The 72,089-nt window shown below is 34.6% G+C and overlaps 3 protein-coding genes and 1 non-coding gene across 4 annotated transcripts; 3 read left to right on the top strand and 1 right to left on the bottom strand.

Annotated features, from left to right (window-relative positions):
• The first annotated feature begins 25,962 nt into the window (after positions 1–25,962).
• LOC108995842 lies at positions 25,963–29,123 on the top strand. Its single transcript, XM_018971476.2, has 5 exons — positions 25,963–26,095; positions 26,247–26,500; positions 26,617–26,805; positions 26,960–27,057; positions 28,987–29,123. The coding sequence occupies exons 1-5, from the start codon at positions 25,963–25,965 to the stop codon at positions 29,045–29,047; spliced, it is 735 nt and encodes a 244-aa protein (XP_018827021.1). The 3' UTR covers positions 29,048–29,123.
• Positions 29,124–37,191: 8,068 nt separating this feature from the next.
• On the top strand, positions 37,192–38,379 carry LOC118349680 (F-box protein At5g49610-like). The gene has a single exon (XM_035695204.1). The coding sequence runs from the start codon at positions 37,192–37,194 to the stop codon at positions 38,377–38,379; it is 1,188 nt and encodes a 395-aa protein (XP_035551097.1).
• A 22,588-nt stretch (positions 38,380–60,967) lies between these two features.
• LOC108995832 lies at positions 60,968–64,436 on the bottom strand. Its single transcript, XM_035695203.1, has 4 exons — positions 64,086–64,436; positions 62,867–63,775; positions 62,474–62,663; positions 60,968–61,374 (listed from the first exon to the last, which is right to left on the bottom strand). The coding sequence occupies exons 1-4, from the start codon at positions 64,434–64,436 to the stop codon at positions 60,968–60,970; spliced, it is 1,857 nt and encodes a 618-aa protein (XP_035551096.1).
• Positions 64,437–64,452: 16 nt separating this feature from the next.
• On the top strand, positions 64,453–64,560 carry LOC118349806. The gene has a single exon (XR_004802720.1). It is a non-coding gene; the product is annotated as a small nucleolar RNA R71 (small nucleolar RNA).
• Positions 64,561–72,089: the final 7,529 nt, after the last annotated feature.

The following is a 72,089-nucleotide window of genomic DNA, read 5'->3' as shown; positions in this document are numbered from 1 at the left end:
AGATGAGTTGAAATAAAAGTTAAAATTTGAATAAAAGATTGATAAAATATAATTTTTTTTATTTGAAAAAATTGAATTGTTTATTTTATTTCGTGTGTGAATTTGAAAAAATAATAATGATTAGATGAGATAAAATAAAAAATCGTTGTAAAAACAAACGAGGCCTTAATATTTCAAAATTCAAATAAACACTGCTTCTTTCTAGAATGTGCACACTACTTCCCATGTTTGTCTTGAGGTTTTGACTCATCGATCATCATGCAGTGTGTCTTACACACAAGTTTGCTCCTTTTTGTACCCTACTTCTCTTGTAAGAAAGTGAAGAAGGGGATAAAGGTTGAAGAACAGAAGAAGAACCTTAAAAAAAAAAAAAAAAAAAGGAAAAAAAGAAAGAAGAAGAAGAAGAAGAAGAAGAGAAATGCTCTATGTATTGATAGTCTATTTGAAAGTTACAAGAATTATATAAATATATATATATATATACACAATTGCCAAAGAATCAGCTAATAACCTACTAAGACAGTAAAGACCCTACTGCCCCTTCTGCACATGTCTAGAACAAAAAATACAACTCAGCAAAGGAAAATGACAGAAGACTAACGAAAAAAACGACTAAAAGACTCAAAAGGCTATCAAAAGACAAAATCAACCTTCTTCAATAACGATTTTCTTCTTTCCTTCCTTGATATTCTGTGCTAAGGCACCTGCTATGGTTCATACTCAAATACCCCCTGCAAGATGGAGAGTAAAGATTTACGACTCTCCTCTTGGATAAGTGTTGATTGAGAACTGAGGAGGGCAAAGCCTTAGTGAGGATGTCTGCCAGCTGATGGGAGTTTGTAACATAGCAGGTGCAAATACTACCTTCTTGGATCTTGTCTCGGATTAAAGTGACAGTTAAGCTCGATATATTTTGTCCTATCGTGGAAGACAAGATTGGCAACTATGTGGAGGGTAGCTGGGTTGTCACAATGTAGTAAGGCAGCTTGAGGATGAGTAACTTGGAGTGTAGAGAGAATAAATCTCAACCAAGTTAATTTAGAGCAAGTGGTTGCCATGGACCTATACTCTGCCTCAGTTGAAGAACGAGAGACAATTGACTACTTCTTGGACTTTCAAGAAAACAAAGAAGAACCGAGAAATATGCAATACCCAGTCGCGGTTCACTTGGTATCTGGGCATGAAGCCCAATTCGAATCACAATAGGATTCAAGTTGGAATGTGGAAGAACTAGAGAGGAGTAGGCCTTGCTCCGGTGCACCCTTGAGGTGTTTAAGAACCTTCTGAGCAGCCAAATAATGTACATCAATGGGGTTAGCCATGAACTGGCTCAAAGTCTAAACATTGTAGCAGAAATCAGGCCGAGTGATAGTGAGGTACAAAAGTCGACCTATCAGCCTTCTATACACACCAGGATTGGATAAAGGAGTTCCAATAGACTTAGTGAGGTTGAAATTCTGATCCATAGGAACTTTATAGTACTAGAATCTACCAATATGTCCAAAGTGTATTTTCTTTGGCACAAATGGATGCCCTTAGAGGATCTTGCAACTTCTATACCAAGGAAGTACCTTAAGGAGCCAAGGTCCTTAATTTTAAACTTGCTGTCCAGAAATCCCTTCAACTCATTCATAGAATCTACTAGGGGTGCAAACCGATGCCTTTGGTATGGTTTTTTGACAAAACCAACGTTGATCGACTAGAAGAAATTGGGAGGAGCAACCGACAGTAACCAGTCAATGGAGAGGAGAGAAATCGGCCGTATCGACTCCAACGGTTCACGGTAGGTTATTGGTTTGAACTAGCGGTGACGGTCGTCTGAAAGAGCAGAGAAAGAGTTGCATAGGGGAGAGAGAGAGAGAGAGAGAGAGAGAGAGAGAGAGAGAGAGAGAAATTGAAAATGAATTGGGGAAGAAGACGGGTGGGATGAAGATGATATAATATCAAAACGAAGTTGTTTGTTTCAAATCAAATAGCTTCGTTCCACTTATTTTGTTTTTCATACGTTATGGATAAAAAAACGTCGTTTGGTTTGATACTATACAGCGTCTTTTCAGTTGTGTTTAAAACACAACTGTATGCATAAATGACATCGTTCCACTTAACAACTTAAGTGGAATGACTTCGTTTCATATATAAGATAGAAACTTATATATACCATCGGCCGGTTCAGCGGTTGACAGTGGTTCAAAACGGGACCGAAGCGGCCTACTTCGGTTTGAGCAAATATCTGCCGCATGCAGGCCGGTTCCAGTCGGTTGCAGCCGGTTCGGTCGGTTCCTACACAACCCTAAAAAAATCTACTTTATTACTGGCCATAATGATATCATCAACATACACTAGCAAAGTCATGAAACTACCATGTTTTTCCTTGAAAAAAAGGCTATAATTTAACCTTAGATTGAGAAAAACCTTATTCAAGTAATAAATTAGAGAATATAGAATTCCACTGCCGTGATACTTGTTTGAACCCATACAAACTCTTAAGCAATTTACACTTGGTTTGGTTTGCCTTTGTTGTAACTCGTGGGTTTTCTCATTTAAATTTTCTCATCTAATTCTTCATGCAAAACGATATTATTTACAACAAATTGATATAAATGCCAGTCTTTGATGGAAGCAATGGCTAAGAGACATCTTACGATTACCAATTTAACAATTAGTGAGAATGTCTCATGATAATCCACCCCTTCAAGCTGAGTATAGCCCTTTGTTAGTAATTGGGCCTTCAACCTTTCAACGGTCCCATCAGAATTATATTTAACTTTATAAACATACTTATAATCGATGGGCTCCTTGCCAGGTGGTAAATCTGTGATTTCCCAAGTGTGCTTAGCCTTTAAGGCAGCCAACTCATTATCCATGGCTTGACATCAGTCAGGGTCTCTGATTGCTTGCTTATAGGTCTTAGATTCAAGTGAGTTGAGATGGCAGTAGAAAAAGCTTGAAATTGAGGTGTAAAAGTATGATAAGATATGGAATCAGTAAAAGGAAATGAAGTACCTGAGGAAGGCATTAACTTCTTGTCCAACAACGTGACAAGGGTAGGGGTAGTGAGAGTTGTCTGTTGACAGGGGTACGGCTTTCCACAATTCATTCCCCATATGTCTCTCCTAAAAGTCTACTTCATCTTATCTCTTCCTTTCACAAATGATGCAGAATTGCTTCTAGTAACAGAACGTCCTATGCGTGCGAGAGATATCAGAAATTTCGTCAGATAATAAATTAAGTGATAAATCCTGAGCTTAGAATTATAGAATTGTGACCCATCAAGAGTAACATACGTTAAAGGAAATGAAGAGTAATATATGTTAAAGGAAATGATATGTTAAAGGAAAAGAAGTGGCAATTGGATCAATAAAAATCTATCCTGAGAGGCGCCAAAAGATTTTCATTAGATTTTGTTTTGACAATTTGAGGGAGTTTATTTATTTATTTTTTCTTTTGATTGCACCTGTATGTGCACCCTAGTGGTTGAGGCATAGGCACAAAAAAAAGGGGTCATCTATATGTTGAAGAAATTGTAATTTCAATTCCAGTAGTTTGTTTACCGATTAAAAAAATTTCAATTTCATTAGAGTGCATAGTAAATTAATCATTGTGTAATGTTGAGTTTTGCTTATTGTATTATTTCATTTTTTTATGTTATATATAAGATAATGTTATTATAATCTTAACCATGAATATTAATTTGATCATATGCTTTAAATATAATATATATTAATAACATTTTATGGCTTAATAAATTCTCAATATATTCATTTTTATAATTATATTAGTAAATTAGTAATACTAATATACTAATACCATTAATGATATAAGCATACTATCAACACAAACATTTCAACACCGAACAATATTGCCAATCAAGTTGTGGCTGCCTAGCCAGAGTACAAGGCTAACGCTTGTAGATTGAATGATCAAGAAATTGCTTAAGATCTTCGACAGCAAATATATGGAACTTGACCAGTAGACCTCAAACAAACTCTTAACTCCTAGTTTTAAATAATAGAATGCAATTAGATTAATGCAGAAATAGACCTTGAAATAACACAGATACATACAACTTGACCACTAAACCTTAAAATAACTTTGGCTTCAAGTTATAATATTGTATGAAATGTAATTCACTCAAATTTACTAGAACCATTTATTTATCTAAAACTAAATTAAGCCAGTCTTTTATGAGGAAATAAACCTTTAAAATAAAGCCCACTAAGCTCTACTTATAGAAAATAAAGAAGATTCTTAAATTTTTCCAAGTACAAATTTATTAAAATGTACACTAACTTTTGAATTTGAAACCTCTAGGCCTAGCAAAGTGGCATTGTATCTTGGCGTAAGGTTGCAAGGTGTTACTTCTATTTTCTTCATTGCAAACACTATCTCTCTAAATTCCCTTAGCTCCGGCTTCTACCAAACTCTCTTCTTCTTCGATCTTCATTTTTTCATTTCTTCTCATGTAGCCTTCCTCTCAACAGCACTAATGTTTCATTATTCTTTTTTTTTTCTTTTTTTCCTTGTCACATTAATAGCAGTAATTATTAAATCCAATTTTTTCTCCAATAGCATTAAGATCATATATAGTTATTGTATACAGAACGATTGGTTGTATCATGAATAGTTAAAAACTCCAAGCTTCCTATTGTAAAATATTAATATTTTCTTATAGTTCTTAATTTTTTTAAAAATTAATAATAAAAAATAACTTAAGGCTTTTTGTTCTTTTTATTTTCTCTCTAGTTGGGTGTACACTTTGGTATATATGGCACTTCTTGTCTAGTTGGAACATGTGGAGGAAATCTCTCAAATATGTAACGTTAAAAATCAATTCTTTGGCGGACTTCAAAAATTTGAAAACTTATCCATTATACGCGAGTAAATTAATAGTTTTCCGATGTTTATATTATTACGTCAGTAATAATATATAACTTTGGCGCCGAAAATTTATCAATTCTCAAATTTTAAACTTTAATCCAATTTTATATATCTTATATCAGTTTTAGGCTTCATTGCTGTGATCTAATTTTTTTTTTGAAATTTAAAGAAAAATAAGACTTAGTTTTGAGTGGTCTATCTTCTAGGGACTCATCAGTGTTGTTTTGGATATAAATATTAAGTTAAATTTTTTAATATGCTAAAGAGAGATGTAACATCCAGGTTGAACACCAAACTCATGCTAACCGTAGGTTCGAATTTTTTATTTATTTATTTTGGGTTAATACATATGAAATGTCCACGTAAAATTTAACGAGTAATTTTTAGGCCACGATTCCAAAATTTATTTCAGCAGCATATGAGTTTTATTGGACATGATCATTGGGTTAAAGTTGTTTAAGGGATCTTTTTATTTTTTGGAATTGGCCCCAAAAATTTACAAAACGAATTTTAGTTAATTTAGAATTTGAGTCGAGACCCAGTAGCATTTATTAATATTTGATCTAGAAAAATTATATACAAACTAAAGAGATTTTTTTTGGACGATCCAATATTTTTTAACTCATACAATATCCGAGACGGCCAGATATTTTGAAATTGGTCAAGAAACCCAAGCCCGTGAGAACACAGGAATCACGCCAAAGCACGTCTCCCATGCAAGTCCCCCATGCACGTTTCACTTCCTTACGTTTTTCTCTAGGGTTTTACCATCACTTATATATACACGTATTTCTCTACTGAATGGAGAAATTGCCCAACCCTTGTTGCTGCAGCAAGCCACACTCCAAAGCTAAGCCGCTGATCCCAGTCGCCGTCCCTGCACCACACCACACTCCAACGCACGGAACCACCCAACCAACAGCCCACCCAGTTGTACCTCCATAGCCCACCTCTCCTCCACACCGTGAACCCTACCTCCTCTCAAAACCACCGACTGCCCAGCCCACACTCAGCCTCTATATCACAGCACAACAACCCCGAACGGAAGCCACCTCAAGTATCCGCCCTACACCACCACGGTGCCACCGTGAGACCCTCCCTGCTGACCACTACACCACCCAGTTGCACCACCACGAAAAGGCTCTGTTTCCCCACGCGAAAACAGGGCAACCGTTTTCCTCCACGGTGAGGCACAACGACACCGCCCGTTGCTCAGCCTCAAGCGAGAACCACCAAGATAAGCCACAGAAACCGCCGCCTGTGCCACCGCTAGTCACCCCGTGCCGATCCGGTAAGCCCACGCCGATCCTCCCACGGTCTCCTTTCCGTCGATCCTTCTATCACTCACCGTAGTTCTCTCTCTCTCCCAGTGCATATGCGCCCCGCTCACCACCGCCTACCACCGCCCAGCTCGCTGTCCCGTCGCGCCGCTCCATCTCTCTCGGTAAGTTGGATTCTGTCGCACGATCTTGGTGTGATTTTAATTCCATATATTTGTTTGTAAAGTCAGCCTTCCAAAGTGCACTTGCAGTTTATGCTTATTTCCTAAAATACCCTGTCCTTAGGTGGGTTTTATGTCAAGTCTAAATTTTATTATTTGTAAGAGTTTTAGGTTTTTTAAAATATATAACTTATAAAGAAAATATATTATTAGTGATAATATACTTTTTAATATATGAGTTTTAGAAGTACATAATAAGTGTAAAATTTTATTTTGAACCTTTTAAAGAGAAACTAATTAGGCATTTTTATTAGATGAAATTTTGTTTTCCTATTTTAATAATTTTGTTAAAATTTTAATTTGACTTCATAAATCTTGATACTTAAATTTATGCTTTACTTTTCAAAGTTCAAACTAATTACGCAATAATATATTTTTAGAGGCGCATAAACAACTGCCGATAATATAAAAGTAGGCAATTCTTTGTTTTTTGTAGTGTACATGAAAATTGTGTATTTGTAACCAGTTATTTCTTACTAAAGTTACTATTTCCCATCAAAATGAGTTTATTTTCGTCACAAATAGTTATTTTGGTAGCAAATAACTCGTTATAAATGTTCATTTTTCTTGTATTATATTTGTGCACTACATTTAAAAAAGTAATAAATTTATGATCCATATAAAAAAAATTATTTTTTAATAGTAGACTACGTTCCTTTTTAAAAAGAATACATGAAATTTACACATTCTAAAACTATATCTAAAATCACTCATAATTTATACATTCACTTTTTCCAACTTATTAATAATGACGTCACATATAAATCCCGTAGTTACGATGAAGGTTCATGAAGCATGGTTTCCATATTTGTTTTTCACTTTTAGAAAGAAAAACACACTGAGTGTGTTTGGATGTTGAAGTGAGTTGAGTTGAGTTGAGATGATAAAATATTGTTGAAATTTTATTTTTTAATATTATTATTATTTTAAAATTTGAAAAAATTGAATTATTTATTATATTTTATGTTGAGAATTGAAAAAATTATAATGATGAATTGAGACGAGTTTGTAATCCAAACTCACCTTAATGGTTCCATCGAAAACTTGGAGTCCAAGCTATTTTCTTGGAGTCAAGTTATTTTCGAACTCTGGGTTAGTTAAGAATCCTCAACCTAATCTTTTCGGAATTAGACCTAGTACTTACTTTGCAATATTATATAATTGCTATATATTTCTCTGCGCCGGGATTTTGAACCAAGATCGATCGAGAATCTCATAGACACAATTAATTTTGCTGAGATCAGAGTAGATAATCAGCTGCCTGATAATCATTAATGGGGTCCCCTGATCTTCCATCGGATATAATCTTTGAGATTTTATCACGAACATCTCTAAAAACTCTTGGCCGATGCGCGTTCGTTTGCAAGGACTGGAATCGGATGGTGTATGAGTCAAGTTTTATGCATGCGTTTTGTCAGAGAACGAAGGCAATATCAGGGTTCTTCTTGCAAAGTAGATTCGTGGGAAGGCCTTTTGCGGAGTTCGTCTCCAACTATAGCATGCAGGATTCCGATTCCAAGCTTTCCCTTGATTTTTTGCCCAGAAATGTCAATATTGAAGCGGCCACCAAACAAGGTATCTTGTTATGTGTGAAAGAGTTGGACACAAAGATTTTGAGGATACCAGAATATTATGTCTGCAAACCTAGCACCAAAGAATGGCACAAGATCCCGAACCCTAAAACAAGGTACTTCACCGAGAGACTTGCAATGGTGGTGCTCAGATCACAGCCTCTGCACTATGAGATAGTTCGATTTTCAGAACCCAGGTCTCGATGGAGAACGTACAACTCCAAAATGTACATCAGTCATCACTGCGAGATTTTCGATTCGGAAACATGGGCTTGGAAACAGTTGCAAGATGTTTTGTTGCCGTATGACATGTTTTTTGGAACCGATCCTGCTGTATCTGCATGTGGAGTTCTTCACTGGCTTATGTCCGACAACCAAGTCTTCGCTTTCGATAAAGATACAGAGAGTTGGACGACATTTGACCTACCTTTCCCTCTCTGCAAGAAAAACTATTTCAAGCACACGAAACTTGTGGAGTACAATGGCCACCTTGCCATGCTTTGCACGGAAAATCATGGTGAGTTTGCACAGCTTTGGGTAATGGTGGATTCTGAATCGAAAGTATGGATGAAGAGACAGAGAATGAGCATAGAAGCCGTTCGAGGAGTGGAACGCCATAGTTTTCCCGTCGCCATGGACAGTTCTGATATTACTCTCATGAGGGGCTTCTACAGCGTAATATATTACAACTTTACAACTTTTCGGTCCAAGCGATGCTTTGTGCAGAGAATACAGCCGGATGAAGTTTTCCCTTTCCAATCCGATCTTGAGCCGGCTTACTTGAAGAATTATTGGAAGAAGGAACAGTTTTCAAGATTTCTTTGTTGGGTTTGCTTGTTTATTTGCAGTTGTTTATATTCTCTATTTCAGTACTTTTACAGTTCCACTTAGCTAGGGGGCAGCTAGCTTGAATTATATATACCATTTTTGCCCCTTAATTTTACATCATAGATCTTGTGGAATCTATACCATTTTATAATGTTTATTGTTCTATATATATATATATATATATATATATATATATGTGAGGGTTTAGACATGAATATCATGGACACAATTATATAAATATATTTAATAAATTGTCTTTTCTCTCTCTAAATTATACGTACCATTCAATTAATCCAATAAAAAAATCGATGAGGATTTCAATCCATCATCATTGATTATTCTTTATGTTTAAAAAATAAATAAAAATTGTCAAGTAGTACTTTTGTTATGGTTAGGTCTTTGGGATCAGGCATTGTTATTTTCCTTTCCTTTCTTTTTCTTTTGATTTTTGATTTTTATAATAAAAAAAAGTTAATTTTCTAGCTATTTCTTACAAAGAATTTTAATTTTTTTTTTAAAAAAAGTTTCCACGTGACAACTCGTGATTGGGCCACTTGCTTTTGGTTAACCTTGATAGACGAAAAGGTTATAAGCATCTGGTGTCCTTTTGGTTAATCATGAAGTGGCTAATCCTAAGTGAGTAAGTACATAATTAAAGCGTATAATAATGATCAAATTTGCCTAAAATCATGTGAAGATCAAATTACAGTCATAATTAAACATTTATCTGAATAACTACAAATTGTAAGATACCCTTTAAAGAGTACTGTACGGATCATGGTTTGCACAAAATATTTCATGTGAGGATCAAGCCGTCTTTCACGATGGGCTTTGAATTTAAACAGATCTAGATTAATTATATCTGGTAAATCCTGCCACACAGGTTGTTTTCACATTAAGATTTTAAGTTTCTTCTTTCCAAGTCTCCAACTGAGTTGCAGCCATACCTGTGATGACAGAAGGATCCACGCTATCCCTCAATTGAATCTCGACCAACCTCAGTTGGAAGCAGCTGACCCAAATCCGACAGATTCAAAGAGACGAATCGCACGGCTCCTAATCAGCATCGGGAATACTATCTCGACCGTAGCTTCCGCGGGAGGAAAATGTGGTAAAGGAGCAAACTTTGGGTGGTCGGGCGAAAGTGGAGATGAAATCGTTCGGGGGACGTGGGTGGAGTAGCAGCTGATCTCTCAGAAAGGCAAATGGAGATGGAATATTATGGAATAACAGAAAGAAGTGGAGGGGGAAAGAAATCAGGGGGAAAAACAAAATATTTTTAGGGGAATGGCGCCACTTAGTATATTACGGCGAAATCGAGCGTTGCAACAGGTTTTTTCTTTTACCGGCGAAATAAATCGCTATAAAAAAGACTATTTTCGCTGCAACTCGATAAGTAACTTGCTGAATCAGCTTTCTCAATGGAATTAAGCGGCGATAAAAAAATCGCCGCAAAAACTACACTAATGCGGCGTTCTCTTTTGCAACACTAGAAAAATCACCGGCAAAACCCTTTTTTCTTGTAGTGTTTACAAACTAATATAATTTAAAGTGCCATTATTAACACAAACAAATATGCTTCGGTTTTTATTTTTATTGTACTATTAATATCCAAATTTAAGCACGTGTTTTAAATTTTAGAAGTGCTACAAAAACAAAAAGATTTTATAAAAATAAACTTATAAATTGACCTGATTTCATATGATACATTCGATCTACTTTATAAAGATTTTGTTTTCTTCTTCTTCTTCTTCTTCTTCTTCTTCTACTTCTTCTTTTTCAAATTTTCTTTTATTTTCTCCAATTCAATTACGAAAAACAAGCAATTGAATTTAAACACAAGAATTGACAATGAAGTAAAAGAGAATCAATAGAATGGCAATTTGTTAATTTATTTTTGTGATATCTTTTTATAACTAAAAAAATTATCTTGATCAAGTTTTCCAAGTTCCAACTTTGTGGTACATCAACAGTATAAGGGTTGATTTTAGATTACTATTTAACCAATCAAATGTCTTTGAAATGACGCAATATTTTATTCTATAGTTTTCTATTTGAAAGGTGTATCAGTAGTTTAATTTTTTTTATAGTTTTCTTACATTCACAAAATTATTCATGAAATTCGTAAGCCCAAAGGAGCAAACTGTCCAATGAAGATGATGTTTGCGCTCCAAAATGAGTGTTCAAAGTTTGGGTTGAAACATAGTGCACATGTTGGTATAGAATATAGACCCATATTGACTCTAGTTAGGTACTTGGGGCCCAAGTGGACCAATCCTTACCATTTCCAAAATAAGATTTTAACGAATTCAATAAGACATTTTTTTTTTTTAAATCCAGTTAGGGTGAGGTCAATAAATATTTTTTCAAAAATTTTATATACCGTTATTTTTACGTATTTTATGCACATTAGTCGAGTGTGCAATAAGTATATACAAGTAATTGTATGTATCAGAACTCATATTTGTATTTGCACTTTCTCCAAAGAAAAGAAGAGAATTTTTAAGAGAATAATATATTTTATTTCACATACTAGAGGAAAAAAAAAAAAAAAAAGATGAAAAAAGAATGTTATCAAAGGATGAAGAGAATAGTGTACGTACAGTATTACTCATTTTATATATATATAAAAGAAATAGTCTTAAACCAGTGGTACGATAGTATTACTCCTTAAACATATATAAAAGAAATCGTCTTAAAACGCTGATATGGTACTCAATTAAATGAGATTGATAAAGGTAATAAAAATATAAAATAGAAAATGACTACCTTCTTTAATTTAAAGCTCGTAAATTGGGCAGCCCTTTTCTTGATTTGTGCATGCCATAGCAATCGGAGCGATACTTGTATATACATTGGCCTTCTTCTCTTCTGCTTTACAAAAGGATATTCATTTCTCTTCTCACTGGATACAAACGGAGTAATATCAACGCATACAATCATTTCATATTGAATTTTGTTACAAATAAGTCTATACACATGATCACCTGTAATGAAATCTACTATAATATTAAAAAATTAAAATACCAATCATTTTTTAACATAGTTGAATGATTCATGCTATTTTAAAATGATGGTATTCTTTTTATAAAATAATATAAAGACTTTCAAATAGTACTACTCAAGCTGAAGTGGAAAACTCCCACATTAGCGGTATGCTAGGTGCGTAAAAGATAAAACTTACAAATAGATTTTCTTTTTTACATTTTTTGTATAATTATATATTTTTAAAATAAGGGTATATATATTTTTTTAATAATTAATGCTTTTTATTTAAAAATACTATTTCTTGAAATGTTATAACCTTTTACGGAAATTTTCTTTTTTAACTAGAAAATGAGGTACAAATTACAATAAAAAAAATCTTTTTGAGAGAAAATTACAATAAAATTATATGGTAGTTTGAAGAGTGATTACAAATTGAATGATAGATCAAAGATAAAACATTTTTCCTTTCTATTTTTTATAAATAAAACTGACACTTTATAATATCTGTAATTATTAAAAAAATTATAACTTACGGTTTTGGTTAAGATTTCATTGCTAATGGGTTCGTTTGGAACTTAGAAGATACTGATACTAACTAAGTTTAATCTAATTTTGTGTTGAATCAAACATCTAAATACCCGACTCTTAAGATTACGTTTGGATGGTGAGTTGAGATGAGATGGGATGAGTTGAGATAAAAATTAAAAGTTGAATAAAATATTGACAGAATATTATTTTTTAATATTATTATTGTTTTTGTATTTGAAAAAGTTGAATTGTTTATTATAGTTTATGTGAGAATTTGTGAAAGTTATAATAATGAGATGAGATGGGTTGAGAGTATTTTTCAATCAAAAGCTAACCTAAATCACTAAATATCACTCAACTTAAAACCTCCTTACACATAGGACCCACAACATTTTTCAACTCAACGCATCTTTACATGCAAGATCCAAAATCTTTTTCAACTTTTTATAGATATATCTAAATACATCTTAACATATAAATACATATAAACTTATCTTAGGTGGACCCCACAAAACTCACTTCACTATCTCAACTCACTATAATTAAAAATGAACTCAATTCATCTCAACTCAGCACAACATCCAAACGGGGCCTTAACTAGGGGTTGCAAATCGTATTTTAGAGTCATGTCATGTCGTGAACATTCAACTATACAAGTCAACCCAAACCCAACCATTGCTAAACGTGTCAAACTTTCAAATCCTAACCTAGCCCATTTAGATAACTGGTCATGTGTCATCCGTTTTGACCCGTTTAATAATTAACTAAAAATATGTTAATACAACACGACTGATTTAAACTAAATTGTTTGTTTTATGTAAATGGGTTGAACTAAAGCGCATAACTCATTTGACATAATTAATATAATTTTACATAAAAGTTGAAATATATATTTATTAATAACTACAATATCTTAAAAAAATATATATCAATATTTTTCAAACTTTAACATATAATAAAACTAATATTACAAACCATACAATATCAAATATGAGTATAAGTCTAAAATTACAATCCCAAAAATAAAAGTAATAAAAACATAAGCATATTGAGAAATACCAATATACTTGAGAATAATAAAATTTTAATTTTGAAATAAATTCTAAACCGGTCACAACGTGCTGATTTCGTGTTAAGTAAGTTGACTCATTATTGAATTGTTTATAAATCATGTCTTAACGGGTCAACCCGTTTTGACTCGAACCCGTTAATATCAAATCCAAACTCACTAATTTCGTACCGTGTTCATGTTAGATTCACGAATCATATCTCATATTGCCCGCCCTAACTAAGACCTCACTTTTTAGAATTATTTTAATTATTATAATCAGGCAAAAATACTATTTTAAGTTTTATAATAAATTTGATATATCGATAATCGATGGACTCCCTCTTCATTTTAAACAATATTAATCCTCGTGAAATGTAAAATATTTTAATTTCACTTATCAATAAAATCATTAAAATATTTAATTTTTTCATTAAATCAATATTAAATATTTAAAATAAAATAAAGAGTATCAGAAAATTATTTGAAATAATTTTTATTTCATCACATCTTATTTCATTCTCAAATATCATTTAAATACAAACATTTTCAAACTAATCATTACAACTTTCCTAAACTTCCAAACAAAAAACAATTCAACTTTTTTAAATAAAAAAAAAAATTGGAAAGTTATATTCTAACAAATTTTAATTTTATAATATTTTTTCTCTCTAATTTCTCAAAATTCAATAAATGCATAACTCAAACTATCTTACTACTTATTCAAAATTTATCTTATTACTATTCACAAAATTCTCATCTCATATCATTCTCCAACATCACCTTATGCCTCGTTTGGTTACACAGATCATATGAAAGTTGAATAAAATATTGTTAGGATATAATTTTTAAATATAATTGTTATTTTAGAATTTAAAAAAATTGAATTGTTTATTGTATTTTGTGTAAGAGTTTAGAAAAGTTATATCAATTAGATGAGCTAAGATGATTTGTATAGCTAAATGAGGCCTTAGGAGATGTTTGGAAAAAGTTTTCATCTCATCCCATTTCATTTCATTTTATCTCATCTCATTTACTTCCTAAACATCATTTAAATACAAACACTTTCAAACTAATTATCACAACTTTCCCAAACTTTTAAATAAAAAATAAAAAATAATTCAAAATTTTCAAATTCTAAAATAAGAATTATATTAAAAAATTATATTCTAAAATTATTTTGACTTTGTAATAGGTTTTATTCAATTTTTTTTCTCCCATTTTTCAAAATATAATAAATATTTAATTCAAAATATCTTACTATTATTAACAAATCATATTACTATTTTTCACAAAATTATCATCTCATTTCATTCTCTAAGTATCCCTACTCTTTTGCCGTCTGTCACAGGTATGTGTATACGGATCTGTATTTTTAGCATTTTTGGTCTCGTTCATTTTTGTAGATAAGATGAAATGATATCAGATTAGCTAAGTTGAAATAAAGTTAAAAGTTGAATAAAATATTGATAAAATATAATTTTTTTTTATTTGAAAAAATTGAATTATTTATTTTATTTCATTTGTGAATTTGAAAAAGTAGTAATGATTAGATGAGATAAAATAAAAAATCGTTGTAAAAACAAACAAAGCCTTAATATTTCAAAATTCAAATAAACATTGCTTCTTTCTGGAATGTGCACACTACTTCCCATGTTTGTCTTGAGGTTTTGACTCATCGATCATCGCGCAGTGTGTCTTATACACAAGTTTGCTCCTTTTTGTACCCTACTTCTCTTGTAAGAAAGTGAAGAAGGGGATAAAGGTTGAAGAACAGAAGAACTCAGAAAAAAAAAAAAAAAATGCTCTATGTATTGATAGTCTATTTGAAAGTTACAAGAATTATATATATATACACACACACACACACAATTGCCAAAGAATCAGCTAACAACCTACTAAGACAATAAAGACCCTATTGCCCCTTATGCACATGTCTAGAATAAAGAATACAACTCAGCAAAGGAAAATGACAAAAGACTAACAGAACAAATGACTAGAAGATTCAAAAGACTATCAAAAGACAAAATCAGCCTTCTTCAATAACGAGTTTCTTCTTTCCTTCCTTGATATTCTGTGCTAAGGCAACCTGCTATGGTTCATACTCCAATACCCCCTCACAAGATGAAGAGTAAAGATTTACGACTCCCATCTTGGATAAGTGTTGATTGAGAACTGAGGAGGTTAGAGCCTTAGTGAGGATGTCTGTTAGCTGATGGGTTGTAACATAGCAGGTGCAAATACTACCTTCTTCGATCTTGTCTCGGATTAAAGTGACAGTTAAGCTCGATATATTTTGTCCTCTCGTGGAAGACAAGATTGGCAATTATGTGGAGGCACTACAATATTTACCCTTTTTTGCGTCCAATATATTTGTAACGCCATGTATGTTTGACGTAACAACAAGCAGTTGACCATTTTAGTGTGGCGATCATAAGAATGTCACGATAACTAATTAATTGCGTTGAATGTGCTGCCGTCGCATTAAGTTTGGACCTATTAATGTTTTTACCGCATTGGCGCAATATATCATGGCGATCTTGGGTCGACGCAATAGCTCTGCAGCTGGGTAATATGCTTGCAATGAATTTCGTCATCGTTAAAGGTAATTTTGTCAATTTTATTGCTCTGTTTCTTCTCCCCCAACCCGATACCCTACAACTCCCCATCAACTTAAAGAATCTGCTGCTATTTTCTTGAGCAAATATCCACCCTTGAACATTAGACCATCAAGAACCTTGAAAAGGGTGTCGATCTCATGAGCACATTTAAATTTAATAAAAACTCCATACAAAGTTTGTATACAAACATATATGTAAGAGAAACTGAGACTTTGAAAAGATGAGTTAAAAAAGAAAGAAATTCTTCATATTACTCAAGTTCACTTGTGCTCATCAATCTTGGTGTTGTGATGGAGTTTTCCTTGAGCTTAACTCCCCCACCCGGTGAGAATGATATGCTAAATACATGATTAATGGTACATGTACCAAGTTCATTAATCCAAAAAAAAAAAAAGATTTTTGACTACAATGAACAAACCACATAAACTTCTCAACAATTAAAATTATAAACCCAATTTGCTTTCTCCTACACCTTTTTTCCTTTAAAAGGCTACAAAAGCAACATGTCTTTTATCTAGTTAGAACCCAATTTCCTTTGCTCCTCTTTCACTTCTTTTTCAATCCAATGACAGTCCAAACCTCCATATCTCTTCATGGTTTTCTTCTTTTCTCTTCCATGGAAGCTACAAGTCAAAGAAGCCACACAAAATCACACAAATAGCAAGCGACAGAAAGTCAAAACAGACATCACAGAAAATTGAAACATACAGCAGCAAAAACTATAATAGACAGCGGCTACTTCTTTTCTCTCTCAGGTTCTTCAACTTTTCAACCCTTTTTCCTTTGGTCGTAATGATATATAGCTATACAACATCCAAAAATAATTACTAATGGATGTAGCAACACCAAGTATTTGGGAGTGTTGGAGTACTATCATTACTTCAAACCTTAAATCAGTTATAGTGAAACAGGTCTTTTAAAGAGAAAATAACAAAATCAAGTATTGCCTGAACCATTCACAAGCAAAAAAGTTAAATCGATGATGGTCATCGAAGGGCAGAAATGCAAGAATTATCCAGCACTAATGGGAATAGCTTATGGCAACGGTTTGATATATGAGTTACATCTATAGGTAGTCCAAGTTTTTTAGAGAAGATCATTTCATTTGTTCTTGTACACGAACATCTGATTGCTCTATTGGTAGTCCAGGTTCTGATTGCTCTAGTAATAAACAGATGGGTGTATATACCAAACTTGCATAATCTATTAACATAAATTAAAGGAAAGGATACGACATGAGAACCATATTCCTGACATCTCATTTTGTCCTACCTCACAAAATAAGACAAATATAAGCTGGGATTCCCTCTCTCTCTCTCTCTCTCTCAACTTTTTCAAAGAAAAAGATGGGGTCAACACCTTTGAGCTTTCTCAAATAGAACAACACTATACACCTTATGGCTCTCATGATTTTATTCTTAAGCTACAAACCTGACAAAACAAATATATGTTCTAACAAATAATTTTACTCTCAATGGCCTTGAAGGTGTTCAAAAAGCCATTGTGTTGCGTGGATTTGAGTTGTGGTGAAATCCATGAATCGAGCTGGCAGACCATCAAAACCCATTGACCCCTATTAAGAAAATCTCCCACAAACGTAAGCCTTTTCTTCCTTATCCTCTCCAGCATCATCTTGACGAAATGAATTCGAGTAATCACTATATTTCTTTATTATTCATTCACAGCTTGTGCCCTCAGTTATGCCAGATTTCTTCCACACAAAGAACACATACATCTTAACATAAATGCTTCATTTTAACAGGAAACTGGTTCACTTTACTAGCAAAATGTATTGTAACCCATACCTATTTTCTTTACTAGAAAGGGGAGTAATTACAAGGAAACTAGATCAGCATTATTTACCATTTGACTCGTGCTTTTCGACCATGATATACAGGCCATGCTTTCATTGTTAAGACAACATATGACTTACAGTTAACTAGTATTGAGCCTTCTCAATATTTCCAACTTCGTTGCCCCTTTTAGCAAAAGAAATAGCTCTTTCATATTATCTTTTCATAACTTGATCCCCTGTTTTCGACTTCACATGATTCAAATGATATTCCTTCCATATAGAAATTTCAAGCACCAATTAAAAATGAGCCATTAACATTTTGTTAATTAAGGGAGGCATTCACATTATGTTTTCGAAATAATAATGGGTAGTTTCGACATACGAACTCCAATCCATGTTTGTTAGATTGGTGTGCTTTTATAATAAACCTAGTGTTCAAATATTTTATTTTTCAGATGGACAAAACTTGAATGCACCTCACCGATAGGTTTAGGTCAAGGGAATATGGCAAAGGAGTTAGGCAGTTTCTCACAATGGCTCGAGCTCATGCCCTTGGAAACAACAATATTAAGTGTCCATATCGTAAATGTCATAATAACTTGTTCCTACCTATAAGCCAGGTAGAACGAAATTTATTTATTACGGGCATTGATCCAACTTACACTGATTGGATTTTTCATGGGGAGCAAGAACTGATGAATTTCATGGGCCCCGACGAAGAGGAGCCTGATAATCTTGATGATAGTTACGTTGATGACATCGACGATATGTTGGGTGACATTCATGCGGCAACCACAGTTGGGATTGATGAAGACACAACTCCACATACCTCGGGAACTAGCATGGTTGAACCCGAACCAACCACTTTTGAGAAGCTCTTGGAAGATGCTCGGCGTCCACTTTATGATGGTTGCACAACATTTTCTAAATTATCATTTATTGTAAAGTTGCACCACATCAAATTAATTGGTGGGTGGAGTGTAAAATCCTTTAACATGCTACTTAAACTATTGAAAACAGCTTTTCCTAAAGTGCTCTTGCCAGATTCTTTCCATGATGCACGATCATTGGAGCGCGGGCTGGGATTTACATACATTAAAATTCATGCATGTCCAAACGATTGTGTACTATTTTACAAGGAAAATATCAATAAGAAAGAGTGCGCAAAGTGTAAAGCATCTAGGTGGTTGTCCTCCTCCACACCTTCTAAATGACCAGTACCCCAAAAGGTAGTGCAGTATTTTCCACTTAAGCCAAGGTTGCAGAGACTATTTATGTCCAAGAAAACTACATCATCCATGAGGTGGCATTGATCAGAAAGGGTGCACGATGAAAGCACTTTGCGACATCCTGTGAACTAAGAGGTGTGGACCACATTTGATAGAGAGCATCGTTAGTTTGCTGAAGATGCTCGTAATGTCAGGTTTGGTCTTGCTAGTGATGAATTTAACCCATTCAATAATATGAGCAAACCGTACAATATATGGCCAGTGATTTTAGTTCCATATGACTTGCCTCCATGGTTATGTATGAAAGATCCGTTCTTCATGTTGACTACTCTAATTCCTAGGCCTAAATCTCCTGGCAATAAAATTGATGTTTACTTACAGCCTTTAGTTGATGAATTACTTGATTTGTGGGAAAACGGTGTTGATACGTATAATGCCATGGTTGGACAAAGATTTCAATTATATGCAGCGTTATTGTGGACAATTAATGATTTTCCCGCATACGGTAACCTTTCTGGCTAGAGCACTAAAGGAAAGTTGGCATGCCCTTGTTGTAATCTAGATACAGAATCTCAGTGGTTGAGACATGGGCGAAAACATTGTTACTTGGGTCATCGGTGCTTCCTACCAGTAGGTCATATCTGGAGATCCAAGAAGAGCTCTTTTAATAGCAAAGAAGATCATCGATTACCACCTATGCAGCTTTTGGGAGAGGACATACTTCATCAATTAAATGGCATCGGTCATGTAGATTTTGGCAAGGTCAGTAAGAGAAGGAAACGCGCACCTGAGGAGTTAAATTGGACAAAACGAAGTATCTTCTTCGATCTACCCTATTGGCCATCTCTAAAACTTCGACATAATCTAGACGTCATGCACATCGAAAAAAACATTTGTGACAATATGTTGGGTACATTGATGGATATTCCAGGTAAAACAAAAGATGGTATCAATGCCCGACGGGACTTGGCCGAACTCCGTATAAGAAAAGAGTTACATTTGAGAGAAGTTGGTGATCGGGTTATAATCCCTCATGCATATTTCATGTTACATGGAGATGAGAGAAAAGAGTTTTGTGCAAGGCTAAACTCGATCAAATTTCCTGATGGTTTTGCATCTAATATTTTCAGATGTGTTAATGTTACTGACTGTAAAATATCTGGTATGAAAAGCCATGATACCCACATATTCATGCAAAGGCTATTACCAGTTGCAATCGGAGGGTACTTAAGACATGACATCCGGGTGGCATAGATGGAACTTAGCTCATTCTTCAGCGAATTATGTGCACGAACATGTAAGAAATAAGCAGTAAAACGTCTTGAGACTGACATTGTCATCATTCTTTGCAAGCTAGAAATGATATTTCCACCTAACTTTTTTGACGTAATGGTCCACCTAGCTATCCACTTGCCTCGAGAGTTGATGCTTGGAGGCCCGATTCAATACAGATAGATGTATTCATTTGAAAGGTATTTGGGAAAATTTAAGCGGTACGTGAAAAACAAAGCCCGCCCAGAACCATTGCTGAGGCTTATATTCATGAAGAATGTTTGACTTTCTCATCGATGTATCTACATGATGTACCAACTAGATTCACTCGAGAGGATCGAAATATTGATGTTGGTGTGCAAACATCCGAGATATCTAGCTTCTCAATATTTTCTCAGAAAGTACGGCCACTCGGTAATGCAATAGCCATCCACTTAGAGAAGAAACTATTTAAAACTGTCAGATGGTATGCCCTCAACAACTGCACCGAGATTGACCAATATTTGGAGTACGAACCCATCATTGACCCTGGCACTTTATCTAAACTATAATTGTGGTGGCCATTCACCATCTTTGTACTTTGGTTGGAACTAAATCATTTTATTACACATTGTAGGGAGCATAATAACATTTTGAAGGAGCAGAGCATATATAACATTGAAAGGAGGCATGAAACTAAATTTTCATCGTGGTTTAGGAAACGTGTAAGTTCTATTAATGCGCCTATCTATCAACTTTGGTACGGATGATCATTAAGCCTTAGTCATTGTGGTTGCCTTTTCACATACTTTTCTTCATCATTTCTAGATTCAAGCGCTGCGTGCTACGGATCCTCCGAGTGTCTCTGATGATCTTTATGCAATAGCTTGTGGACCAGACCCTTGGGTGGGTTCATATTCTAGTTGTATAATGAATGGTATACGATTTCATACAAAGCTTTGGGAAGTGAACCGTAGGACACAAAATAGTGGTGTATTAGTTACAAGTGAACACCAAGGGACTACGGTTGACTTCTATGGTGTTCTGAATGATATATTAGAGGTGAGGTACATGGGATGGCGACAAGTATGGTTACTTTCGTGTGATTGGTTTGATGTTGGTGATACGATTAGAGGTATCAAGATTAGTGACCATCTTACAAGTATCAATATGTCCAAAACTTGGTATAAGGATGACCCGTTCGTATTGGCATCCCAAGCTTCACAAGTATTTTATCTCAAAGACACAAAATTATCTGGCTCTTGGCATGTCGTGCAGAAGATCACATATAGGAATGTCTATGATGTTGACTCAGTACACTTAGATGATGAAGGGGATGACTCTACCGAGGCCAATGTGTTTCAAGAAGAACAGTCTTCTGATGTTCTTACACTTGTCCAGATAGACCACAATGGCATTCAGTCTCCATTGCTAAGGGTAGATGTTCAGCCCAACATCGTATCCACTGATGCATTATATGGGGGAAGTCATCACATTGTCGAGGACCAGACTAATATGGAAGGTGTATTAGAGGAGGAAGAGTCTTATTCCAGTGATACTATATCCAACCCTTCCACTGATGAAGACCTACTTGAAGATACTGATTTAGAGACCGATGATGAAAATAGTTCCACTGATGAGCAAGAGTGCCCATCTAATTGAAACTAAGGTGCGGTTTCCTAGACACTGCATGTCTAATTCAAGTACATTTGTATTTTGCACTATTAATGGAATGCTTGCTAATGATTTTCCATTAAAAACCCGAACATCAATTATTTTTCTTGTATTGAATCTAAATTGCCACAATTGATAATCTTGACTCTACCCTCAGTACTTTCCTATAGAAAAATTGACATTATTTGCCAAATACTCATTGCAATATCTGTTTGCCCTTTGTTCCCATGTTAGAAGGTTGGGGTCAGAGCATAAAGTGCTTATTTTTCCACTGATCAAATCATGGCTTTATTGGAATCTGTATGTTGTGTCTATCTATATGAGTTTTGTGCATTGTCTCATCATTTTGGAGGTAACTTTATTTTCTGCAATAAGACTATCAGTGTTGTCATTTTGTACTATCACATCTTTTGTTAAGTTGCAAAGAAATGCATGCTTTCATCTATCTTCCTTTAAAATTTCTTAACTTTAATTACTATCGTGTCTTTACAAGAGTAAGTCCCAAATCTTAATGAAAGTTTTTCCTTTTTCTAGTCTAAGCATTAACACTTTTAGTCTATTTCTTTTCAGAACAAAAGGTTATATGTTATTATGGGAAAGTTATTTCTGTTCTGGGCTATGAGAGCATTACGTTGGTGGGCATGGACTGTTTTTACTTCTCAATTATGGTACGTACCATTAATTTTATATATAGAAGCTTTTGGATTGAGTATTGCATTTATTGAATATTAGTGTGGGTTTTATGGGTTCTTGCTTTTGGATTGAGTATTGCATTTATTTCATGCATGCTCTGGTTACCATTAGGCTTCCTTATACAACATTACTGTAAGATAGCAAAAACAACTAGTTTGTTTAGGTGCAGCAACATGCAGCAGGGGTTGATCGTGGGCTGATGCTTGAAATTGCAGGATTTTGGGCTAAATAAATGATTGCTATGGAATGATCGTGGGGCTGATGCTTGGAATTGCATTTTAGATATGGCAACAACTTGTTACTCATAGGTGTGAATGACAGCAATACAAGTTGAATGATCTCAAAGTTGGCTTGTGAAATAATGACAGCAGCTTGTTTTGGTTTTTGTCTTGTGAATGGCAGCAGCTTGTTTTGGTACTTTGTGAATGACAGCAACTTGTAATTATGAAACTGACTTTGGTTGGATTGTTATGGAATGAGTGTGGCTTGATGGCTAGGAATTTTTATTTTGTGAATGGTAGCAACTTGTTATTTATTTTGTGAATGACAACAACTTGCATTGACGAAACTGAGTTTGGTTCGATTGTTATGAATGAATATGACCTGATGGCTTGGAATTACATTTTGTGAATGGCAGAAACTTGTTATTTATTTTGTGAATGACATTTAGTTGTATTGACGAAATAGGATTTGGTTAGATTGTTATGGAATGAGTATGCCTTGATGGCTAGGAATTTTTATTTTGTGAATGACAGCAACTTGTTATTTATTTTGTGAATGACAGCAACTTGCATTGACGAAACTGAGTTTGGTTGGATTGTTATGGAATGAATATGACCTGATGGCTTGGAATTACATTTTGTGAATGGCAGCTACTTGTTATTTATTTTGTGAACGACAATATTTAGTTGTATTGACGAAATAGGATTTAGTTGGATTGTTATGGAATGAGTATGGCCACGGAACTTGGAATTTTTATTTTGTTAATGACAGCAACTTGTTATTTATTTTGTGAATGATAGTAACTTGTAATGGCAAAATGAAAAACAAGGGACTAAAATAAAAAATAAAGTTGAGCTCCACACTCCAAACCATTTGTCAAACCAAATCCGAGATAAACTGTAAAGTAGTTAAGATATAAAGTCACTTGAATACCCGTCATTACTTCAATGACGAGAATTATCGATTATCCCATTTGTAAATGGATAATATCGATACCTTATCACTCCAATGATGGGACAATATTAGCATAGGTTAAACTTCCGCTTGATGTGGAACTCGCAAGAGTGTATAACTATTGAATTATTTTTTTTAAAGAATATGGGTGTTGTCACCGGCTCTAATCAATTGAGCCAACTCCTCTTATAATAGGGAAATGATATCTTATATTCTTTAAAAAATTATATAATATATCATTTCCCTATTGAATATCCCATCCAATAGAGCCAACTTCATAAAATTGGCGAAGGGTAGGAGATAAATTATTAGAAAGGAAAATAGGTTAAATATTATTCAGAGTTAAATATTTTAGATGGGATATTCCCAAATACTAACAGGCAAGAAGATAAAAACAAGCCAGGTAAGGCACTATATTACTTCATAAATTATATGGTAAATGATATTATATTACAATAGAAAAAATGTGGTGAAGAAAGCACATTAAAGCATTTGATCTTATTGGCTTGGCCAAATTATAACCAAAATTTATATAATCTGTACCAAAAAGACCCCATATTAGGTTGGGCATATCTAAAATAATTTGAATTTCAGCTACAGTGCTTAGCTAAAGATAGAAGACTATTGTTGGTTCATCAAATATTAAAATATTAGTTTATCACTCTAAGCAAAAATACTATTTGGTTTGTAATTAAGAAATTTAGGTATAATTTTGGATGAGTTTAGTCAAAGATTTTTTTGTTATTAGCATTAAATGACTTGAAAATATGATTATTTTTAATATTAATTTGATTAGAATATAATTATCACTAACATTTAATTGGTAGAACTACAAAATGTGATAAAAATAAATTAAATAAAAAAATTATTAAATATATAATATTTTATTATTATATAAAAAGTGAATAGATAATCCAATATGAAAATTGAATTTAAATAGAATAGAGAAATGCATATCGTTATAAAGATTTACCAATAAATTATTAGAAAGAAAACTTATTGAATTTTTTTTTTTTTTTTTGAAGAGGAAAACTTATTGAATTAAATCTTATTTGTGTAACTTGGAAAGGAAATGAAATATCTCCATACTGATAGGCGGGAAGGTGAAAACACTTTGGCAGGTTGGTGGGTTATGGCAAAAGTGGAGGGACAAAAGGTTGGCGGGTTGTATAACTTGGAAAGGAAATGAAATATCTCCATATATACTGATAGGCAGGAAGGTGAAAACACTTTGACAGGTTGGCGGGTTATGGCAAAAGTGGAGGGGCAAAAGTGTAATCTTGGAACTAAAAAGTAAAGTAGACAAGACATGAGTCAGCTAGTTCTTTCAATAAACAACGCAAGGCAAGTTCTTTGTGTTTTAACCAACAAGGAGATAAATAAATTTATAAGAGAGTACTTAACCAAGCGAACCACTTTCAACACACAATTTGCAAGGAAGCGAGGAAGGTGGCATTTCGAAATTGTTGTAGCCTACGGCTTTGCTACTCACGATAGGTAACGACTTTTTCTCGTTCATGCGTAATCTGCAAAATAGAAAAGGTTAGACCCACTCAATCGAGTCTTACCTACCGTGATAGATATCCATAACCTTTTTGTGAGAGTCTGCAATGGTGTCATGCGGGTTTCGCATGCAATGCTGTAAAGGAGTTATAACTTTAGGCGTTTAACAATTTTATGGTTATCTTCTAGTATACTCTTAGGATAGCAGAACAACATCCTGTGGGTAGCTAGCCTGTGGGTTTCTAGCAAGAAGCTTATGACTTTTTGGGTGGCACTGTATGGACGACCTTTGTCCATGGCTTGGGAGAAAATTAAATAGCTAGAATTGGTTGGAATTAAAAAAAAAAAAAAAAGAGTTATTTTGGCTTGTTCCAATAATTTTTGCTTCCCAGATGTTTTGTTTTTACGAGGGAGCAGAATATGGTTATGAGGATTTTTCTAATGACATTCTTCAATATTTAGAGAAGAGGTTACACAGAATTAAGTATTTTTGTTATAATTATTGAAAAGCGTATAAGATATGTCTCTATTTTTTAATAATCATAATACTTTATGAATTCAGCTAAGATAGCATCATCCTGTAGTTTCTTAGCCACGATAGACATGGTGCGAAGTATATGAAGAGGAGTATGTGGATAGGGGGGAGGCTTTAGGGGGAGTTTAGTGCACAGGCTAATTATGCAAGATGAGCCATCTCCACCACAAAATGCACCGGCGCTAAGAGACGATCCTGACTTCTCAACGGATGATTCAACCCAACCACCAGATATTGTATTTGAAATTGTGTTCTTGGAACCGCCCTCAACAACAGGTAGCGATGGTCCAATTACCATTGCTTTTTAGTAGATCTTTGTCATGTCACCAACTTGTTGATTTTACTACAAGCTTCAAATTTTCATATTCTTGCTTAAAAGAGTTTGTTGGGATTACCTCATTGTATTATTGACCTTTTTTTGTTGCAGTTCATGACAATTCAGAAGCTGTGAGTAAGAAACAAGGTCGGGGACGGACAAAGATGACAAAATTTGACATGTTTCGGAAGATTGGACCGATTTCATTGTTGATCAAGGATGGGGACACTAAGGTGTCATGCCAGAATGCAAATGTATTTAGTGGAAGGGTCACATGGATCATCAAGCATTATGCTAACATGGGTTACCAACGTTGGAATGAGGTGCCAGAAGCTGAACAAGAGGAGTTGTGTGCTCGTGTTCGAGTAAGTGAACTGCCTTTCATGTATAGTGAAGTTGATGTATGAATAAATTTTTGGGGGAATGTGCCAATAATATATAGTTTTCTGTTGGTGTATAGGCTAACTTTATTATATAATAGGAAAAACAAAACCATCGTAAGGCAGTTACCGAGCAACTACGTAGGAGATTCAATTCTTTCCACTACGAGTTACACAAAATCTACCTCGGCTATGGAAGTCATAAAGTTGCTGTTGCAAGAGGGACGGAGATGGTGGATAAAGCAGTTTGGAGGAAATTGTGCATGCATTGGGGCAGTAAGGAGTTCAAGGTAAAATCCTTAGGTTGGGGTAGAATGAAGTTGTTTAATGTTGATATAAAGTTTATCAAGAATTGCCATATATTCTTAGTTGAAGAAATGTATTGTTTTTGAATAAAATCTGGCCAGTTTGATGTTAAATTGATGTTTTGCATGCCTATTGTAGATCAGACCTTGTCATTGCAAAACAAGGCGAATAGGGCACTACAGCGAACCAACCATACTGCTGGCAGGAAGTCCTTTGTTCGAATACTTGAAGAGCAGGTATACATTTTTGTGGTTATGTCTATGAGTACTAAATTCACCATTATATTATAATATGTTGGATAACTATGGCACCCAATTAGGCTGGTCTATTCAATGATATTATAATTGAATGTTTCAGCGTGATGGTGTTAATAATCTAGTGGATTTTTTTAAAGAGACTCACTGGTCAAAGAAGAAAAATGGGTTTGTGACCAACATGACTGAAGAGTTGTATGTGAGTGACATGTGCTGCTCTCGAGTTAATTATACCTTTTATTTTTTAAGTATTCAGCAACTGTTGGATATTTACCACCTTTGCCTGATCATGTTTTGATATAATCTATTGAATCCAACTTACACTTTTGAATATTCATATATTATTTTGGAAGGAAACAATGGTAGAAAAGCTAAATGATTTGGAATCGAATCTGCGCACTAAGGACGTAGCTGCTGCAGTGTTCAGGGAGGTTCTAGGGAGAAGATTAGGCTATGAAAGGGGTTTGGGCGAGAAGGTGATGCCTGAGACATCAGGAACAACGAGTAATATGTCGAATAGAGGTGAATTGTCAGAAGACGCACTGTTTTACAAGGCCCAATTTGAGGCTTTAAAGGCAAATGTCTAGAAAAATATTGATAAAGCAAGCAGAATTTGACAAATTTATGACATTCTCAATGTCATAGCAACTGTCCCAGGGAGTCTCTGAGAGAGACTTGGACCGGTCTAATAATGGTAGACAACACTTTTTTTGGATATTTTGACTTTTGTTTGGCAACTAGATAAAGTACTAGTAGGTGGTTGTCTGTGGTACTTTTGTGAGTGGCTTCTCTAGATAAGATGGTTGGGATGGGACTTGGCCATATCTTTATATGAATGATGAGAGGAATGTTTTTTAGCACTGTTGGACTGTAAACTTAGTATAAATTAGCAACACCCTGGTTGAAAAGAGGAATGTCTTGGATGGGTGGCTTGCAACATTGATTTTGTTGTAGCCATGGAGTACTGAAATCAGATTGGAAACTAAGTATTGCTTCTGCAACATCCAGATCTGAACAGATATTAGTAATGGGCAATGTAAGTTCTATGAGATGCCTTTGTAGCCTTGGTGTCACTCAAGAGGGATAACTTGTGGGGTATTGCATGTACTACATGGAGATACTGTGAAGTGTACTGTTGTGGGGCTGACAGCTTTTGAAACAGGTATCTCCTCAAAACTCTAGTGACATGGATGACGTATATTTGATATTTATTATATACTTTGGGGGCCCTAATAATGGGTAGACATGAATATAATTTAGTCTTATAAGTATTGGCCTTAACTCAGCTTTAGATGACTATAATATAAAGGCATCTTCTTTTGTTCATTATAGTGGTTCAATGATATATAGATATAAGTTGGGAACAACATATTTATCTGTAACTTGTTTGATACTTGTAGTATGTTTATTTGGAATTGAGCTACTTTAATTTTCTGATAGTGTGATGGTCTTTTTCTTTTAGTTAGCATTTTGTATAATGATGGTTGGAATGAACTATTCTGGGATTTAGTAATGAAATGTCATATATTTCATTAATATGGCCTAAGTAGAATGTTCTTGGGTGCAGAGCTATGTCCACTACATGATGAATTAGATTTGCAGTATTTATTTGTAATAACATAGAGATGGGGTTAAATTTGATATGTCAATTTATTTAACTGGTTGGAAGTGATGATAGGTGCTACTGTTGATGCCATATGCCCACTACATGATGAATTAGATTTGCGGTATTTATTAGTTTTAACATAGACATGGGGTTAAATTTGATGTTAGTTTATTTAACTGGTTGGAAGTTGTGATGATAGGCGCTGCTGTTGATGCCATCTATTTCATTAGTCTTATAATTTATTTAAACTTGGATTATTGGTCTTTCATTCCCATTTAATATTACTTGGTTTCTTTAATTCTTAGAAAACATGGACGCAGCAAAGGGTATATTACACTACTACCATATATGATGGGTCATTGCTAAAGAGATGGGATGCACAAGTTCTGGGCTAATTTCTATCTCACCATGCTTCCAAGATAGAGAGGACAAATATGTTGTTTGCCACATGACCATAGAATATATTAATGTTGCCCTTGTATATATTAAATGTTTCCAGTTTGTCGTTACTTGAGTATTAGTTACATGTTAAACGTGTGCAAATGTATTGGAATTTTCTTACATGTATTCCGTAGCTGTTGAACATTCCAAGTGAGTGATTGGTACAATATCACTCACTTAGATGACAAAATACAAACTACAATAAATATTATAAGCACACTTTGATGGTTGGCCTCTGCATGAAATATTGATGGATATATATTATTAGTTGGCATTGGATCTATTTAAATTTTAAAATTGTACGTACATTGGCCTATATGTATAAAGATTAGTAAGTGGCCATAGAGTTTACATGTATTACTGGGATGGCAGCTTGATGATTTTCAAGTTTTACAAAACAATGCAACTTGGGTTAATAGTCAGGGTTATGGTCATGAAAAATCATGTGTATGAATTTTTTTCATACACTTTAATTTGCTTACCCTCATTCTTTATAATAATATTTATAGCTTATAAAAGAGGGCAAATTATGTAAAGTATGAATCTTTATAATTGCAATTATTTGCTGCAAAAATATTTGTATGGACACAAGGGAGAAGGCCATTAACCAGTCCATTTGTGTCGAAGGCTCTAATGCAATGAAAAATGAATATCACCGCTAATATTCATAATGGGGCAACTTGAGCTTACTTGCGTCCCTAGGCTTGCGCCACAAAAATTACATTCTTTACGATGCAAATTTTTTTTTGTGACACATGACTAAGTGTCGGTTACACTCACCATTTGTGTCATTGTCAATTTCTTTTTGCATCATGACCTATGGGTGTATTAATTGCGGCCGTAGATGAGTTATTTGCAACGCAAAAATTGGACGGTAATTTGGCTATTTGCTGCACCACTACCGCTGGTAAAATATTCGCCGCAACAATTTGATATTAGTGTCTATGATGATTTTCGCCGCAAGTTTTACAATTTTCAAACTTCACATTTGCGGCGCAAAATGTGAACTTTTGTGACGTTAAGTGTATCGTTGTAAAATATATTATGCGGCTAATTATGACTATTTGTGACCCTTACATTTGGACGCTAATATTTATTATTCCTTTAAATCATTTTTTTTTTGTGTCGTATTTGGGAAAGTTTTGTGGTGCCCGATTTCGCTGTAAAGAGAAGCACTTTTGCGTGCCGTTTAAAACTTTTTGAGACGAATCTTTATCAACTACGTTGCGGCGAAATTTGTTGGACGTTAAAAATAATTTGCGGCTACAATTTATGCTATTGCAGTGATTTTTTTGGACGAAAAAATGGGTATATGTTGTAGTGAGGGCAGCTGGGTTGTCACAATGTAGTAAGGCAGCTTGAGGATGAGTAACTTGGAGTGTAGAGAGAATAAATGCCAAGTTAATTTAGAGCAAGTGGCTGCCATGGACCTATACTCTGCCTCAGTTGAAGAACGGGAGACAATTGACTGCTTCTTGGACTTCCAAGAGAACAAAGAAGAACCAAGAAATATGCAATACCCAGTCGCGGTTCGCTTGGTATCTGGACATGAGGCCCAATCCGAATCACAATAGTATTCAAGTTGGAATGAGGAAGAACTAGAGAGGAGTAGGCCTTGCTCGGATGCACCCTTGAGGTGCTTAAAAACCTTTTGAGCAGCCAAATAATGTACATCAATGGGGTTAGCCATGAACTAGCTCAAAGTCTAAACACAGTAGCAGATATCAGGCCGAGTGATGGTGAGGTACAAAAGTCGACCTATCAGCCTTTTGTACGCACCAGGATTTGATAAAGGAGTTCCTGTAGACTTAGTGAGCTGGAAATTCTTATCCATAGGAACTTTAGAGTACCTAAATCTACCAATATGTCCAAAGTGTATTTTCTTTAGCACAAATGGATGCCCTTAGAGGATCTTGCAACTTCTATACCAAGGAAGTACCTTAAGGAGCCAAGGTCCTTAATTTTAAACTTGATGTCCAGAAATCCCATCAACTCATTCACAGAATCTACTAGGAGTGAAAACCGACGCCTTCGGAGCAGTTTTTGGGCAAAACCGACGCCGATCGACGAGAAGAAATAGGGAGGAGCAACCGGCAGTAACCAGTCGATGGAGAGGAGAAAAACCAGCCATATCGACTCCGGCGGTTCACGGTCGGTTCTTGGTTTGAGCTAGCGGTGACGGTCGTCTGAGAGAGTAAAGAGAGAGTTGCAGAGGGGAGAGAGAGAGAGAGAGAGAGAGAGAGAGAGAGAGAGAGAGAGAGAGAGGATGAGAGAAATTGAAAATGAAATGGGGAAAAAGACGGGTGGGAAGAAGACGAGATAATATCGAAATGAAGTCGTTTGGTTTCAAATCAAACAGCTTCGTTCCACTTATTTTTTTTTCATACGTTATGGATAAAACAACATTGTTTGGTTTGATACCAAACAACGTCGTTTCAGTTGTGTTTAAAACACAACTACAGGTTTCATATATAAGACAGAAACTTACATGTACCATCGGTCGGTTCAGCAGTTGACAGTGGTTCAAAACGAGACCGTTTCGACCTATTTCGATTTGAGCAAATATCTGCCGCATGCTGGCCGGTTTGGTCGGTTCCTGCACACCCCTAGAATCTACTTCATTACTGGCCATAATGATGTCGTCAACATACACTAGCAAAGTCATGAAACTACCATGTTTTGCCTTGGAAAAAAAGACTGTAATTAGCCTTAGATTGAGAAAAACCAGATTCAAGTAATAAATTAGAGAATTTAGAATACCACTACTGTGATACTTGTTTGAACCCATACAAACTCTTAAGCAATTTACACTTGGTTCGGTCTGCCTTTGTTGTAACCCGTGGGTTTCCTCATGTAAATTTTCTCATCTAATTCTCCATGTAAAAATATATTATTTACATCAAATTGATGTAAATGCCAACTTTTGATGGAAGAAATGGCTAAGAGACATCTCACGGTTACCAATTTGACAACTAGTTAGAATGTCTCATGATAATCCACTCCCTCAAGCTGAGTATAGCCCTTTGTTAGTAATTGGGCCTTCAACCTTTCAACGGTCCCATCGGAATTATACTTAACTTTATAAACATACTTACAATCGATGGACTCCTTGCCAGGTGGTAAATCTGTGATTTCCCAAGTGTGCTTAGCCTTTAAGGCAGCCAACTCATTATCCATGGCTTGACACCAGTTAGGGTCTTTGATTGCTTGCTTATAGGTCTTAGATTCAAGTGAGTTGAGATGGCAGTAGAAAAAGCTTGAAATTGAGGTGAAAAAGTATGATAAGATATGGATCAGTAAAAGAAAATGAAGTACCTGAGGAAGGCATTAACTTCTTGTCCAACAACGTGACAAGGGTAGGGGTAGTGAGAGTTGTCTGTTGACAGGGGTACGGCTTTCCACAGTTCATTCCCCATATGTCTCTCCTAAAAGTCTACTTCATCTTATCTCTTCCTTTCACAAATGATGCAGAATTGCTTCTAGTAACAAAACGTCCTATGCGTGCGAGAGATATCAAAAATTTCGTCAGATAATAAATTGAGTGATAAATCCTGAGCTTAGAATTATAGAATTGTGACCCATCAAGAGTAACATACGTTAAAGGAAATGAAGAGTAATATATGTTAAAGGAAATGAAGTGGCAATTGGATCAATAAAAATCTATCCTGAGAGGCGCCAAAAGATTTTCATTAGATTTTGTTTTGACAATTTGAGGGAGTTTATTTATTTATTTTTTCTTTTGATTGCACCTGTATGTGCACCCTAGTGGTTGAGGCATAGGCACAAAAAAAAGGGGTCATCTATATGTTGAAGAAATTGTAATTTCAACTCCAGTAGTTTGTTTACCGATTAAAAAAATTTCAATTTCAATAGAGTGCATAGTAAATTAATCATTGTATGATGTTGAGTTTTGCTTATTATATTATTTCATTTTTTTATGTTATATATAAGATAATGTTATTATAATCTTAAAGATGAATATTTATTTGATCATATGCTTTAAATATAATATATATATATTAATAACATTTTATGGCTTAATAAATTCTCAATATATTCCTTTTTATAATTATATTAGTAAATTAGTAATACTAATATACATGATTAGTATATAATGTTTTAGTAAATTAGTAATACTAATATACTAATACCATTAATGATATAAGCATACTATCAACACAAACATTTCAACGCCGAACAATATTGCCAATCAAGTTGTGGCCGCCTAGCCAGAGTACAAGGCTAACGCTTGTAGATCGAATGATCAAGAAATTGCTTAAGATCTTCGACAGCAAATATAAGGAACTTGACCAGTAGACCTCAAACAAACTCTTAACTCCTAATTTTAAATAATAAAATGTAATTAGATTAATGCAGAAATAGACCTTGAAATAACACAGATACATACAACTTGACCACTAAACCTTAAAATAATTTTTGCTTCAAGTTATAATATTGTATGAAATGTAATTCACTCAAATTTACTAGAACCATTTATTTGTCTAAAACTAAATTAAGCCATCCTTTTATGAGGAAATAAACCCTTAAAATAAAGCCCACTAAGCTCTACTTATAGAAAATAAAGAAGATTTTTAAATTTTTCCAAGTACAAATTTATTAAAATGTAAACTAACTTTTGAATTTGAAACCTCTAGGCCTAGCAAAGTGGCATTGTAGCTTGGCGTAAGGTTGCAAGGTGTTACTTCTATTTTCTTCATTGCAAACACTATCTCTCTAAATTCCCTTAGCTTCGGCTTCTACCAAACTCTCTTTTTCTTCGATCTTCATTTTTTCATTTCTTCTCATGTAGCCTTCCTCTCCAGCAGCACTTATGTTTCATTATTTTTTTTTTTCTTTTTTTCCCTGTCACATTAATACTAGTAATTATTAAATCCAATTTTTTCTCCAATAGCATTAAGATCATATATAGTTATTGTATACAGAACGATTGGTTGTATCATGAATAGTTAAAAACTCCAAGCTTCTTATTGTAAAATATTAATATTTTCTTATAGTTCTTAATTTTTTTAAAAATTAATAATAAAAAAATAACTTAAGGCTTTTTGTTCTTTTTATTTTCTCTCTAGTTGGGTGTACACCTTGGTATATATGATACTTCTTGTCTAGTTGGAACATGTGGAGGAAATCTCTCAAATATGTAACGTTAAAAATCAATTCTTTGGCGGACTTTAAAAAAATTTGAAAACTTATCGATTATACGGGAGTAAATTAATAGTTTTCCGATGTTTATATTGTTACGTCGGTAATAATATATAACTTTGGGGCCGAAAATTTATCAATTCTCAAATTTTAAACTTTAATCCAATTTTATATATCTTATATCAGTTTTAGGCTTCATTGCTGTGATCTAATTTTTTTTTTGAAATTTAAAGAAAAATAAGACTTAGTTTTTAGTGGTCTATCTTCTAGGGACTCATCAATGTTGTTTTGGATATAAATATTAAGTTAAATTTTTTAATATGCTAAAGAGAGTAATTTTTAGGCCACGATCCCAAAATTTATTTCAGCAGCATATGAGTTTTATTGGACATGATCATTGGGTTAAAGTAGTTTAAGGGATCTTTTTATTTTTTGGAATTGGCCCCAAAAATTTACAAAACGAATTTTAGTTAATTTAGAATTTGAGTCGAGACCCAGTAGCATTAATTTATTAATATTTGATCTAGAAAAATTATATACAAACTAAAGAGATTTTTTTTGGAAGATCCAATATTTTTTAACTCAGACAATATCTGAGACGGCCAGATATTTTGAAATTGGTCAAGAAACCCAAGCCCGTGAGAACACAGGAATCACGCCAAAGCACGTCTCCCATGCAAGTCCCCCATGCACGTTTCACTTCCTTACGTTTTTCTCTAGGGTTTTACCATCACTTATATATACACGTATTTCTCTACTGAATGGAGAAATTGCCCAACCCTTGTTGCTGCAGCAAGCCACACTACAAAGCTAAGCCGCTGATCCCAGTCGCCGTCCCTGCACCACACCACACTCCAACGCACGGAACCACCCAACCAACAGCCCACCCAGTTGTACCTCCATAGCCCACCTCTCCTCCACACCGTGAACCCTACCTCCTCTCAAAACCACCGACTGCGCAGCCCACACTCAGCCTCTATATCACAGCACAACAACCCCGAACGGAAGCCACCTCAAGTCTCCGCCCTACACCACCACGCTGCCACCGTGAGACCCTCCCTGCTGACCACTACACCACCCAGTTGCACCACCACGAAAAGGCTCTGTTTCCCCACGCGAAAACAGGGCAACCGTTTTCCTCCACGGTGAGGCACAACGACACCGCCCGTTGCTCAGCCTCAAGCGAGAACCACCAAGATAAGCCACAGAAACCGCCGCCTGTGCCACCGCTAGTCACCCCGTGCCGATCCGGTAAGCCCACGCCGATCCTCCCACGGTCTCCTTTCCGTCGATCCTTCTATCACTCACCGTAGTTCTCTCTCTCTCCCAGTGCATATGCGCCCCGCTCACCACCGCCTACCACCGCCCAGCTCGCTGTCCCGTCGCGCCGCTCCATCTCTCTCGGTAAGTTGGATTCTGTCGCACGATCTTGGTGTGATTTTAATTCCATATATCTGTTTGTAAAGTCAGCCTTCCAAAGTGCACTTGCAGTTTATGCTTATTTCCTAAAATACCCTGTCCTTAGGTGGGTTTTATGTCAAGTCTAAATTTTATTATTTGTAAGAGTTTTAGGTTTTTTAAAATATATAACTTATAAAGAAAATATATTATTAGTGATAATATACTTTTTAATATATGAGTTTTAGAAGTACATAATAAGTGTAAAATTTTATTTTGAACCTTTTAAAGAGAAACTAATTAGGCATTTTTATTAGATGAAATTTTGTTTTCCTATTTTAATTAATTTTGTTAAAATTTTAATTTGACTTCATAAATCTTGATACTTAAATTTATGCTTTATTTTGCTTTACTTTTCAAAGTTCAAACTAATTAGGCAATAATATATTTTTAGAGGCCCATAAACAACTATCGATAATATAAATGCCAGCAATTCTTTGTTTTTTGTAGTGTACATGAAAATTGTATATTTGTAATCAATTATTTTCTGCTAAAATTACTATTTCAAACTAAAATGGGTTTATTTTCATAGTTATTTTTGTAGCAAATAACTAAAAGTAATAAATTTAGGATCCATATAAAAAAAATTATTTTTTAATAGTAGACTACGTCCCTTTTTAAAAATTATGTATTTGTAACCAGTTATTTCTTACTAAAGTTACTATTTCCCATCAAAATGAGTTTATTTTCGTCACAAATAGTTATTTTGGTAGCAAATAACTCGTTATAAATGTTCATTTTTCTTGTATTATATTTGTGCACTACATTTAAAAAAGTAATAAATTTATGATCCATATAAAAAAAAATTATTTTTTAATAGTAGACTACGTTCCTTTTTAAAAAGAATACATGAAATTTACACATTCTAAAACTATATCTAAAATCACTCATAATTTATACATTCACTTTTTCCAACTTATTAATAATGACGTCACATATAAATCCAGTAGTTACGATGAAGTTTCATGAAGCATGGTTTCCATATTTGTTTTTCACTTTTAGAAAGAAAAACACACTGAGTGTATTTGGATGTTGAAGTGAGTTGAGTTGAGTTGAGATGATAAAATATTGTTGAAATTTTATTTTTTAATATTATTATTATTTTAAAATTTGAAAAAATTGAATTGTTTATTATATTTTCTGTTGAGAATTGAAAAAATTATAATAATGAATTGAGACGAGTTTGTAATCCAAACTCACCTTAATGGTTCCATCGAAAACTTGGAGTCCAAACTATTTTCTTGGAGTCAAGTTATTTTCGAACTCTGGGTTAGTTAAGAATCCTCAACCTAATCTTTTCGGAATTAGACCTGGTACTTACTTTGCAATATTATATAATTGCTATATATTTCTCTGCGCCGGGATTTTGAACCAAGATCGATCGAGAATCTCATAGACACAATTAATTTTGCTGAGATCAGAGTAGATAATCAGCTGCCTGATAATCATTAATGGGGTCCCCTGATCTTCCATCGGATATAATCTTTGAGATTTTATCACGAACATCTCTAAAAACTCTTGGCCGATGCGCGCTCGTTTGCAAGGACTGGAATCGGATGGTGTACGAGTCAAGTTTTATGCATCCGTTTTGTCAGAGAACGAAGACAATATCAGGGTTCTTCATGCAAAGTAGATTCGTGGGAAGGCCTTTTGCGGAGTTCGTCTCCAACTATAGCATGCAGGATTCCAATTCCAAGCTCTCCCTTGATTTTTTGCCCAGAAATGTCAATATTGAAGCGGCCACCAAACAAGGTATCTTGTTATGCGTGAAAAAGTTGGACACAAAGATTTTGAGGATACCAGAATATTATGTCTGCAAACCTAGCACCAAAGAATGGCACAAGATCCCGAACCCTAAAACAAGGTACTTCACCGAGAGACTTGCAATGGTGGTGCTCAGATCACAGCCTCTGCACTATGTGATAGTTCGATTTTCAGAACCCAGGTCTCGATGGAGAACGTACAACTCCAAAATGTACATCAGTCATCACTGCGAGATTTTCTATTCGGAAACATGGGCTTGGAAACAGTTGCAAGATGTTTTGTTGCCGTATGACATGTTTTTTGGAACCGATCCTGCTGTATCTGCATGTGGAGTTCTTCACTGGCTTATGTCCAACAACCAAGTCTTCGCTTTCGATAAAGATACAGAGAGTTGGACGACATTTGACCTACCTTTCCCTCTCTGCAAGAAAAACTATTTCAAGCACACGAAACTTGTGGAGTACAATGGCCACCTTGCCATGCTTTGCACGGAAAATCATGGTGAGTTTGCGCAGCTTTGGGTAATGGTGGATTCTGAATCGAAAGTATGGATGAAGAGACAGAGAATGAGCATAGAAGCCGTTCGAGGAGTGGAACGCTATAGTTTTCCCGTCGCCATGGACAGTTCTGATATTACTCTCATGAGGGGTTTCTACAGCGTAATATATTACAACTTTACAACTTTTCGGTCCAAGCGATGCTTTGTGCAGAGAATACAGCCGGATGAAGTTTTCCCTTTCCAATCCGATCTTGAGCCGGCTTACTTGAAGAATTATTGGAAGAAGGAACAGTTTTCAAGATTTCTTTGTTGGGTTTGCTTGTTTATTTGCAGTTGTTTATATTCTCTATTTCAGTATTTTTACAGTTCTACTTAGCCAGCTTGAATTATATATACCATTTTTGTCCCTTAATTAATTTACATCATAGATCATGTGGAATCTATACCATTTTATAATGTTTATTAATGTTCTATATATGTGAGGATTTAGACATGAACATCATGGACCCAATTATATAAATATATTTAATAAATTGTCTTTTCTCTCTCTAAATTATACGTACCATTCAATTAATCCAATAAAAAAATCGATGAGGATTTCAATCCATCATCATTGATTATTCTTTGATTATTTTTTTAAAGAAAAAATTGTCAAGTACTTTTGTTATGGTTAGGTCTTTGGGATCAGGCATTGTTATTTTCCTTTCCTTTCATGTGAATAATATGAGTTATTTAAAAATAAGATCCTATGTTAATTTTTTTGCCCATCAATGTTAATTGAAAGCACTTGATCCAATTACAAACTACCACATGTCTAAAAGAACGAAGGTCGCCCTAGCCATCACCAATGGTCATGTTCTAGCCATCGAGCAAACCTCATGGCAGCCAAGATCTAGCCAACTCTAGGCGGCCTAATCTCGAATCACCAGTGATGGGCCTAGGTGGCAATCAGACTAATTAGACGCCTCCATACATAGGCTGCAACCATGCTATGGATCAGGCATTGTTAGGTGGCCAAGATTTGGACAGCACTAGCTAGGTGGCCAAAACTCGGGCACCAATATGCCATGAGGGTCGCTCGGTACTTCTGGCTATCCCGTGGTGTTGCCATCCTTCCTTTCTTTTCCTTTGATTTTTGCACAATATATTAATTCATGTGAGGATCGAGCCATCTTTCACAATGGGCTCTGAATTTAGACAGATCTAGATTAATTATATCTGGTAAATCCTGCCACAGGTTGTTTTCTACGTTTCGATCCAACACATTAAGTTTACGATTGCATTCTCCATCAAGTCATGGTTTTGATCTTCTTCTTCGTATAATTCTAGTGCTTTAATACCTAGTGATAAATAATTAAGCTCTCATCATTTTATTTTTGAAGTACCAAATTTCCAAACAGATCCTATTAAATTTAATAGTTTACAAACTAATATAATTTAACGTGACATATTAAGGTGTCATTCAGATACAGAAACAGTTTTATCTCATCACATCTTATCATTATAATTTTTTTAAATTTTTATAAAAAATATAATAAATAATTTAACTTTTTCAAATCTCAAAATAATAATAATATTAAAAAATAATATTTTATTCATGTTTAAATTTTCATCTAAAATCATTTCATTTCACCTCACTATCCAAACAGAATCTAATGTTGAAAATATTTTCAAAATAATATATATTATATTATTATTTATAATATCTTAGAATTTATTTTTGGAAGTTATAAATTATTTTGGAAAGAGAGAATTAAGGAAAGATTTAGTTATAATAAAGTGGGTACTTATGTATAACACAAGTCATTGATTAGTGGTATTGATGGCTTTGGTTAACCAAAGGATGGACTCTCCACACGGTTCTGGGCGTCTGGTGTCCAGCCTAAGGTGAAGGCCAACAGGAGCCCCATAGGGCGTGCGGCCCACGAGCCCCAGCGTTCCAGGAAAATGATGTGAAAATTGCTAACGAAGAAGCCCATCCAAGCCGGTGTCAGCCGGCTGGTGGAAAACGTGGTGACCATTGGACTAATTCAAAAGTTTGTGTTATTTGGTAACGAGTAATTCTATATACAGTCGTAGAATACGTAAATATCATGCAGTTATTTTGAAAAAGAGTAAAATTTACTATTAAAAATTTAATTTATTTTCATGTAGATTTTATATTTATTCATTTTTTTAAAACGACTACACGACGCTTGCACACTCACGACTGCAAGTATCATTTCTCTTTGGTAATAGGTATGATAAATATATATATGTTCGTATCAGATTACAGAAAAATAAAAAGTCACAACTTTTCATTCACATCCTTTAACCCTTTACAAAAAAAAAAAAAAGGGGACAAAAAGGAAAAAAGGAAATTTCGAAATTCTCTTTTTTTCAAAAGTTTTTATTTTTTCAAAACTTATTATTATGATCTGTTCATTCTGTACAGAACATATTTCTAATCTCTTGGTTGAATAGTAAAATCTGAGAGTATTCAAGATCTAATTTCGTATGTACATAATACAGTTAGACAAATAAACTTCTTCTAAACTTCATTATATCTTAGAAGTAAATTTACTTTTTACCTATATGCATACCGTACGTTATTGGTGGGGATGCATATTCGCTTCTTCATAACAGGTAGCAAATTTTTCACTCATTATTTTCTCTTTTGCAACCCTTTTGCACCACCACGTAAATCTGGTTTACTTTCAAAATAAATTTTATAATGTAACGCATCTTATCAATTCAGTTGTTGCATACTGCACCTGCAATTCATAAACTACTTTAATTGCCTGCGCATGTTTACTTTTTAACAAACTCTACCAATTTACCACTTACATGTATTTGAAAATTTTATTATTTTTTTATTATTATTTTTAAATATTTTTTTAACATTCTTAATCATTAAGAAAAAATTAAAAATAGATATAATTTTACTAATAGTCACTTCCTTAACTATTGAGTAAAATAAAAAAATAATAAATACAAAAAAAATAATAAATAGATAATAAGAGAATAATAACTCTATCATTTTCCTTAACAAAATACTCGGTCAAATATTCTGATTTTTAGAAATATTAAATTGAACAGGTAATAGTATATACCTATAACTATTTTATAATTTATTTTAACTCAATCGATATAATTGTGACACTCTATTAAAAGATAATTTTAATTTTACCTTATAAAAATATAATTTCATTTTAAATAGAATGGTAAACTAGTTGTAGAAATTGTAAGTGTATCATTTTTCATTGTTTTATGGTTAAAATTTCATAATTTTTATAGAGATTCTGAGTAGGTTTCAAAATTTTCAAGCTGTGTAAAAGGAATATATTTACAAAGCAAGAACTTTTGTTAATATGCTTCGGTTTTTATTTTTATTGTACTATCATCCAAATTTAAGCACATCTTTTAAATTTGAGAAGTGCTACAGAAACAAAAAGGTTTTGTAAAAATAAACTCATAAATTGACATGATTTTATATGATACATTAGATCTATTCTATAATAAAAATAATTTTACAATCTAACGTACCATATAGAATCACGTCAATTTGTAGATTTATTTTTGTAAAATATTTTTGTGACTAAAGCATTTCTCTTGATGAAGTTTTCCTAGTTTCAAATTTCTGGTACATCAACAGCATAAGGGTTGATTTAAGATTACTATTTAACCAATCAAATGTGTTTGAAATGATGCAATATTTTGTTCTATGGTTTTCTATTTGAAAGGTGTATCTAGGGGTGCCACCCGCATAGTGCGGGGCAGGCTTGACCCACCCCTGCACCATACAGAGGGAGGGTTTTCAACCCCACCTCCAGCCCCCGGGGCCCCCCTCCTCTACTGGGGGGTGGGGTTGAAACTGCACCTCGCCCAGCCCCTTGCTCAACCCAATGACCCATTGGATCTATAAATATTTTTTGGGTCTAAATTTTTTTGTAGACCCAAATTATAAAATAAAATTTATTTATGAAAACAATATAAATTCATTGGAATTATATTTTGGATTGCCTTGGCCTCCTAATCAACCTTTTATTTAGAAGACCAAGGTAATACAATAGTCAAACTGAAGCAATGTCCCACATTGCTTAATTATGATTGATGTATTTAGGAGGCCAATACAATTTATTAAGTTGAATTCAATTTCAAGTTTTTAATAAATTGTATATATCTATATACAATATATTTATATAAATATTAAAAATTTAATTTTTTTATTTTATAATAAGGGAGGGGTGCTAGGCGGGGACCTGCTGGGGTCAGCCAGCCCCACAAGGTGTTTTCCATGAGGGGCGGGGTAGCGGGGGGGTGGACCCCTACGTGTATCAGTAGTTTAAAAATTTCATAGTTTTCTTACATTCAAAAAAGTATTCATGAAATTCGTAAGCCCAAAAGGGCAAACTGTCCAATGAAGATAATGCTTGGGCTCTAAAATGAGTGTTTAAAGTTTGGGTTGAAAAATAGTGCTTATGTTGGTATAGAATATAGGCCCATATTGACTCTAGTTAGGTCTTTGGGGTCCAAGTGGACCAATCTTAACCATTTCCAATATAAGATTTTAGCTAAGACTGTTTATTCGGGTTCCAGCTAGGAAATCCGGGTTGGAACCCGGATGAATCTGAGTTTTAAATCCAAAATCTTTTTTTTTTCTCTCTTAGTTTGAATGTTTTTTGTTATTTGATTTTGATTTTGATAAGTTTTGAATCTGAAATCTGGTGCAGGCAAAAATTTTCCCCACATAAAGCTCTGCATATGATGTGGCTTTGGAGGAGTTTGCTTTTTTAGACATAGAACTGTTGCTTAGCAGCTCACTGTCTTCTTTGCAAACTGCAACTCTTCCTCGTGTGTAAGAGCGAGGTTTCACTCTAACATTCACTCATATCAGGCATGCTTTCTCTCTCTAGCAATGTCTTATCCTCAACTTCTAACTCTCTCTCTCTCTCTCTGGAACATGCTTTTTGTGTTTTTATTATGCAGCTTGCTTTACTGGGGAAGCCTTTGTAGTCCTCTATGGGTCACATAAGCATTCAAAGTTCAAACAGCAAACCTTAAAAATAATAATAAAATAATAAAAATAAAAACGGAGTTTCAGATTATAAACTCGGATTTCAGATTTTAAACCTGGTATCCGGGCTTGTACCAGGATTTGTTCCGGGCCGGAACCTGGAACCGAAATCCGGTTTCTCGAGTTCTGGATCGGGTCGGAAAAAAACCTGACCCAAATGAACAGTCCTAATTTTAATGAACCTAATAAGACATTTTTTTACCCAATTAGGTGGGGTCGACAAATATATTTTTCAAAAAATTTATGTGCAGTTACTTTTGTGTACTTTTCGCACATTTCATTAATGTGATTGACTGAGTCACTTTTTTTTAATATAAAATAATTATTTTGATCAATCACAATAGTGAAGTGCGTAAGTAGTACGCAAAAGTGACTGTATGTAATAAAACTCTATATTTTTTTATCCGTATTTACAACTGTTAGAATTTTCAAAATAATTATAGATATGTATGTATAAATAATTTTATGTATTGAGAATTTTCAAAATAATTTTAGTAAGAATTGTTTACAAGCCTAGACATTTATGAGAACAATAATGTTAGGATGTTGGCCTATGTTTTATTTAATTAGCATTTTAATATGTTATCTAATTATTATTTTTAGGTTTTCCTCTATATTTTTTGGTAACGTGTGTGTCTGAGTTAGGGGTGTCAAATCGTGTTAACGGGTCGTGTTCGTGTCGTGTCAATATATGTATATTATACTATATAGGTCAACCCTAACCCGATCCATTAAGCTTATCGTGTCAAAATCTCAAACCCTAACACGACTCAATAACATAACGGCTCGTGTCGTGTCAACCCGTTTTGACCTATTTATGTAAATGGATTGAAACAAACCCAAAATTAACCTCTTTAATTTAGTTAAGTTTAGCATAATTTTATATAAATGTTAAAATCACAATATCTATAAAAAATATAAAACTAACTATAAGTCCAAAATTACAATCTAAACAATAAAAATATCGAAATTAAAATCCCAACAATTTTATTTTTTAGATATAAGGGTATAATTGTAATTTTAACTTTCTTAACGAGTCATAACGGGTTATAACGGGTTGACCCGTTATCAACCCGTTAAGCTATCGTGTCTTAACGGGTCAACCCGTTTTGACCCAATCCCTTTAAGAGTAAACTCTAACCCGCTTTTATCGTGTCGTGTTCGTGTTGGGTTAATGGGTCGTGTCACATATTGACACCCCTAGTCTGAGTCCAATAATATAACCAAAAATCCAACCCCCTCACAAGGTCGGCCTGTTATACCAAACATCTAACTAAAAGAAATAGAAAAAAAAAATGATGACTATGTCCACGGTAATCATCAGAAGATCCAAAAGGAAGCGTTTAATAAATTAAATTCATGTAGTGCTTATCTACCTAAAATTGAAAACAATTATATCATGGACAATGACTACGATCTATCTATCTATCTATCTATATATATATATATATATATATATATATAGGGGTGGGCTCAGACTCCGACGGAGTCGGAGTTGTCGTTTCCGACCTCCGACTCTGACAAAAGTCCGAGCCGAATTGCCCCTCCGACTCCGACTCCGAACTTAGTCGGAGTCCCGACCTCCGTTCGGAGCTCCGACTGAAGTTCGGAGGGAGTTTCCGAACGGAGGTCAGAGCTCCGATTCCGAATTAAATTTCCAAACTCAATAAATAAATAAATTTATTGAGTTGTTGTTTTATGTTCTTTTTTTTATTATTATTTAAATTTTGTTGTTCAATTTTGTTTCGGATAGTGAGCAGTATATATTTTCTTTTTAAAAGTGAACCATCTACAAATATTTGGTTTATTCAAAAGTTTTCAATAATTTAAATATTCCTTCTGATTTTGTTACTGAATTTTGATTATATCTTTAATTTGTTTTATGTTCGCCTGAAATTTAGCATTAAAAGTGCTCATGACTCATGAGTTGAAAATTACACAAATTTAAAATTTTATAGAGAAAAATGATAGTACGAATTTGTATAATTCGATTAATTTCAGTTGGATAATAAATTATAAACATTTGATAGATGATGGATAAGTACTAATAGAAATTATAGAATAAAGAGTACTTATCCCACGTCTTTGCTCTGGATATAACAACATAAATATAACTATATAAATAGTTTACAAAGTAAATAACATGTATGATGTAGCAATAAGTTATAACAGTCTCATTTATAACGTAATAACAAAATTAAACACGGATTTCACTCAAATGTTTTTTGTTCCATTGGTCATGCCTAAAATGAAGATAGAAAGTAGCAATCAATAGATGAAAAAAATTGATAATAAAAAATTGAATACGGTAAAAGAATAATTTGATTCTTACCAACAAAGGAGGTTCTCTCAACTCCATCTCAACTCTCAAGTAGCGTCCGTTCCAGACTCTCAATCATCGGTAATTATGTTAGAATTTACAATTAGATCTATAAAATCATAAAAAGTAGAAGTTAGAAACATTAAAAATAATTAAATCATCATTTAAAAGCATATAAACTTACCCAATTCAAGCCTATAGCTCTCGGCATCAACACCAACGGTATCTAATCCAATGGGCGTTTCACTTATCCAATTCTGTGTGCAAACGAGGGCCTCCACGGTTGACGGTGACAATGAACTCCGATAAGCATCCAACACGCGACATCCAGTGCTAAATGCCGACTCTGAGGCAACCATAGTGACAGGAATGGCTAGCACATCTCGGGCCACACGGGAAAGGACTGGATATTTGATGGAATTAACTTTCCACCAAGTTAATAACTGAAATACATCACTAGGTGCCTCGACAGCTTCCATAAAATATCGTTCAACCTCAGATGTACAATGCATAATATTCCTTGTTGACATGAGTTGATGATACTGCCATATAATTCGATTGCATCTAACCCCTACAGATGGGTCAGTATCACCTGAGGAAACTGTCGATCTTGTCGGCCTCGAATGTGAGGAGCTACCAACTGCGGATGAAGGCTGAGCACTAGTACTGTAGTGATTATATAAGTCATCAACATCACTTTTTAGCAATCTAATAAACTCTGCAGCCTTCACTGCCCCGAGGACGAAATTTACCCAAAATTCTAGAACGGCCAACTTAACTCGGGGGTCAAGGATCACAGCCACAAATAGCAATCTATTTATCTTCTCAATATTCTCCCAATATTTATCATATTTGATCTTCATCCTCGTAGCCATATCAGATAACAATCCAGCAGAGTCAGTACAACTATTTTCCAACTGGAAGTGAAGCTCCGAGAGCTCACTGAAAAATGAGTTCGCAGTCGTATATTTGGATCCAGATAGTCGCATGGTTATCTCATAAAAAGTTCTTAAAAATTCAACAAAATAACTCACACTGGTCCAATCATGTGCGTCCGGCGCACCGAGCCCCTGTCCTGCTGGCTCCAACAAAGCATACCTCAGGCCCCCATCCTCGACCTCCATCCGCTCGAATGCTTTTTGGTACTTCTGTGCCACATCCAACATCATGTATGTAGAATTCCATTGAGTCGGAACATCCAAGCACAACATACTTGAACATTCAATCTTCAGATTTTCTGCTATTGCCTTAAACTTGGCAAGCCTTTGAGGGGAACCCCTCACATATCGTACAATGTTACGGACTCGGGTTATAGAATCATGAACCTCTTTTAATCCCTCAACAACTATGAGGTTAATGATATGAGCACAGCATCGAACGTGAATAAACTCGTGGGCCCGAATGACATCATCTCTCACCGTCGTGTTCCGCTTAAACCAATCAATTGCTGTTTCGCACTGGCATTGTCAACTGTAATACACAGCACTTTTCGAATTTCTCAGTCCTTTAAACAATCATCCATCTTCGCCCCAATGGATGCACCTTTATGATCCACAATTTCTTTAAAACTAATAATTTTTTTATGCAAAATCCACTCACTGTCAATGTAGTGTGCTATGATACACATATAGCAGACGTTTTATATGGAAGTCCATGTGTCAGTCGTAAAAGACACTCTGGCCAGTGGTAATAAACATCTTCCTCATCTCCTCCTTGTCCTTCGCATGCCTCTTCATACAATCTCGCATCACTGTATACCGTGATGGAATGAGAAATCGTGGCTCAACAAAATTTAGAAACTTTCGAAAGCCTCTTTTCTCGACTGTGGTAAATGGCATATCATCAGTAATTATCATCTCTGCAAGCATGTCCCTCAACATCTTCTCACTGTATTGAGGGATGACCAATTTCTTAGTTTGTGTACCATCAGTGGCTGTAGAAGTTTGGTAACTGAGGTTGGTCTGATCAGTGACTTGCAATCCCTTCGCTATCTTATATCGTTGGCAACCATTTAGATGTGCTATTAACACACTGGTATCTTGCTTCTTCGAATGGCATCCACAAAGTGATCCACAATAATAGCATCTTGCTACTGGGTTCACAATATCACCAGGAATTTTGGTGAAATGCTTCCATGTCCACGACCTCTTTTTAGAAGGTCGTGGTGGTTGATCTTGCTCAATGGGCATCTCCTCCTCTTCGTTGAACATATCCTCATCCTCTATATCAACTGGGAGTGGGAGTTGACTACTCGCTCTAGATGTAGCTGCTCTAGATGTAGCTGCTCTAGATGTAGCTGCCTTAGATATGGCTCTAGGGGTGGAAGTACCCACCGGTGTAGGAGTTGTAGTATTGGCATCCGCCACATCCCCTTGTGGACGATCATCCCCACTATGTCTAGGATCCATATCACAATCAATGAAGCTGAAAAAATTAAATTAGAAGCAAAAAATTAGTTTAAAAATAAACTAGGCTATTGTATTATACAATAGGACATGTATTATTGTATCATAATATATTATTGTATCGATGTATTATTACATCGAGGTTCGGTTGACGTGCGCTCGACTCAGCGGAACCCATCCAGAGAGGTTCGCTCGAAATGTGCTCGAAGTGGCGCTCGAGCATAACCCATCCAAAGAGGTTCGCTCGACGTGCGCTCGAGCAGAAACCATCCAGAGAGGTTCGCTCAACGTGCGCTCGAGCAGAAGCCATACAGAGAGGTTCGCTCGACGTGCGCTCGACGTGCGCTCGAGCAAAAGCCATATAGAGAGGTTCGCTCGACGTGCGCTCGACATGGCGCTCGAGCAGAACCCATCCAGAAAGGTTCACTCGATGTGCGCTCGACGTGCACTCGAGCAGAAGCCATACAGAGAGGTTCGCTCGACGTGCGCTCGACGTGGTGCTCGAGCAGAACCCATCCAGAAAGGTTCGCTCGAAGTGGCGCTCGAGCAGAACTCATACAGAGAGGTCGCTCGACGTGGCGCTCGAGCAGAATCCATCCAGAAAGGCTCGCTAGACGTGCGCTCAATGTGGCGCTAGAGCAGAACCCATCCAGAGAGGTTCGCTCGACATGCGCTCGACGTGGCGCTCGAGCAGAACTCATACAGAGAGGTTCGCTCGATGAGTGCTCGACGTAGCGCTCGAGCAGAACTCTTCCAGAGAGGTTCGCTCGACTTCCGCTCGACATATCGCTCAAGCCAATGTTCAATACAACGTGCGCTCGACTTGCGCTCGACACCTGACTCGAGCGCAAGTCTTCAATACAATGTAAAATTCAGGATTTTGAGCGCCGTGTTGGGACTATATTGAATATTCAATACAACCAATTCACAAGAATCACAACTGCTGGCTCCAATTCATAAGAGATGTGCTTGAATTAAATTTAGGGCTCATAACCTTACTCTCACCGTAGGTGGAAGCTGAACAGAGGAGCAACGAGGAACGGCGACACGGAGGAGCAACGACGAACGGCGGCACACTGGCAGGAAAGACACGAGACGTGAGGCGCGAGATGGCTTCACAGTTCACTAGTTCAGTGAGACGCGAGAGAGAAGGAAGAAGGAAGCAGAAGAAGGAAGAAGAAGGGGGGACGGGGGACCTGGGGCTGCATTTTGGAGGGTATTTAAATATGAAACGACGTCGTTCCATATTAAGTGGAATGGTGTCGTTCAAATTTTTTTTTTTTAAACCCAGCTGTAAAACGACGTCGTTTTACAGCTGGGTTTAAAAAAAAATTCGGAGCTACTCTGAATTCTGACAACTCCGACTCCGTCGGAGTCGGTGTCGGAGCGGAAGTCAGACGGAGTCAGAATTCTCAGAATTTTGCACACCCCTATATATATATATATATATATATAAAGGAAGTTTATTTGTAAACTCTTTCTTTCGCTACGTGACTCCATTTCATCTATAAAAGAACTTCCCAAATCACCATTGCTGTTGTTTCTTGAAATGTTTTGGTGCCTCCCTTGCTTCTCTCCTACGAGGCAAGACACCATTGCTGTTGTTTCTTGAAATGTTTTAAAAGAAAGAGATTCTATAAAAATAAATTTACAAACTGATATGACTTGATATAGTACGTTAAATTGTAAAATTATTGTTATTGTAGAATAAATCTAAAGTATCGTAAAAAGTCATTCTAATTTTATAAATTTATTTTTGTGTGATCTCTTTATTATAGTGACATTTATTTTTTGAAACCATTACAAGCCACATGTGCTCCATCGTTATAATAGTAGACTATATATCAATCTCCCCGTTTTACCATTTGTTGTCCCTTTCTCTCAAGGAGTAGGCCTCAAGCGCCGCTCAGTCTAAACCTCTCCATTCATCCAACTACTGAAAGCTACTCTCCTTCCTACTTCCTTTAAAATCTAGAGTTTGACATATTCATCAATCTAGGGATCAAGAGAAAGTAGAATCTCCAAACAAACTACCCCCGTGTCACCACCCCTCTATGGCTCTTTAGCAAGAAAATCAAAGCATCCACAAAATCCTACATTGTTGCATCAACTACTTTTATTAGATTCTTTTTTTTTTTTTTTTTATCATCTAACAATGATAAATGTGTGACATTTTATATAATAGAACAAGAATATAATGTATAGTATTACTCCTTAGAGAAGCACTACAACCACCAAAAAAATGTTTCGAAGAAGTGTCTCAAATAGTCTATTTCACTTTTTTATTTTTATTTTTTTTCATGTATTTTTTTAATCATCATAAACATTTAAAAAAAATAAAAAATTCACAATATCATTAAAAAAACATTTTCTTAATCACTAGCTTAAAAAAAAAAAAAGCAACCATTTGGGACCCAAATTCAGGAACCAAAGCATTTATCTACTCCTTAAGTATATATAAAAGAAATCGTATTAAAACACTAATACGGTATTCAATTAAAAGTTCGTTTGGGTACAAAAATCATCTCATCTCATCATTCTAATTTTCTTAAATTTTTACATAAAATATAATAAATAATTTAAAATTTTAAAATAATAATAATATTAAAAATAATATTTTATTTAACTTATCATCTCATTATTCAAACTAGTCCCGGAATGAGATTGACAAAGGTAGTAAAAATATAAAAAAGAAAATGCCTACCTTCTTTAATCTAAAGCTCGTAAATTGTGCAGCACTATTTGTTGATTTGTGCATGCCGTTCAAAAGGGTTGGTCGAAATTTTTGACATTGAAGTTAAGCTTTTATGATATAAAAGAAATTAATTAAGTAGCAATCGTAGCGTATATACATTGGTCCTCTTCTCCTTTACAAAAGGATACTCATTTCTCTAATTTCACGTCATCCTCTACCAACGCCATAGACAACAATGCCTACCTCAACCCCTCTACCCTACGATATTAATTCTTGCTCACTTCTCAAGGGATACAAACGGAGTAATATCAACACATACAATCATTTTCGCATTGAATTTTGTTATAAATAAGTCCATTCACATCACTCGTAATAGAACATATATATTATAATATTAAAAAAATTAAATTATCACTCATTTTTTCATATAATAGAATGATTAATTCTATTTTAAAATGAGAGTATTTTTTTTTATAAAATAATATAAATGCTTTCAAATTGCACTACTAGTCTAAGTGAAATGAAAATCTTTCACATCAGGAATCTGTTGTGTGTATAAAAAATAAAACTTACAAATAGATTGTCTCTTTCACATTTTTTCTACAATCATATATTTTTAAAATAAGGGTATTTTTATAAATAATGTTTTTTATTTTAAAAAAACTATTTCTTAAAATCTTATAACCTTTTAGGGAAACTTTCTTTTTTAAGGAGAAAATGAGGTACAAATTACAATAAAAAAGAATTGAGAGAAAATTACAATAAAATTATATGGTAGTTTGAGGAGTGATTACAAATTGAATGATAAATCAAAGATAAACAAAGAGACATAACAATAAAAACTCTACTTATAAAAAGAAAACCAACGACACAAAATAAATATTTGAAAATATTTTAAGTATGTTACAAGTCATGATATCTCTAAATAAAGATGAAAATGCATTCATAGTAGCATTCATTGTGTACCATTTACATTCGAACTATGTTGATTGATCAGAATTACAAGCCCAAAAAAGTCCATGACAATAATTTTTAGTTTATCTACATCACAACTTCGTAAAAAATGTACACAATACAACAAACTTTCAACTGATTTGTTAAACCTTATAATTTGTCAAATATTGTACACATTACAAGAAAATTTCAAAAACTATACAGGTGTGATCTTTTAAATGTTGCAATTTGACCAAAGTAACATAATCCATCCATCCATCTCATACTGGTGCTACAATCCTAAACTTGCATTATAAATAGAGTTGTAAACGTATTAACTGATAATAGAAGACTTATTATTATATTTTTCTAGAATAATCTAATAAATATTGAAATTAATACTCACAAATATCAATGTCTACATCCTAGCTTCCTTGTGAATTGCAATCATCATAGTGGTCTACAAGTTCGAACAAAGGTTGTTGCACCTAAAAAAAAATATGTTGAATTATAAGCATGAAAATATGAAGAAAAAATAATAAGACAATACCACAATTGACATGGCAGTAAATGTGGTATTGTACAGTGAATGTAAATCAGGTGTCATAGTAAAGTGGACTGCTTGACTTAGCTTCTGCTAATAGTAGTACAGTCAAACATTAATGTCGATATTTTCAAAACAAGACAAAACTTAGTCAACACAAACATTTTATAACCAAACCTCAATTTGACTACTCTTTTGTCTTTTTCTTTTTTTTTTTTTACTCTCTTGACTGCTTTCAACAAATGACTATGTTCGCTTGGATAGTAGCCTCCCTTTACTTCGTCTTACTCTGGAACTAAGCAATTTACCACTTCCAATTATCTTGGTTGGACCAACTCGGGTCGGAGTACTACTACCGCACATAGACTTTGGTTGAACCCATTGTTGCTTCAACCCATCTAACTGGCTCAACAATTTGATACAATCTTCTTCAGTGTTGGATGCATTATCAACAATCTTATAAAATGCCTTAGTTTACCATCGTTGTGATTTAGGGTTGTTACCCAAATCATCGTAACTATATCTAATGAGGGTATACGTTCGCTTAATGTCTTTCCTCCACCTATCAATGATGTAATATGAAGGTAACTCATCCATATCATAATGTGAGCACATGAAGGACATACCTATACAAAATGCCCTTGAATTCAAATAAATTGGATGTACACTTTACTTCAAACTCCTCGTCATTGAAATAAACAACAAAATATACCCGTTTGATTAATCCATCTGTTACTTTTACTTTATCCGTAACTTGGTATGTATAAATTACACCTTCACAGTTAATCAAAACTTGGCAACAGAATAGCCAGCCTCTAAACTCACCTTAAACTTCTCAAAATCTTGCATTCGTATAGACTTCTTGGGATTGCCTCTTAATGGCATAATGCCTTATGTATGGAATCTAAGTGTAGAAGGATGTAAAATTAGCTGCACTATCATTCTCAACCTTCCGTCTTAGGACATTATCATACTGATCTACAAATTGCTTCAATGTCATTTTTTAATTGACATAAAAAAATGCATTCATACATTCACTGTATTGCATGGTTGACATGTCTACCTAAAAATGGCATTTCACATATGCTGGTACCCAAAGATGTTGCTAAGAATATAGCCACTCCAACCATACATTACATTGTAGATCATAAGTATCAAGCAAATGCATCCAAGATTTTTCAAAGTCATGATGATTCAAGGTGTCATAAACACACTTGTGCAGGTCACTCTTAATGACCACGTACCAGAAATTTGCAACAAATTTCTCCGGTACTTTTCTCATAATATGTCATAAGCAAAATCGATGGCGAGACAATGGAAACACTTTTGCAATTGCAATTTGTATTGCTTTATCTTGATCAATGATTATTAAAGCTAGAGCTCGACCATTTATACACTTCAATCATAATTCAAACAACCATATAAATGTCTCTGTATCCTCACCCGATATCAAACCGCATTCAAACAAAATTGATTGACCATGATGATTGACCCCGAAAAATGGAGCAAATGACATTTTTTATGCATTCATCAAATATGTTGTATCGAATGTGATAACATCCCCAAAATATTTGTATGCAGTCCTACTTCGGGCATCTGCCAAAAAACATTTCTTACTCAGAGTTCGTCATCCACATCCATAACATAATAGAAGTCATCATTTTGTTCTTGCATTCTAATGAAGTAGTTTTGCAGAACTTCAGCACCTCTCATCCCAAGTCGATGTAGTCTTGTCTCACGTATATAATTACAGGAATCTCTCTCTCCAAAATTGAGATTTTTATAACCACATGCTTCAACAACCATAGAATTGTAGCTCTTGCTCAACCATATGTCAGCCCTGTCATTGTATTCCAATTGCTTTTTGCTCACTGAATCCAACGTCTTGTGACATCTAATATATATTGCTTTTTCGGGACTCGGGACGTGTGTGCTCAAGCACAACATGGCTCAAGCAAAACTCACATTCAGAATCTAAGATTGCATTGATTCTGACCTTGCATCCTTTTTTCTCCATAGGCCTTGGCTTCAGAATATTAGACGACGTGCTTTCAGATGTGCCTTGACGTACACATGCAAGCATGAAATACCTCCTCACCTTTCTGTAATCACCAGTTTTGGAACTCCTTTTTGTAACACCAAAACTAACTTGTTTCACATATTTTGTATAGTATTCTCTTACTTTTTCTGAAGGAGAAAATGAAATTCCCACCTTAGGCTCTTCGACGTCCACATTTCCATCTATATTTTCATTAATATTCGAACAATCGTCAACATTCACAAAACCTTCAACGAATTTTTTCCATCTTTTTTTAATTGACAAGGAGTGTGACTTGCAAAATAATCTAGCAAATTTAAATAAATCAAATAAACATAAGTTCATCTATTTAATAGCATAGTTCATTAATGGAATACATAATTTCATATGCTAATGGTAAATCAAGTACAAAAGAATAAGGGAAAGATGAAGCTCTCATTCGATGCTTTTGTTTATTAAAAAAAAAAAAAGCCATGCAAGAGGTAAAGAGGTTGTAAAGCTGTGGGTGGAGAAGCATTGTGTGCATGTATTTTTTGTGTTTTGTTGCATTTTTTTTATGTAAACTTAAGCATAGCTTCTTTACATACGATTCTGAGAAGGTTTGCAAGGAAGTATAGAGAAGGGTTGTAAAATATAATATTTTTTAATCTTCCAAGTTGTGAATAATGGAAAGTAGAATTGGTGAGATGTGATGGTGGAATTTGGTTATAAAAGGGTTGGCAAGAATTCTCGGAGTATTACTTTGTGAAGCCAGAAATAGATTATCCCACTCATAGCTCCAAAGTTAAGGAGGAAAATTTTGGTGAAACACTCCAAGTTTCACCTCGAGAAGTTGCCATGTGCTTCGAGGCCTCAAAATATGAAGAGAACGAATCAAAGTGCTAAAACAGAGAAAACCCATATTTTATGGTTGTCATGCAACCATCATAAGTGCATTTTGGATGATGTTTGTTAAGATTTCAATTTGAAACCCATTTCATCATCACAAGTTCTACCACCTTCAAATTTTAGATGATTTACTATTAAAAGATAGAACAAATTTGTGCATAGAAGCTTTGTTTTTTTAACAACAATGCTACCCAAATCCAATTCTGTACTAAATGAGGATTTTATTAACCATTTTAAGCTTTCTTCTTCTTACTTTCAGAATATACCATCAAGATTTGCAAAGATATTTGAATATAAAGCTTGATGATGTGGTCCTTCGGGTTTTAAATGGCATAAATTGGTTTGTTAAGTACAGTTCAAGCAAGTTTTCAAGTTGGAAGGAATTCTCAATGGACAATAATCTAGGGATTTTGCACAAAAAAAAAGTTAGGGCACATGCAAAGGTGGAGAGAGATGAAGGGTTTTGGGGCTTACCAGAGGCTCATAGAGTCTGCGTATGGTGATGATGGAGTCGAGATGGTGACGACAACGGCAGTTGTAGCTATACAGTAATCATTTTCACTCAACACCCATGTAGAGAGAGGGAGAATGAGAGAGAGAGAGAGAGAGAGAGAGAGAGAGAGAGAGAGAGAGAGAGAGAGAGAGAGAGAGAGAGAGAGAGAGAGAGAGAATCATGGTGGGAGGTAGAGGATAGAGGGAATAAAGGAAACTCACCTGAAATGGAGCCAAACGGTGGTGGTGGGCAGAGATGATAGAAAGACAGCACGAGCGAGGGGAGAGTGCGAGGTAAGGTAAGCTGGAGGTTGCTTGTGAAATAATTTTGAATGTATGAGTACATTAGCTTCTATTAAAATAATAAAAAAAAACACGTGAGAAGTAAAGGAGTCGTAAAGGGGTGGGCGGAGTATCGTACCCCTTTACCCTACTGTTTTGGAAACAAACCTACTATACTTAATTACCTATACAATCTTTTATATAATTATATTTAAAAATAAAATTACTTTTATAAGTTGTTTTATAAAAGGGAAATAGTTTAGCCACAAATAAAAATTGACCAATAATTCTTAACACAAAACATGATTTGAGAAAAGTGAAAATTATTTTTAAAAATGTCTTTAGTTTGTTTTTCCTAACTTTTAATTTTAAAGAATATTTTTATAAATAATAATTTTTACTTAAAAAATTATTTCTTGAAATGTTAGAACTTTCTAGGGAAATTTCATTTTTTAAGGATGCAAATTACAATAAAGTTCTATGGTAGGTTGAGGAAAGATTTCAAATTGAATGATAAATCAAAGATAAAACATTTTTCCTTTATATATTTTACAAATAAAATTTAGATCTTGTTTGGTTACATAAATTATCTCATCTCATCTAATTATTGTAACTTTTCCAAACTCTCACACAAAATACAATTAACAATTCAACTTTTTTAAATCTCAAAACAAAAATTATATTAAAAAATTATATTATAACAATAGATTATTCAACTTTCATCACATATCTTCTCATCTTTTTTTTTTTTTTTATTGGCACCAGGTGTCTAGGAACAATGTCCCGATTAATCTCAAGGGAATATATGCCCTCCACAAGGAGTTGCCCGCAAGTGCATATTAGGTAATTCAAAGAGAAAATCTTCCAATTTGATAGCTCATAGAGATTGTTTACACCCAATGAAATTTGGACTTTAGACTTGAGGAGCATTGATTACGCCCAAAGAATAACGCGGTAGTTATAGCACATCTTTGAGGTGTCGATTTCACAGAGAGACAAATTAAAAGAATAGTAGAAGAACAAAGAAACTAAAAAAAATGTTAAAATGATTAATGAAGAACAAAGATTATTTTAAATGCAATTAAAGTGAAGCAAAGTGACTAATAGAAAAAGTACTCAAATTTGACAAACAGTAAAGCGTCAGGAATCCCTTGCACAAATTTGATATTTTAATTACTCTTCATTCATTGAATAACTCAATTCAGAACTCAATTCTCAAAATTCCCAATCGGAAGGTATAGATTTATAAACCAAGATTAAACCAAATGTAACCCTTTGAAAAATCATTCACCACTTTTAAAATACATAAATTATTATCAGTATTGAGAAAATCCAACGATGACAATATACTCAGGAAGCGATATTACATTAAAGAATTAAATCAATATAGAAAAATAATTGATCCAAACATAATCAAAGAGTCAATCCATTCAATAGAAAAAGCATGACTAAATCCTTAAATAGGATAAATTCTATGATTATTTGGAAAAGAAAACATTAACGATAAATTGAGAATGATAAACCAAAAGAATTTTATTAATCGAAAATCAAATACATAAATCAAGAATAAATTAAAAATACCATCTAATGTGTAAGTTCATCCCTAGCCCTACTTGAGAATTTAGTTACCCATAAATATAATGGACAACAAAAATCTCAAGAGAAAAATAGAGCAAACGGTGGCCATGAAAATTAATTTCAGATCTTCCTCCTTCAAACTGAGTCATCTTCCCTCTTCTCCACTCCTAATTTCGTGCTAATGATGTGCTTAAATAGAGTAGGAAAGAAATCCTAATGTCTTCATATTTCCGCACATAAAATCGTCTAAATTTTAAGACTCAACTTGACAGTCAGGTACGCGCTTTAGGAGTTCGAATTTGGAAATCCTTATTATAGAAAACTTTGTAATCCTTTAAGATAGCTTTCTAACACATCAAGAATCGCATCAATCCGATATCGGAGCAAAAAGTTATGATTAAAATAATAAAGTATGTCCATTCTGTCTCCTAGCGCATTTTGGACTCTGATCCGAATTACTCTCAAACCCCATCATTAGCCTTATTTGAAGAGTCCTACACTCGTTGAAAGTTCTTAGGTTGTTCCAACGTCTTGCCCACTTGAAAGTCCTTTGAATTTGAAAGGGTTTGGACTTGCTCTTTTATAGACTCTGAAATTAAACATAAAAATCAGCTTAAGAGTATCCCAATATAAATAGAAACTCAATTCAAGAATACACATTAATTTCAATGATTTCTATTAACATTTTAGCATTTTAGTACAGTAATTGGGTATTTAGAGTGCACTTTCGTACACTTATCACACCTCCTAACTTGCTTATTGCTAGTCCTTAACAATTTATATACTAAAGAGATGAAAGAGATGAGAATCACTAAAATAGGCCACTAATTCACATTTTCCAAATTCACATATTAAAAACAAACTAAGGAATCCAATAACCCATCAAGATCAATCCACTTATAGCAATTCACAAAGTGTGTGTGTGTTTTCCAAGCTATAACCATCTTACCACTAACCTTGACACATGCAACATCAAGAATGTCTCAAACAAAATGTTTAACTCCATAACTCACCGGTATAATAGTGTTTTGTGTAAGGGCTCTCTCTATGAAGTTGACAAATGGTGTACACACAATCACATAGAGATTTAGGTAATTATGAACAAGCAACAAGCAAGCATTGATCTTATGATAGGATCACTAACAAATGAGAATTCAATCATTCTTTCCAAAAGCTTACTTAGGATCAAAACGGTCAACACAAAAGATTGTAACGTGACTTAGGTTTGGAGCTATATGAAAAAAAATGAAAAATGATTCAAAAATTTTCAAATACATACAAAGGGAATCTTATTAAATATCTCAGTAGACCACACATCTCACTTGATGTACTCTTCAACCTTTCAAATCATCAAATAATGCCTCTTTTTCTTTTCCCTTTTCCTTTTTTTTTTTTCTTTTTTTTTCATCATTTTCTTTTTATAATTTGGTGATCAATTACTTGTCACCCTGGTATTTTGCTATTTTTACCCAGCCTTGGTATTTTTGCCTTTGAAGCTCACTCACTTGAACAACTTGTAACTCGTGTTCTTCCTTTTTTTCTCTCATTTTTTTATTCATTTCAAAAAGAAGAATTTCACATCTAGTACACACTTGGAAGTAACAAGAATAGAAAAAATTAGTGTATAAGCTATACTCCAATGTGGAGAGGCATGCATGTGGGCATATGAAAAGAAAATGTTACATGTGTTTATTGGCTCAAAGTTGGCTACTATGGGTCTATGATAGAAATGGTTAGCTTGAAAGGCTCAAACGTTGATCCTAAGTTGACCTTCGTCATATCCCAAGCATATCCATCATCCTACCACAAACAATGTAATGATATTCTCAAAAGAAGTGTCCAATTCAACATATCAATGAACGCTTATCACAATTTATTGCATTTGTAGGCTCTCAATTCTCTCGAAAACTCACATTAATACTTAAGCAAAAGAGTTCTCTAGCTACATGTGTCAAACCACCATCTTATCACAAAACTTGGATGAGTGCATTAAAGATTTTGTAAATGCCTCAGCAAAAAATGATTATGGTGGGTTTGATGAATTCACGAAGATGACTATGAATGAGAATGAGTACACATGTGAAAAAGATGACGTGTGATGCAAAATTAAAAAACAAATTTACGCATGAAAATATGTCACAGAGTTCCAACAAACATTTTCAATACTGAATTTGCACCACCACCCCCCAACTTAAATGAACCATTGTCATCAATGTTTAAGAATCAAATTTGAATGGGGAATAACTAAAAATGATAGAATACACCTGATGAGTGATGTGGGTAGCTCGCTAAGCACCAAAGATGGTAACTTGAAATGACAAAATGAAACTAACTTGCAAACAAAAACAAAGAAAACAACAGCAAACAAAAAGGAAAAGAAAGAAAATAAGAGAAAACAAAAATAAAACAAAACAAATAAAGAAAAATATACCTGCGTGGTGTGGTCAAGGTTGATAGACCAGATCCACAAGTGGAATGTCTTCCACTTCCGAAACTTGTCTATCAATTAATACTTTAAGGCGTTGACCATTTACTTTAAAGATCTGACCATCCTTAAGATCATCTATTTCTATCGCCCCCTTTGCAAAAGCATTTTTCACAACAAAAGGGCTAGTCCACCTAGACCTAAGTTTTCCTGGGTGCTTATGGAGTCTACAATCATATAAGAACACTCGATCATTTGGCTTAAACGTTTTTCTCAAAATATTTTTATCATGAAACACTTTCATTTTAGCCTTATAGATTCTAGAGTTCTCATAAGCATCATTTCTCAACTCCTCTAACTCGGTCAACTGAAATTTTCTAAGCTTACCTGCTTCTCCCACGTCAAAATTGAAATGCTTGATAGCCCAATAAACTCGATGCTCGAGCTCCACAAATAAGGGGCAAGGCTTTCAAAAAACAAGCTTATAAGATGACATGCCTAAGGGAGTTTTGAAAGCTGTACGGTAGGCCCAAAGCGCTTCAGTTAGTCTCAAAGACCAATCTTTGCAATCCAAGTTGACCGTTTTTTCTAAAATTTGCTTAATTTCATTGTTTGCAAGTTCTACCTGTCCACTTGTCTGGGGATGGTAGGCAGTAGAGATCTTATGTACCACCTCATATTTTTTATCAAAACTTCAAAAGAACGGTTGCAAAAATGTGTACACCGATCACTAATGATAGCACGTGGTGTACCAAATCGAGATAACACATTCTCTTTGAGAAATTTAATTACCGTCCTATTATCATTACTCCTTCAAGTTGCTACCTCTACCCATTTTAACACATAATCTACTGCCACAATAATATACTGGTATCCAAAAGAAGGAGGAAATGGTCCTATAAAATCAATGCCCCAATAATCAAAAATTTCAATCACCAAAATTGGGTTTAAGGGCATCATATTACAATGGGACATAACTCCTAACTTTTGACATTTTTCACATGAGCGACAATAGATGTTTGCATCCTTAAACAAGGTGGGCCGATAAAATCTACACTGCAAAATTTTTGCAGCGGTTTTCTTCATTGAAAAGTAGCCCCCACAAGCTTGGGAGTGACAAAATTCCAAGACGCTAGCAATCTCTTCATCAGGAATGCAACGCCTTAAAATTTGGTCAGGGCAGTATTTGAAAAGGAAAGGGTCATCCCAATAGAAATTACGTACCTTAGTCATGAACTTCCTCTTGTCCTGAGCGTTCCAATCCACTGGTATCTCACCTGCAGTCAAATAATTCACAATGTGAGCAAATCATGGTAGAGAAGTAATAGAAAGTAAATGCTCATCGGGAAAATCATCCCTGATTGGCAGGTGGTCAGATGTGTCCTCAAATGTGAGCCTCGAGAGATGGTCAACCACTACGTTCTCCACTCCTTTCTTCTCTTTGATGGTGATGTCAAATTCCTGTAAAAGTAAAATCCACCGTATCAGTCGTGCCTTAGCATCCTTCTTTGTAAGAAAGTACTTAAGGGCTGCATGATCTGTGAAAATAATAATAGGAGAACCAATCAAGTAAGCACAAAACTTATCCAAAGCAAACACTACAGCTAGCAACTCTTTTTCAGTGGTGAGATAATTCATCTGAGCACTATTTAGAATTCTACTAGCATAATAAATAACAAAAGGCTTCCCCTCCCTTCGCTGTCCAAGAACAACACCTATAACAAAATAAATAGCATCACACATGATCTCAAAAGGTAAAGTCCAATCAGGTGGCTGCATTATGGGTGTTGAGGTAAACTTGCCAGTTAGCGTTTTAAAGGCCTTTTGACAAGCTTGTGTCCACTTAAATGGGGCATCTTTAGATAGGAGATCACATAGTGGTCTAGATATCGTGGAAAAATTTTGTATGAACCTCCTATAAAAGCCCGCATGTCTAATAAAGGATCTCACATCCTTTACTGTCCTAGGTGTAGGCAACTTAGAGATTAATTCAATCTTAGATTGATCAACCTCTATCCCCCTAGAAGAAATAATATGCCCTAAGACAATACCTGAATGTACCATAAAGTGGCATTTCTCCCAATTCAAAACTAATTCCTTCTCTTCACAACGAGTCAACACTCTCTCTAAATTCAATAAGCATACGTCAAAAGAAGATCCAAAAATAGTCAAATCATCTATAAAAACTTCCATCCAATTTTCAACAATGTCACTAAAAATGTTCATCATGCAACCTTGAAAAGTAACAGGTGCATTACACAATCCAAATGACATTCTACAAAAAGCATAAGTACCAAATGGACAAATGAAAATGGTTTTATCCTGGTCTTCTAATGCAATTTCAATTTAATAATAACTAGAATAACCTTCCAAGAAATAATAGAAATGATGACCAGTCACACGCTCAAGAACTTGATCAATAAAAGGGAGAGGAAAATGGTCTTTCCGGGTGGTAGCATTCAATTTTCTATAATCAATGCACATACCCAGTCACAAGTTTTGTAGGGACTAACTCTCCCAAGTCATTCCTCACCACAGTAACACTTGACTTTTTAGGAATAACTTGTGTAGGACTTACTTATTTACTATCAGCAATAAGATATATCATTCATGCATCTAATAGTTTCAACACTTCATTTTTCACCACTTCTTTCATAGTAGGATTAAGCCTACGCTGGGGGTCTCTACGAGGGTTAGTTCCTTCCTCTAAATTAATTTTATGAGAAAAGACCAGGGGACTAACACCCTTTATATCAGCAATGCTCCAACCTAAGGCCAACTTATGCTCACTTAGGGTCCGAATTAATTTCTCACCTTGAGACTGAGACAATTCAGATGAGATAATAACAGGAAAAGTATCACTTGGATCAAGGAAAGCATGCTTTAAACCCTTAGGCAGAGGCTTCAATTTAACTTTGGGTGCTTCCACACTTGAAGGAATTTGTTTTTCACCTTTCTCAGGCAACTCCTCAAACTTCAGTTTCCATGCCCGAGTGCCATAATCCTGAATTCTATAAAAAATAACACAAGTATCAACTATATCATATGGATCACTGATAGAATCAAACTCAGAATTAACAAGAAAATACTCAAGGGGATCAAAATCATGAGCTATAGAAACTCCCCTATCCACGAGTGAGTCAATCATGTAGTTTGGTAGCCCTCGTCATCATCTTCTGGCTATTTTGCAATATGGAAGATATTCACCTCGAGAGTCATGTTTCCAAAAGATAGTTTCATAAGCCCATTTCTACAATTAATAAGAGCATTAGCAGTTGCAAGGAAATGCCTACCTAAAATCAATGGAATTTTAGAAGTGGTATCAACAGCAAAGCTAGTGTCAAGGATTAGAAAATCAACAGGATAATAAAATTTGTCAATTTGAATTAGAACATCCTCTACCACACCCCGGTGTACTTTGACTGAACGGTTAGCCAATTGCAATACTACAGTGGTTGGTTTGATTTCTCCCAACCCCAACCGCAAATAAATAGAATATGGCATTAGATTCACACTAGCTCCTAAATCTAGCAAAGCTTGCCCAAACTCATGATTTCCAATGCTGCATACAATGGTTGGACAACCAGGATCCTTGTACTTGGGAGGAATCCGCTGCTCAATTAGAGCACTAACTTGCTCTATCAGGAACGCTGTCTTCTTCACATGGTGCTTTCTCTTAACTATACACAAATCATTGAGAAGTTTTATATAAGTAGGAACTTGTTTAATCACATGCAATAGAGGAAGATTGATTTTTACCTGCCTTAGATTCTCTAGGATTTCATTGTTAGGATCCAAAGTTCGCTTGCTTGATTTTAAAGCTTGAGGGAATGGTACCTTAACTGGGCTCTTGATTACCTCGGTTTCTTTGGGCAACTCAGCACTATCCTTGCTTTGTTCCTCATCAACATCATCTGGCTTATCAGTTGTTGGGATGTGTGAGGACTTACCACTTTGTGTCACAATGGCATTGACCTCCTTTAAATTTCCTTGAGCCATATGTTGACATTGGGGTATGGATTGAGCTTGAGAATGGAACTTGTCACGCTCATTCACACTCAAGGATCTCATCAACTTAGATACTTGACTCTTTATCTCATTATTTTCTTCAACAACCTGCATAATCAAGGATTCAGACTTTTGACTAGTTTTACCTTGTGCCATAATAAAAGAATGCAAATTGTCTTCTAAAGGACTCCTAGAAGATGAAGGTGCATGATATGGTACAGGATATGATCTAGGGGGTTGTGCAGACGGTTGGTTTTTAAGACTTCTAACTAAAATTGGGGTGATTGCGCAATCCCAGATTATAGGTATCAGAGTAAGGTATAAAAGACTTCTTGTACATACCTAAGGCATTGCATTGTTCCTCATACATCCCTCTCATCTCAGCAAGTGTGGGACACTCTTAGGCAAGATGATTTACCCCACCACACACAAAATATGGTCCAAAAGACTCTGCATGATTAGCCACGTGTGTTGGCTTTAAGTTCTTAGTCTTTAACACATTTAGCTGCCTAGTGAGCATCTCAACCCTAGCCTTTAGGCTATCCTCTTCCCTGAGATGGTAAATTCCACCACCATTTGGGTTTCCTGCAGGTCGTGACCTATTTGTGCCTTCCGTAGCACTAGGTCCAATCCAAGTGTAAGCTTTTTCAGCAAGCTCATTGAGGTATTCTATGGCCTCATCATGATCTTTCTGTAAGAACTCACCATTACACATCATCTCCACAAATTGGAGCTCGCTAGGTGTAAGTCCCTCATAAAAATAGCTCATTATGCGCCAATTCTCATACCCATGATGATAACACATACTCAACAACTCCTTAAATCTCTCCCAAGACTGATACAAAGTCTCACTGTCCTTTTGTACAAAAGTGGAGATTTGCCTTTTTAATGCATTGGTCTTATGTTGGGGAAAATATTTATTAAAGAAGACTTGAGTCATCTCACTTCATGACCCAATAGATCGGGGTCTCAGTGAGTATATCCAACTCTTAGCTCTATCCTTCAAAGAGAAAGGAAAGAACTTAAGTCTCATAACATCATCAATTGCATTTTGACTATGAAAAGTTGCAACTACTTCCTCAAACTCCCTAATATGCACATATGGATTTTCATTTTCCAAGTCATGAAAAGTAGAGAGTAACTGTATCATTCCTGTTTTAAAATCCAATTGGCGAGTATTAGCTGAAAACATGATGTATAATGGTGTGGTTGTGCGTGTAGGGTGGAGGTAATCATGAAGAGTTCTAATGGGTTGATCCTCGTATTCACTCATTTCTTCGGGACTAGATAGATTGTCAAATAAATTATTTAAAAAGCTTGATTCTGACTTTTCCACAGGCCTACAAACAAATCTATCCAAGGTGTCTCTATATATGTGCATGCAAGGTAACAAAATACTAAAAACTAAACATACTATGAAAGGAAAGAAATAATAATAATAATAATAATAATAATGCAACAAGCTAAAAGAGGGAACGAAGTTACCGCCTTTACAAATTGTTGATATAAAAACCTATCTAGTAATTCTTCTATCGTCTCTCCGGCAATGGCGCCAAAATTTGATTACACCCAAAGAATAACGCGGTAGTTGTAGCACATCTTTGGGGTGTCGATTCCATAGAGAGACAAATTAAAAAAATAGTAGAAGGAACAAAGAAACTAAAGAAAAATGTTAAATGATTAATGGAGAACAAAGATTATTTTAAATGCAATTAAAGTGAAGCAAAGTGACTAATGGAAAAAGTACTCAAATTTGACAAACAGTAAAGCGTCGAGAATCCCTTGTACAAATATGGTATTTTAATTACTCTTAATTCATTGAATAACTCAATTCAGAACTCAATTCCCAAAATTCTCAATCGGAAGGTATATATTTATAAACCAAAATTAAACCAAATGTAATTCTTTGAAAAATCATTCACCACCTTCAAAATACGTAAATTATTATCACTATTAAGAAAATCTAACAACAACAATATACTCAGGAAGCGATATTGCAGTAAAGAATTAAATCAATATAGAAAAATAATTGATCCAAACATAATCAAAGAGTCAATCCATTCAATAGAAAAAGCATAACTAAATCCATAAACAGAATAAATTCTATGATTATTTGGAGAAGAAAATATTAACGATGAATTGAGAATGATAAAATAAAAGAGTTTTATTAATTGAAAATCAAATACATAAATCAAGGATAAATTAAACATACCATCTAATGTGCAAGTTCATTCATAGCCCTACTTGAGAATTTAGTTACCCATAAATATAATGGACAACAAAAATCTCAAGAGAAAAATAGAGTAAACGGTGGCCATGGAAATTAATTTCAGATCTTCCTCCTTCAAACTGAGTCGTCTCCCCTCTTCTCCACTCCCAATTTCATGCTAATGATGTACTTAAATAGAGTAAGAAAGAAACCCTAATGTCTTCATATTTCCGCACACAAATGAGGAGTTCGAATTTGAAAATTCTTATTAGAGACAACTTTGTAGCCCTTTAAGATAGCTTTCTAACACATTAAGAATTGCATTAATCAGATATCTGAGCAAAACTTTATGATTAAAATAATAAAGTATGTTTATTCTATCTCCTAGCGCATTTTGGACTCTGATCTGAATTACTCTCAAACCTCATCATTATCCTTATTTGAAGAGTCCTGCACTCGTTGAAAGTTTTTAGATTGTTCCAACGTCTTGCCCACTTGAAAGTCCTTTGAATTTGAATGGGTTTGGACTTGCGCTTTTATAGATTCTAAAATTAAACATAAAAATCTGCTTAGGAGTATTCCAAAGTAAATAGAAACTCAATTCAAGAATACATATTAATTCCAATGATTTATATTAACATTTTAACATTTTAGCCCAGTAATATGATATTTAGAGTGCACTTTCGTACACTCATCAAGCATACTCTCAAATCCAAAACCTTTATTACTTGAGCCAACCCTAGGGCGGAATTTTTGTAACCAGACGAGGCCAAATTTTCGTTAAGATTTCTTCGCTAATGTTGACCTCACTTTTTGGAATTGTTTTAATTATTATAATTAGGTAGAAATACTATTTTAAATTTTTATATTAAATTTAATATATCGATAATCTTGGACGGCCTCCCTCTTGTGTTTGGACAATAATCCTCATAAAATGCAAAATATAAACAAAATCTCACATATCAATAAAATCATTAAAATATTTAACATATCTCGTTAAATCATTACTAACTATTTCAAATAAAATAAAGATTATTACATTTGAAATATACTTTACTCACAAAAATTATAAAAAAATAAATTCATAAATTAATATAAATTTATTTTATATAATCTTTATTTATATATCTATTCTATATTAAAAGCGTCAGTATTAAAAGGAATAGTATTTTTTCTTCTTCCTTTTTGTTCCTGTTTTACCCTTACGTTTTGGTAATTTTGCCCACTACCTTACTCACTTTCTGGACGTTCAAAGACTTCCACCACCTTAGTCACTTTTTGTAAATCACGTTTCTACTTTCTATTCTTCTCCCTTTGCTCTGTGAAACCGTTGTGTGTTCTTCAATTATTAGGGTTTCGGTAAGTGACTCTTCCCGTCGTTTGGATGATTATGGACTACGTAACTAGGCCTGTAAATTTTCGTACCAACCAAACCAAGACCGGATTCAATTTCTATGTTTTCAGATTACTTCAAAGGCATACATCCATAGAATGAAAAAACCATATCAAAAGAACCCATCAGATGGAAAAATTAACAAAAGGGACACGGACTGCAAATTTTAGAAGAGGAACACGGATAATATAACATTCATGAAAGACTCAAAAACCAGATGAAATTTTTTGAAATACACAAAATCCTACAAACGCAAATCCGAACAAATACCCCTTTTAGATTTGCAGAAATTCACAAAGGCATTCATAGCCATTTACACTAAATGATACCCCTTCAAATTTGTACAAATTCACAAAGGCATTCATAGTCATTTACACTAAATGAAATAGAGTACAAAAACCCATTCAATATCTCATGCACAACAGATAAAGCCGTCTATTCACACCCAGATACCCCCAACCATCGTCTACAAACAGAGGTAATCTACCATTCCAACCATCGCCTATTCACACCCATGTGCTTCTGTAGCCACGGTTTCCATCGCCGGCCTCTGTCTTCCCATTGGTATTTCATTTTATCTATGCTGGTTGTGAGGTTCTCAGCTATGCAAGGTAGATAAGGGAGGGGAGAGAAGAGAGAGAGGGGATATGAGGTTGTGTGCGGCGCGAGGGAGGGAAGCGAAGGGACAAAGGAAAAAATGAGGAAGCCCTAGGGAAAACAGAGGTCGGCAAGGCAGAGAAGGGAGGGGAAAGAAGAGAGAGAGGGGTTGTGATGTTGTGTGTGGCGCGAGGGAGAGTTGTGAGGGGAGGTTTCTTCATCTTTTCTTTGAACTGGGCAAGGTAGAGATGGGAGGGAAGAGAAAACAAAACGACTGTGTGCGGCACGAGGGAGAGAAGTGAGGTGAGGAAGGGTGTGCCATAGGGGTTGGCTTTGTTTCTTTTAATTGGGCTTCCACACGGGTTAGGCCTAGGTTTTTTTTTTTAACAGATTCCTTTCATATATTTTCTCTAATTTAAATGGTACCTATTATTTTCACATACACTCAAAATATTATATGTGAAAATGCATAATATCATTTTCTTTTTTTAAAAAAAAAAAGAAATTTTGTAGAATGCAAAACATGTCTTCCAATTAAACAAATTTTCAGATTTTGGTCATGCTAGAGCCACAAATGAAATCCATTGAACACTTCTACCCAACTATATATAAATATTTTTATTTTTTTGTATTTTTTTGGAACATGTTTTTAAATTTCTTAAACATTTTTTTTTTATTACGGAGTCATTAAAATTCAATTCATTCACCATCAAGTAATTTCTTTTCCTTCCAAATTAATATTATTTCATTCTGAATATTAGTGTATCGTGTGGATTTAAAATTCCATAAATATTTAATATTCTTAAGAAAATATATTTATTAGTATAATTGACTTATAACATAGGATTGGTATGTGCATCATTTTCAGAATAAATAGAACAAATAATTATGCCGACATTCTTGCTAACCCATCTATTTGAATGTCTACAGTTTTGCTTCCACTGAAACTGATATTCAAAATTTATCCAAGAAATATTATTCTATATAAATTTGTTGTAAAAAAAAAATTTGTTCTTGTGAGATGTTCTTTATAACCATTTATCTTTAACATTGTTATTAGTTGAGTAAAATAGGGATATTTCCTTTATATTTCTTTGACATTTTTTTCTCTTACATTTATGGTTCCTTCGTTTACATTGTACAGTTCATGTAGTTAGCTATTTTCTACCTTGTTACATTCTACATTTCCTTAAGAAGAAAAAACAGGTTTAATATTTTCGTTTCATCTTCGGGTTTTATTTATTTCGGTTGGCTTCCAAATATGATATCTACATTTATGTATTTCTCATATGATTTTTTATAGCTATGAAATGGATATATTCATGTCGTTCATTCATTCAGTTGATGTCAATTTTTTTTTTTTTATCAAGTTGAGTACTACTTTTATAAATAAAATCAAATACATCCAGAGTTTGAGTGATTTAATTATACATATGAAAAAGGCGGATCCTTTCCACTGTGGAAATTCAAAAGGGAAGGTAGTAATTGGATTTGAGGAATATTGCCAAAGGCTTGCGTCGACGTTGCCCATTGAGCCAAATTGTGCGTTCATCGATTTTTGGATCGATGAATTTTCCTAGCTTTCCAAACTTTTAATGAGAGGAGGTGATGCTTGATGTCACTAATAATTGGGGACAAAATCCAGTCCTGTGCCACAGTAGGATTAGAAATTGCATCTAAGGTAATACTTGAGTCCCCTTCAAGTAAAATGTTTTGCAGGCGCAATCTCTTAGCTTCGGTAATGACCATCAATGCTGCTCTATTTTCCCCAAGATTGGGATTCACATTGCAAATGAAGTCAGTGATTGCATAGATGATTTCACCTGAGTCATTCCAGCATATGGATGATAAAATACTTCCTTGCTCTCTGACTGCAACATCAAACCTAATGAGAAAGGAACATGTTGGATGTCTTTCTTCCATTCTTATCTTGTGGCTATTTTCAATTGCCTAGGCTGATAAGTGTTGCTGGAAGTTATATAGTACAAACTCGACCAAAGCAAATGGAGAAGGTGATGCAGGAATCTGATTATGGATTTTTTTATTTCTTAGAAACCATAGATTGTCCATAGCAATGGTGGCAAATAATTGAAAGGAATGTTGATCTTCTTCTGGAATTTTTAGGGCCTCAGAATGTTTGAGGATATCTTTTATCCAAGTAGAGAAAGGCTATCTTGCAAAGGAACTGATATCAATTGACCATCTTGAATGTCTCCACAATATTCTTGAGTAGAAGCAGTTGAGGAAAAGATGGGAGATATCTTCTGGTTCAGTATTACAAAGAGGGCATAGTACCTGATCTTCCTCTAGTTGGATGACACTGTTGATTTTGACTCTGGTAGGAAGGATGTTGTGACTTGTTTTCCAGAGAAATAATTTCAACCTGTCTTAAAGTTTCAGTTTCCATAAACTCTTCCAATTAATAGACTGATTATTGAGATTGGAAAAGTTATTTCTTGAAACTAGAGTAGAATAGGCTAATTTGACCGAGCAATTACCAGAAGAATGATGAATCCATTTAATCTTGTCTTGGACCTGATGATAATTGTGATTGGCCAGAGGGATTTTTTGTATTTCTCTTGCAGAGTTTTCCGAGAAGAGAGTATTGAGAAGAAGAACATTCCAACGCCTTGGTTCTTCTAAATGAGCTCAGAAACAGTCATGTTAGGATCAGACTCGAGTTGGTTGTTGGGGTTAGGATGAGGTATGGAACTAGGAATTGAAGGAATCCAAGGATTAGACCAAACCTTGGTAGAGATGCCATTATTGATTTGAAAGCAAATATTGGAACATAGGAAATCTCTTTGTTTGAGTAAATACTTCCAAAATTTAGAATCATTGGATTTTGAGGATGCTTCCTAGAATGAACTGGTTCCTAAATATTTCTTTGAGATGACATCCTTCCAAAGGCTTGTAGAACCATTGAGTAGGAACCAGGCATATTTAGTGACCAAGGCAGAGTTGAAAGAGGCCATATTTTTTAAACCAAGGCCTCCCATTGATTTGGGCAAACAAATGGACTTCCATGATTTGGGAGTGAATTTATTTTCATCACCATCTTTGAATCCCCACTGGAATAAAGAGAGAGTCTAGATTTTTGATCATAGCTTTGGGATAAGGGATGAAGACATAACATAGGAAGGGATGGAAGAAGCAATTGCTTTAATGAGTACAGATTTTGTAGCTTGAGAGAGAATTTTGGATTTCCAACCCTAAAGTTTATTACAGACCTTCTCCATTAAGCCACTTAGGAATTTTTTTCTATCAGCACCATTGGAAAGAGGGAGTCCCAAATAAATAGAGTTGGGAGGGGAAATTCTTAAGTTGAAAGAACTTTTGACGTCATTAATGGCAGCATGAGTGATATTTCTACTAAAGTGAAGAGAGGACTTTCTAGCATTGATTTTTTGTTCTGACCACTGATTAAAAATAGCAAGACATTCAGAAAAATTGTGAGTATTTATAGCAGTAACCGACCCAAAGAGAAACAGGTCATCTGCAAAAAGGAGATGAGAAATAAGGGGACCCCCTCTAGAGAGCTTGATACCCTTAATACTATGGAGTTGTTCCTTTTTTGCAATAAGTCTAAACAAAACTTCAGTACCTAAGATGAAGAGGGAAGGAGAAAGAGGGTCTCCTTGACGTAAGCCCCTAGTTGGGTGAAAAAACCCCTGAGGTGATCCATTAATGATGATTGAATAGGTCACAGTGGTGATACATTCTTGAATCCAATGGATCCATTGTTGTCTAAATCATGCTTGCTTTAGGACTTCAAGAATAAAGGTCCACTCCATGGAATCAAAGGTCTTTGCGATATCAATCTTTATGGCCATTTGTCCAATTCTTCCCTTTCTTTTTTTCATACTATGGAAAATCTCCTGGGCTAGGATGACATTATCTTGAATGAGACGGCCAGCGATGAAAGCAGATTGGCACAGAGAGATAATAGTAGGAAGGATATTTTTAGCCTATTTGCAATAATTTTGCTATAATTTTATAGCACACATTAGACAAGCTTAGGGGTCTGAACTGATTGATGTCATTGAGATTGTCAACTTTTGGTATTAGGACCAAATTTGTGTGATCAAGTTCCTTTAACAATTTCCCCTGGATAAAAAAATTTTGAACCGCAACAATAAAGTCAGATTTGATCATTTCCCAAAAAGTTTTATAAAAAATACCAGTAAAACCATCTAGTTCAGGTGCCTTGGTGGGGGGAAGTT

The sequence above is a fragment of the Juglans regia genome, chromosome 10 (assembly GCF_001411555.2).
Source record: "Juglans regia cultivar Chandler chromosome 10, Walnut 2.0, whole genome shotgun sequence".
Lineage (NCBI taxonomy): Eukaryota > Viridiplantae > Streptophyta > Magnoliopsida > Fagales > Juglandaceae > Juglans > Juglans regia.
This window is presented reverse-complemented; position numbering and strand designations above follow the sequence as displayed.

What these genes read in the sequence shown, in the direction of transcription:
- LOC108995842 (XM_018971476.2), top strand. Translation starts at nt 25,963, where the DNA reads ATGCAAGATGAGCCATCTCCACCACAAAATGCACCGGCGCTAAGAGAC. An exon ending in AGTTGTGTGCTCGTGTTCGA is followed by an intron (nt 26,501 to 26,616) that starts GTAAGTGAACTG and finishes ATTATATAATAG; the next exon opens with GAAAAACAAAACCATCGTAA. An exon ending in TTCGAATACTTGAAGAGCAG is followed by an intron (nt 27,058 to 28,986) that starts GTATACATTTTT and finishes TTTAATTCTTAG; the next exon opens with AAAACATGGACGCAGCAAAG.
- LOC108995832 (XM_035695203.1), bottom strand. Translation starts at nt 64,436, where the DNA reads ATGAGCTATTTTTATGAGGGACTTACACCTAGCGAGCTCCAATTTGTG. An exon ending in TTGGAAACATGACTCTCGAG is followed by an intron (nt 62,664 to 62,866) that starts GTGAATATCTTC and finishes TATAGAATTCAG; the next exon opens with GATTATGGCACTCGGGCATG. An exon ending in TGAATTGTCTCAGTCTCAAG is followed by an intron (nt 61,375 to 62,473) that starts GTGAGAAATTAA and finishes ATTTTGTTATAG; the next exon opens with GTGTTGTTCTTGGACAGCGA.
- LOC118349680 (XM_035695204.1), top strand. Translation starts at nt 37,192, where the DNA reads ATGGGGTCCCCTGATCTTCCATCGGATATAATCTTTGAGATTTTATCA.